This window comes from Misgurnus anguillicaudatus, chromosome 20, assembly GCF_027580225.2.
Source record: "Misgurnus anguillicaudatus chromosome 20, ASM2758022v2, whole genome shotgun sequence".
Taxonomy (NCBI): domain Eukaryota; kingdom Metazoa; phylum Chordata; class Actinopteri; order Cypriniformes; family Cobitidae; genus Misgurnus; species Misgurnus anguillicaudatus.
Window position 1 is genome coordinate 22,653,411 of NC_073356.2, and position 69,871 is coordinate 22,723,281.

Here is a 69,871-nt window from a genome sequence, read left to right on the forward strand (position 1 = left end):
CCATGAATATTCATTGTGATCATGCTTCTCCCCTTGTGTGTTGTCCTAGTTACTCATTGTTCCTGCTCTGTCATTGGTCTTAGTCATGCATATATACCCTGCCTGTTCAGTCCTTGTTTGTGGTTCGTTGTTACATGTCGCATGTCCCTAGTGTTCCCTGGTTTTTGGTTTTTCATTGTTTTCGCTTATTTCAACTTTATTTTTATAATTTATAGCAACCCCTCATTAGTCAAAAAGTTCAAATTAATAGTTTTTTCAAGTTGATTACACGTAACAAACTATTAGTGTAAGAATCCCAGACATTCTATATTAATCAACATATTTGTAGACAATAGCGGGCTGATACCAGATTAGCAAAACTACAACAGTGATAATTGGTATTTAGCATCATCCACTTGTGATCCCAGTGACCAAAAAGCATCGTAATACCATTTGTAAACAGCGTCTGAGGGTGTTTTGGGGCCTTGGAGAAGTTTTGACATGCTCTGACAAATCACAAATTTTGAAAAAAAAAAACTTTGTTTCTCATTTTCTCGAAACTTGTGCTGCCGACTTGTGTCCCTGGTTTCCGTGACGGGTCACATTTGTCCTTTTTTCAGTTGCTTAAAACATATTAATGGCTAATATCACATAACACTGTATTCAACACAAACTGTGCTACGAGAATATATGAACAACATGTATGTACATGTTTGTATTTTTTGAATTATGTTTTGGTTAGTAAAAATATATATTTTAGTAGTTGCTGAAATAAGGCCGGGGAACAAATGACTTTTCACAAGACTTTTTTCAGTACTGGATGAATCTTGTAGAGTTGAGAATTTGCTACAGAATGATGTAAAACCTATTTTACCAACTTATTACATTAAACAATATATTGATCTGAAGCAATTTTTCACTGGTGGGTTCAGGGTTTTGGTTGAGGTTGGAAAGAAATGTATAGAGGCCGTCATAAAGCGGGTTCTGTCTTTCTAGCTAACCGAGAAGGGTTTTAGAAAAGGTGGGGGGTTTAAACTTTTTGCATGGCTGTTTGTTACTTACTTTATACATTTAGAAGCTAGAGTATTTAATTGTGTGCTTTTGGGATTTTATTTGTGTTTTCTGTACCTTCATTGAGGTGTTTCTATGCCCTAAAAGCAGCAAGAGCTTCTGGCATCCATGTTGATACTGGAAATACTGTTACAATAAGTGCAGAGGTTGTTTGATGTCATATGATACAGGATGCCAGTAAGGTTCAGTAATGAAAGTTGTTCAGGAAATCTAAACTCCATGATTAACCTTAATCTTTCTTTAAATAGCAGAGCTCAACACTAAAGATTTTTGGAAAACAAAAAACACACATGGGTCTCCAAACACACCGCACGTGTGCATTATTTTCAAATCATTTAAAGGACCAGAGTCAATTATTCAGCTTATACCACAGTTACCACAAACATTGCTCTCGTGCCTATTTTTAAGACATTTGACAAGTTAGGTGTGTGGTTATCAGAAAAAAATGCATACCCGCGGAACATTATCAACCAATCAGAATACAGCATTCAACGACCTGTGGTATAATTTTAAATAATTCAAAGGGCCGGAGTCAATAATTCCCCTTATACCATGGTTAACACAAACATTGCTCTGGTGCCTATTTTTTAGACATTTAAAAGGTTAGGGGTTCGGTTTACAGAAAAATAATCAACACATATGGAACATTTCTCAGCCAATAAGAATAAAGCATATAGCCCCATGGTATAATTGTTTTTAACAATGTACTGCCCTGCCGCACATAAAAATGAACACATTGATTAAAGGAAGGTGAATTATTTTAGGGAGTGAAAGTGCCGCATTAAATTTAGGGACGCACCCGTGATGGCCAGTCAGATGTCAGGGGGGTCAGTGCCACCCTGGACACCCCTCTGACTCCACCACTAATTACAAACCTGTATGAGTAAGTTAACAGTTGATAGTACCAAATGACTTCCATAGCATTTGTTTTTCAACAGTATGACTCACTTCATCTGATATTTGTTGTCCTCAGAGCAACCATCATTATGAAACTAAATCATGTTTTAGAGGCAAAAAATGTCAATATTTTCAGATCAGTCAGGTGTCCTAATAATTTTGGTCACCACTGTAAAGACAAACCAGAAATATTTTCATCTTTCTGAGTGTTCCTGAGAATTTCATAATCAGATTTAAATGAAACATTCCCAAAAATGTCGTCAGGCAGAACAGGGTTGTCTGTGTTAGATCAGTTACTGAGGCTTCCCGCAAAATCCTTGTGCATAAATTCCTGCATGTGCGAGATGAATTGGCCAGAAAACCAGAGGGCTGTTTCATAAAACTCGATTACAAAATAAGCCAGGCTTATTTTGTTAAGTCTGGCTTATTGCCGGTGGATTTCGTTTCATAAAACAAACTTGAACTAGTTCAACCCCGGTTACTATGGAAACTTATGCTTGGAAACTAGCCTGGTCCGGGGCAGCCTAACTGTCAGGTTAAGCCACAGTTGTTGCTTAACTAGACTTCCACTAACACTAAACTGTAAATGCAATGATATTACAGCTGACTCTTGACATTTTATTTGACTTCATTAACCACTAACAATCTAACAATTAAAGAAAATCAACTTATGGTCAATTCTGTAACAATAGTAATTAATACAATATAGACATGTGTTTCAAAATATGGTATGTTATAGGCCTATCAAATGTTGAATATAAATGATAATCTAACTACCGCAATATAAGGATAATAGCCACGGCAGTAAAATTTGTATCTAAATTTAAGATGTATCTAAAACCATATAATTGCAATGTATTGATGAAATATATAGATATTTAATTCAGATTGTCTGTCATACAGAAAGGAGATTTAATTTAAATATACAACACAAGTACAGTCAAGTCAAGTACAGTCATTGATTTTTTTATGCTTGGTGTGCATAAAAATGCACATTATTTTAAAGATCTACAGTATTTGTATCTCTAGTTGTTACATTTTTCTTGAAATTTAAGAAATTCTTTATGGTGTATGCATGTCTGTAGGAACACAATATAATTATGTGATGGTATGCTCTTGGCATTTTGTTGTAATGAGTCTCATGCAAAGCATTCTGGGAACCAAAATATGAAGGAAACAACAGAAAACGGATAATGAGGATTTCTGGTTCCCAAGATGCTTTGCATGAGGCTGTTATTTTATAGTTTTATTCTGTAAATAAAAAGACTTGTTAATCTTTGGGGTTCATTTGGCTTTGAGCAGGTTGTTGCGTGAATAACATGCATTTAAATCTACATGAGTTACTGGCAAATAGCTGCATAACTACAGCTAATATTTTAACAGTGTGATAATAAACCAGTGGTTTAAAATCTCTCATACTCCCAGGGTTTAACATGGCTCTATAACGCACACATAAGTTGCCATCAAAAATGTTTTGAGTAACGTCATGTAATAATGATTGATCAAGAATATGTGTAACATATATCATTTTACACAATCATTCCTTGTACTACTGTAAATTCAGAAATGCAGATGCTGTTCACCCACCATGCTCTCAGTGACCCAATTTTTTTCTTTCCAAAAAAGTTCATCTGCAGGAGTAAAGCTGTGCTGCTGATAGATGTCAGTGCTCTCCTCACTGCCAGTCAATATCTTTGGCAGCTAACATCATGCACACTTCTAGCATATGCTTTTGCTTAAATGCTTAAATCAACTACACTTCTAATGAACAATATATTTATGTTTTATTTTCAACTGTTACTTTTTTGTCCACTCAAATTGCTGCTTTTGAAATGTACCCCCAAATACATTTTTTTTACATTTAAGTTACATTTAAAGTTAAACGTATTAAAATCATTAATCTGCTAAATATTTATTATATAGGTTACTTAGTAACCTACATATTGTCTATTAAAAGTTCAAATCTGTTGTTATATTTAAAAAGTAGCCTACAGTATATAAAAAACAGAGTCACATGAACATCGACAAGGCTTGAACCCGGGTCGCAAAATGTACTGTTGAGAACACTGACCGCTAGGCTATCACTTCTGACGTTATGTCATGCTTTCATGTGATATTTAGTTGCTGCGTGTAAGGATTTAATCCATAAGGACTTTCCAGCCATTTTATGGGTTTGTTTTACCGCTTTCTCTTTAACTTTGATCTACACTTGACATCTAGGGCTGCTCAAGAATAGCGTGCACGCGCAATTATCTTGACAGGGGAAATCTGGATCAAATTAGTTGGATTGCGTAAACTTCATTTAGCTTTTTTTGAAACTGCTTTAGCCTCGCCTTCTTTGTTATATTAATTCAAGTCGAGTTTGTAACTTTAATCCTCGCTTTTTCAAGCGAGTTTTATGAAATAGCCCTCAGATTCATCATGATGTTTATTTGAGTTTAAGGTGTTTTTGTCTTTCTTTTCCTATGCCAAACTCTGGCCTCAAAAAGCTTCCTGGAAGAGATGGATTGAGGGCGGCGTCTCTAAACTTAAAAAGTTTTATCTGCGAGTGTGTGTTAATAACCTTTATAGTTTCTCTCACAGTAAATCAGTTTGTCTCTGGTTGTCGAGCTGATCATTAGAACTCACGCTATGACAATGCTGGGGTTTGTGATGCTATTATGCATCCTGGAAGCCACCGTGGATCTGAGAACTGCTGCCCTACGTAAGAAAACAGACTGCATCATTAACGTTAACTGATTAATGTGATTAAATCTGGCTATGCTCTAATATGTTTTATTGCAGCGTTATTAAGATTCTTATTAACACCTTTTATATATTAAGAGTAGCTATGGGTCTCCAACCCCGTCTCTGTAAGGCACCTGTCCTGCACATTTTTGTTTCAGCTAGCCTACTCCGACACACCTGCCTCTAATTTTTATGTAGCCCTGAGCAACATGATTAGCAGGTTCAGGTGTGTTTGATTGGGTTTGAAGCTGAAATCTTCAGGACAGGTGCCCTCCAGGAACACGGTTTGACACCGATGGAGATGTTCCTGTAGTTCTGCTGGTGAAGCATGTTCAGGCTCATGGGTTCGATTCCCAAGAAGAACAAGAATTGATGTTAATAAGTTAATGTAAATGGATACTGACAAGTCTATACCGGGATAAATAATCTGAAATACCTACAAGAATATCCAAGCAAGCCTGGGTGTAATATTGGTTAACATTTGATGATCAGACCAATATGTAGAGTAGACACAATAAAATCAAATATAAAATTACATTGGGCTATATTTTTATTATTATTAAATATTAAAACCACCAACACTGTATATTTATTGAGGTACCTCAAAGTGAATGTAGGGTACAGTCTACATTTTCTTTAGACCAAATAACAAAATGTGATTCTGTCTGTAAAAACCCAGATAAAGTCATTTTTGTGATTTACTGTTTTCTATATTTCCAACGTAAAATGAAGAGCATTCTGTGAAAATATCTTGAATATTGACTGAGTGAGGTTACATCAAAGATTGAAATCATTAAGTGAAATTTAACTTTGATGCTCCTATCTCATTAGATTATGAGACTTTAGACTGGATTTAACAGGAAGGACCACAAATGAAGTATTTGTTATATTTAAAGAAATAACTGTTGAGTTTTTAATGGATGCCGTGGCATAAATACCCTATTAAATTGGTCATCATGTGGCAATCTTTAACATCATCTCTTTCTTCCCCTGTTTTGCATTTTTACTCTTTTTAGTTAGATGCTCCTGCAACACTGAGCCCAGAGATGTGGTGTTCATCATCGACAGTTCTCGAAATGTCCAGCCCACTAAGTTTGAACAGGTCAAGGTCTTCATGACCAAAGTCATTGATGTTTTAAACTACGGGCCTGATGCTACTCGTGTGGGCGTTGTGAATTATGCAAGTCAGGTGAAGAACGAAGTTTCTCTGAAGTCCTACAAAACCAAGGCTGGGTTGGTCAATGCCATATCCAAGATTAAACCATTGTCCACTGGTACCATGACAGGCCTTGCCATTCAGTTTGCCATGAACGTGGCCTTTAGTGAAGCAGAAGGCGCACGCAAATCCCGTCGCATCAGAAAGGTCAGTCTCTGTGACCAGCAACCCTATAAGCTCCTTTCTAAACATATTGAGATCAATAATACATAAACGAAACAAACTTCACCCTATCTCATTTAATCTCATTGAAAGGTCTTTGCACCTGCATATAAGTAGACGTGTGTTATATGTGCAGGTGGCCATCATTGTGACCAACACCCATTCAGAGGACAATGTACGTGACATCGCAGCGAAGGCACGGGAGTCTGGCATTGAGATCTTTGCCATCAGGGTGGGTCGTGGGAACATGACAACTCTCAGGCAGATGGCCAGCGAACCTCTTGGTGATCATGTAGATCACATAAAGAGTACCAGCCTCATAGAGAAGCTCAAAAAGAAGTTCCAAAGAATCTTGTGTGGTAAGTGGAAAGAAAAAATGGAGAGGGTGGGAGGAATTGGTTGACTCTCCTCAGCTTCGCTGACATCAACAATGGCAACATAGAGCAGAGGGCATCCTCATGTTATCATTAAAGGGATAGTTTACCCAAAACTGTATAGATTTTTTTGTTCTGATGAACACAAAGGAAGATATTTTTTGAAATGTTTGTAACCAAACCGTTCGTGGACCCCATTCACTTCCATAGTAGGAAAAATAATACTATGGAAGTAAATGGGTTCCACAAACAGTTTGCTGTGGCAAATCTGCGTCAGGGAAGCAAGCACCTCAAGCAACACTGAGACCAACACCAACATTTTTGAAGTCCTCAGGTGTCTGGTTCTCTAACTTATTCCTGTGTGTTTTAAAGGTTTGGTGTACTCATAGCTGGAGCACAGCAGATTGTTAAAACACATTCATTTTCTTGAGTTTTCACTTCACATAGATTAATCCTCGCTTAATTCCCAACCGGTGTGTATTACAGTCATGGCAATGGACCTGTGTGAGATAGGCAAGCATGACTGTGAGCACATTTGCATCAGCACTCATGGATCTTACAACTGCGCCTGCAAAGAGGGCCACAGGCTAATGGATGACGGCAAATCATGCAGTGGTGAGTATGTGTGAATTTTGAGGAAGTGTCAAGATACATACAAAATAGATTATAACATGTACATGTGCATCAGGAATCGATTTATGCATCCAATTCATATCTCTTATATCCACTTAAAAACATCGGCAAAACAAAATTAACAAACCCCATCAGACAAACACCCTACTGTTACATCAAACTCTAACATCTTTGTCTCTTGTCTCAGCTTGCAGTAATGCAGCCTTAGATGTGGTCTTCTTGATCGATAGCTCTAAAAGTGTGAGACCAGAAAACTTTGAGCTGGTGAAGAAATGGATCAACCAGATTGTAGACAAGCTGGATGTGTCGGAGAACAATGCTCATGTCGGACTGGTGCAGTATTCCAGATCTGTGAAGCAGGAATTCCCTTTGGGACGCTTCAACAACAAAAAGGACCTAAAAGATGCCGTGAAAAAAATGGACTACATGCAAAGAGGAACCATGACTGGCCAAGCCCTAAATTATCTGGTGAACAGTAGCTTCACTCCTAGCCAGGGTGCCAGACCTGAAGTGACAAAGGTTGGTATAGTCTTCACGTTTGGAAAGTCACAAGACGACATTGGAGTAGCAGCCAGGAAAGCCAAGGAGAATGGTGAGTAAACAACATTAAAATTGGCTAAATGTATGTATTTGAGTTCTAATGTATGTGTGCTTTAGGAATTATTATGTATGCTGTTGGAGTTGGTAATGTTGTTGAGGACGAGCTGAAGGAGATTGCCTCTGACCTGGATCATTACTTCTACACGGCTGACTTCAAAACCATGAACCAAATCGCCATTGATGCAAATCAATGTTTGTGGTAAGCAAAGCCACATACGAATATGTCCTTGGAGATGTATGGATGCAACTCATGGAACTAATTCAACTTATTTTTTCTAAAAATTTGTACTGAAAGATCCCTGTGATTGTAACTCCATTTTCAAATTTCAGATTAAAGGTGGAGGCAGCACTACAGGCATTAACAAAGAAATATATCCTTTTGTAAGCATAATGTTTGGGTGCATGTTTGGTTTTTCACAACTGCATGTTAATAATGTGATACTGTTTCTTTTAAAGGGACATTCCACTTTTTTTGAAAATATGCTCATTTTAGTTCCCCTAGTTAAAATAGTCCCCTGCTGTTGAAAGTAACAAAGGGGACTATTTTCGGGCAGTGCGTAATATCACTACGCCTGCTGCAGCAATGTTACATCAGCAAAAGTCACTGATTATTATGTCAGAATGAGAGTATAGTTCATAGCCATATAGCCAAAAGACTTGGGTGATTCTCACGAAACCATTGAAACAGCACGGCACTAATGATTTTAGCTTTAAAATGTGTAATATAGTAACATTAAAAAGCATCAGAATTAACACAATACTGTGTTCTACCTTGCACAATGTGTGATTTCAACATAAGAATTTATAATTGTAAATTTGATCTCATTTTCTGCTGAAATTCTCATTACCGCAATGTGTCCGGCTGTGTTTGAACATGCGTTATGTTGTAATTTAATCAAATGAACACAAAAATATTAAGAAAAAAAAATGGATGTTTTGCTAGACTACTTTAGATGACAGAAAAAATATTTACTGAATATTCATGTATAATAATAATGAAGAAAAATTTGGAAAATGATGTGTCCATGCTTGATGTTCTCATCCTCCGCAACACTTTTTGAGAACTGTTTAAGCACACATACAGAATTTTAATAAAGTTTGATTTTGAGTGACCAAGCACATGGACCAGTGACTTCAAGATGGCTACCATGTAAGATAATTTTTTTACAGTTAATTTGAAATATTGTCTTGTCAGAATGCTTACACGACATTTTGATTATCATTACCACAACAGATGCTTATTAAATGTTAATTTAATTAATAGAAGCATAATACTTTGACTTTAAATGCATGTGCAGAATCTCCAAATTATGTTCTTTCAGGTTTGTCATGTCATTTTGAAAATATGTCAGTGTTGATGTTTTCTGACTGTTGCAGTAATGAGATTTTTTAGGACTAATTTTTTAAATTATGTTACAAAAAGTGTTAAATGATAAGAAAAAGTTTTTCAATGTCTGGTGGGAACAAAAGTAAATTTAAGCAATTTTTACATTTTCATGCTTGACATTTTTAAAACCAAGTTTTTCGTGAGAATCACCCACATACTGATAAAAGACTGCTGCTTTGGATAAAAGTGTCTGCCAAGTGCACAAAATGTAAATCTAATGTAAATGTTTTGCTGTATAAAGTTAGATTAGTACTATTGCATTATTTCCTTGACAACAGCCTCACTGAAAGCCAGAAGAACAAGATTGTCTGAGACGCAACCAAGATCGAATTCTTACACTCCTACCCCTTTCTTTTATTGAAAAATAATACTCTGAGCCTCCTGTGACCTCTGACCCTATGCTTTACTTTCTCGCAGTCATTCATTGTGATCCGATCGACCAAAAAGCGCCTTAATACCATGTTTAAACAGTCTCATCTATTATCCTTCTGCGGTCTGAGGGTGTTTTGGGGCCCTGGAAAAGTTTTGACCTACGCTTTATTGAATCCGCCGCCATGTTGATTCCAAACGGAGGCTGTGAGGGATGGACGTCCAGAGCATGCGCTTTTAAACCTATTGAAACCCTTGATTTCTGAGGTACTTTGTCACATGGAAATTTGTAAACTGATGTATTTTCTATGTTTGATGGCTGAGTGACCAGCATCCTGATAAAAATCAATAGGTTTAAAGTTATGGATAAGGCATATGCTCTGACATTTGGCCTTTTTTTAGTTGCTTAAAACATATTAATGGCTAATATCAATTAACACTGTATTCAACACAAACTGTGCTACAAGAATATGTGAATAACATGTATGTATTTTTAAGTAAATTATGTTTATGCATGGCTAAGTAAAAATATATATTTTACAAGTTGCTCAAATGAAGCCAGGGAACAAAAACTAAACATTAAGTCACAAGACTTTTCAGTACTGGATCTTGTAGAGTTGAGAATTTTACCAACTCGTTCACATTAAACAATATATTGATTTAACTTTTGTAAGACCCTTTTTTGTGTAAAGGCAATATGCAAGGGAGTGTCAATTGTATTTGTGTGTCTGTCCATAATAGAAATATTACAGAAGAGTCAATATAGGTTGAAAGAGAATGAATTAGGTCATTTGATTATGGGATTGTAAAACTGAATTTGGTTCTGAGCAATGCTCCAGCATAATTTTTTTGCAAATGTAATGAAATTTTGAAATGTAGAAGTGTCCCAACATATGTTGGAGCCAGTGTATACACACATATAGGGGTGGTTTCCCAGACAGGGATTAGAGTAGTCCTAGACTAAAATAAATGTAAGAACTGTCCAAACTGAAAACAACTTGCACTTGCATATCTTTAAAATACATCAGTGCCCTTTGTTTTGCCTCAGAATGCACACAAGTAATGTTTTTAGTAAGGCATGTTTGTTAAAACTAATTATATTTTCTAATTAAACTAAGGCCTAGTCCTGGCTTAAGCTAATCCCTTTTTGGGAAACCACCCCTTAGAGATATGATGATATCTTTCTCTGACATACCCTTACACACTATATCCACACGCAGTGTTATGTCTGCAGCTGTTCATTGTACAGTCTGAACCAATTGTTTTTTTACCGGTGGGTTTAAGACAGTCATAAAATGGCTTCTTTGTTTCTTGCTAATCGAGAAGGGTTTTAGAAAAGGTGAAGAAAAATTAAACTTTTTTTGCATGGCTGTGTGTTACTTTATATATTTAGAATCTAGAGTATGTTATAAATTGTATGCTTTTGGGATTTTATTTGTGTTTTCTGTGTAGGTGTACATTCTCCAAGTGTCAATAAGGTGTTTCTATGCCCTGAAGGCAGAAAGAGCTTCAGGCGTCCATGTTGACACTGGAAATACTTTGACAGTAAGTGCATTTATAGCAGTGTTTGTTTAGTGTCACACGATACAGGATGGTATGGACCAGTGTGTAGTTTGAGTTATAAATCTCAGATCCCAAATCCATTTAGCAGAAACATTGATTTTCACATGCTGCTTTCTTTTATTGTAAACAGGTTAGTGGTTGTTTAAAAGAAATGTAACACAGTAATTTCACAGACACACAAAAAACCTTCAAAAAAGAAACAGTAAAAAGGCTTCATTTGTTACGGTTATTCAGGGATGCCACAAGTAGTGTTGTAGTCAAGACCACCTAAACTGAGACCAAGTCATGACCAAGACCAAGACAGGCCGAGATCGAGACAAGACCAAGACTTTAAAGGGTCGAGACCAAGTCAAGACCAATACAGGCCGAGATCAAGTCAAGACCAAGACCAGTGAAAGTTACTGCATTAAAAAAAATACTTATGATAAAATGTAGAATATGCATATGATTGGGCACTTCTTGTCTGTGTGTGTGTGTGTGTGTGTGTGTGTGTGTGTGTGTGTGTGTGTGTGTGTGTGTGTGTATGCCATCAGTGAAGTTGATAAAATAATCAAAGGCATTGCAGATATGCGGAATTTATCTTTGTCTATAGAGGATTTTATCGGATGCACGTGGGGTGCCGCGATACGCATCTGGTCCAAACTTCCGGTTTCAGTTTTTTTAATTGTCTGACTACTTGCTAAACTAATCTCTTGAACAAATACATCGTCGAAAATAACATGTTTGGTTTCCTAGGTAATCTATGTGTTGTTTATTTTGCTTGTTATATAAACAAACAACATTTAAAGTACTTTGTTGTTATTTATTCTAAGCAGAGTTTACCAGAAGTTACGTGTGGACCACGAGCGCGCTTGTTTATGTTGTTACTGCTGAAACTGTCTATAAGCAAATAAAAGTGAACAAACACTAAGGAGCTGAAATCAACTTAACCATTTATTCTGAACTGTCTTTCCATGGCTTGCCATCCACTTTACACAATGCAGGTGTTTTTAGTAATAAAATTAGAATAATTGTTATTGGGAGAAACTTAAACAAAGCTTAAACAAACATTAAACTGCATAAAATTAATGATAAAAAATTAATTTGTGATGTGCCATCAGTTGTGGTTATGACCGGTCTTGAAATAAAATTCTGAGTCCTCTTTGTCTGAGACCGAGATGAGACAGAGTAAAAATGTGGTCGATTTCAAGACGAGACCAAGACCTTTACAAAGTGGTCTTGAGACCGATCTCGAGAATTACAACACTGGCCACTAGCAATTTTGGGCCCTATGAAAGAATATGACGTTGGGCCCTCTACCACACCCATGTTACTACTAATAAAAATAATCTTTGGGGGCCCCAATAGTCCGTGGGCCTATTCAAACAAAACTAGTGTGATTGCACTGTACCACGCCTGAGCACGGTTTGGTTAATCGCGCCTTGGCCGGCTTGCAAAGGTGGGCTGGAGCGCAGTTCACTTCGGCTCAGGCGCAGAAGGCTAAAGGGTGAGTGCCGGAGAGCGATTCAAATAGAGAGATGTCAATTGCATGACCACTCACCTTCATCTGCCTTCCTAAAAACCTTCTGGGGGAGGGGGGACAATCGTGCTGGGGCATGGTTTGGTTTGGATTAATGTGAGTGTGCCCTTAGAATTATCCTTGTCCTTAGAACTTACATGTGATTTAAAAATACTGGCAATTTGTTTTTTTAAGCATTTATATAGAAATAAAACCAAAAGCTTACAGGTTTTTAATAAAAATATAAAGTTGTATACAATAATTATTATTATGATTAATATGTGTGATCAACTGTTATCTTATTCATCAACTCAGACACACTGTATAATGTAAATACTTAACAAGAGGCACACGTTCTTCCAGCATTAGGCCTTCATGTACAAGCGCACACTTACCAACAGGCACACAAGGCACTGCGTGGTGCATATGGTCAAAAAACAGACACGCGTACGCGCAGGCAGAACAGGGCTGTCTGTGTTAGATCAGCCACTAAGGTTTCCCGCATAATCCTAGTACAAAAATTCCTGCGTGTGCGAGATGAATTTAAGAGGAAAAGTTCCCAGAAAAGACAGATTCATCCTGATGTTTATTTGAGTTCAACCCCAAGTTAGAGACCCCTCCTAGGGCTCCAAACGAACTTGGTTTCTCTTACACAAACACATACACAGATCAAGGTGTGTTTGTCTTTCCTACTCCAAATTCTGGAGCAGGTATCGCCCTCAAAAACCTTCCACATAGACCTGGAGGAGATGGATTGAGGGCGGCGTCTCTAAACTCAAGAGTGTGTATCTGCGTGTCGATAACCTGAGAGTTTCTCTCACTGTGAATCAGTCTGTCTCTGGTTGTCGAGTTGGCCATTAGGACTCACGCTACATTACAGTATGACATTGCTGGGGTTTGTGATGCTATTATGCATCCTGGGAGCTCAAGCCACCGTGGATCTGAGAAATGCTGCCGCTATGGGTAAGAAAACAGACTGCATCATAAACTAATCTATCAATGTTTAAAACTGGCTATCCTCTTAGAAAAGTTTTTTGTTGGGCTGAATGGCTCTGTAAAAAACCTTTAACATACACAATACTGTTCATTGTAGTAGATAAAGTTTGGCAATGAAAGGTATAAATGAAATTATTTTATTAAGAACCTTTCAATGCAAAGTATTTTGGGGAACATAAATCGTTAATGTCGTAACGATCCTTTTTAGCACATTTATATTAAGATTCTAGATGTTCCTGTAGCTCAGCCGGTGAAGCATGTTGCTAGAAGGTCATGGGTTTCATTCCCAGGAAACACGAGAATTGAAGATAAATGCGTTTATAACTTGGATACTGACAAGTCAATCCCAGGATAAAAAAATCTAAAATACCTAAACAAATATCCATTAGTGTATAGGTTGGTTAGTATGGGTCTATTATTGGTTAACATTTGTTGGTTAAACCATATGTTGAATAGCCAAAAACATCATATAAAAAATTACATTGGGCTTTATTTTTAGTTTGGATGAGTCCAATGTTAAGCAAAGAAGTGAATTTGATATTATGAAGAGCTTAACCTCCTAAGACCTGGTGTGTCCACGTACATGGACATCACATTTTTTTGTTGTTCGCACCATAATACTTAATTCTGTGTAACTGGAACCTGTTGTACACAAACGTGGACAATTACACTGCGTCATGTTCAAAGAAAAATATTTGGTTATTATATTTATTTGTTCTTCCTAACTCCAAAATAGCTGGAAGAAATCTGAAAAAAGACAAACCAAATCTTGGGTCTTAGGAGGTTAAGCATCTTCTATTACCTTCTGTCACATTTATTTATGTTTTATGTTTTAGGTTTTTCTCCTGATTTTGTATAAATTTATTAATCTCTCCTTGTGTCCTGAAATATCTTTTTACTGTGTCCTAGAGCTATGTTCTTGAATCTAGATTTAAAGTATAATGTGATTCAAATTGGTATAGAGAGTAAGAGAGAGATTTCAATCACTCAGGTCATAAGGGTTATGTTTCAACGAAAATGTTTATGTTCTTTAAGAAAAAGTATTTTTGTAGGTTTCACATGTCACTACATTTGTACACAAAGAGACCCTTTACTGCGTGAGTGAGTGTTTGTGTGTGTGCGCATACCTGTGTGCACATGCATACCTAAGGCTGAATGTATAATCAATGGAAGGTTTTATGAAACCACCAACACTGTACATTTATTGAGGTACCTGCAGACTGTCTGGCTTTCGAATTTCTGTCTTGCACCCCAGCACGGGCATCCTGTTTTCCTTTTACATTTCCTCAAATTTAATGTAGGGTACAGTCAACATATTCATGAGTCCAACAAAATGTGACCCCGTCAGCTAAAGTAGTTATTTTTTGTGAGTTTTCTACATAAACGAAAAAATAAAAATTCAATGAAGATAATATAACCATATCTTTTTTTACTGACTGAGTGAAATCAAACCTTGATGCTCCTAATCTCATTATTAGATTATGAGACTTTAGCTTGGATTTTACAGACAGGAAGTTTAGTTATATTTGTTGTTATATTTAAAAAATAACTTTTCGAGTGAAAACTATGGCATAAATATACTAAATTGGTCATCATGTGCAATCTTTGACATCATCTCTTTCTACCCTTCTTCTGCATTTTTTCCTGTTTTTAGCTGCAGGCTTGTGTAACACTAAGCCCACAGATGTGGTGTTCATCATTGACAGTTCTCGAAGCGTCCGGCCCTCGGAGTTTGAGCAGGTCAAGGTCTTCCTGGCCAAAGTCATTGATGGTTTGGACGTCGGCCATGATGCTACACGTGTGGGCGTTGTGAATTATGCCAGTCGGGTAAAGAACGAAGTCTCTCTGAAGTCTCACAAAACCAAGGCTGGATTGGTCAAGGCCGTATCCAAGATTGAACCACTGTCCACTGGTACCATGACAGGCCTTGCCATTCAGTTCGCAATAAATGTGGCCTTTAGTGAAGCAGAAGGTGCACGCAAAGCCCCTGGCATCAGCAAGGTCAGTCTCTGTGATGAGCAATCCCACAAGCTCCTTTATATCCATATTGAGATCATCAGCAGCCTTAATCTTCTGTATTGGAACCATGAATCTTGTGTTACATAATTGTCATATAGGCTACAATCTGAAACTACTATCTCATTGAAATGTCTCTGGAAATGTGTTTTACGTGCAGGTGGCCATCATTGTGACCGACGGCCGTCCACAGGACAATGTACGTGACATCGCAGCGAGGGCACGGGAGGCTGGCATTGAGACCTTTGCTATTGGGGTGGGCCGTGTGGACATGAACACTCTCAGGCAGATGGCCAGCGAACCTCTTGATGATCACGTAGATTACGTGGAGAGTTACAGCCTCATAGAGAAGCTCACCAAAAAGTTCCAAGAGGCCTTCTGTGGTAAGTGGAAAGACAAAAGGGGGAGGGTGGGAGGAAAAGGTTGACCCTCCTCATCATCGCTGACATCACCATCAAAGGCTACATAGAGCAGAGAGCATAAGTATCCTCAGGGCATGTTATCATTAATCTCACATTCTCCAGATTTAGATCCCCTCCCTCTACTTGATGCTCCACTGCACTTGAGTCTCAAGGGGAGGAAGTAAAAGCATGTGTAATAACTGATATGACTGCAGTCGCTGCAGAGCATTGGTTCTCAAAATGGTGAAATCTGACACCTGAAAAGCCTTTTAAGATTTTTCACAACAATTGTAAACATCAAACTTTGAGAACCGGTGCTTTGGCAAATCTGCATCAGGGAAACAAGCACCTCAAGCAACACTGAGACCAACACCAAAACTTTTGAAGTCCTCAGGTGCCTGGTTCTCTAACTTATTCCTGTGTGTTTTAAAGGTTTGCTGTACTCATGGCTGGAGCACAACAGATTGTTAAAACACATTCATTTTCTTGAGTTTCCACTTCACATAGATTAATCCTCGCTAACCCTTCCTTCCCCACCCGGTGTGTGTGTGTGTTACTCTCACGCATACAGTAGAACCGAGTCCGACAGTCTCAGACCTATGCATGACAGGCGATCATGACTGTGAGCAAATTTGCATCAGCACACCTGGATCTTTCAAGTGCGCATGCAGAGAGGGCCACACGCTAATGAACGACGGCAAATCATGCAGTGGTGAGTATGTGTGAATGTTCAAGAAGTGTCAAAGACATAGTCTTTTGTATCTACAAAAGACATTAAAACATATGCATGTGCATCAGGAATCGATGTATGCATCCAATTCATATCTCTCATATCCACCTAAACACATCAACGGCAAAAAAACGAACAACCCCCATCAAACAAAACACTCTACTGTACCTCAAACTAACATCATCTTTGTCTCTTGTCTCAGCTTGCAGTAATGCAGCCTTAGATGTGGTCTTCTTGATCGATGGCTCTAAAAGTGTGAGACCAGAAAACTTTGAGCTGGTAAAGAAATGGATCAACCTGATTGTAGACAAGCTGGATGTGTCGGAGAACAATGCTCATGTCGGACTGGTGCAGTATTCCAGCTCTGTGAGGCAGGAATTCCCTCTGGGACGCTACAATAACAAAAAGGACCTAAAAGATGCCGTGAAAAAAATGGCCTACATGGAAAGAGGAACCATGACTGGCCTAGCCCTAAATTTTCTGTCGGAGAATAGCTTCACTCCAGGCCAGGGCGCCAGACCTGGAGTGACAAAGGTTGGTATAGTCTTCACGGATGGAAGGTCACAAGACTACATTGGAGATGCAGCCAAGAAAGCCAAGGAGAACGGTAAGTAAACAATGTTAAAATTGGGTAAAATGTATGTACTTGAGTGTTTATTGGATGTATGTGTGCTTTAGGCTTTAAGATGTATGCTGTTGGTGTTGGTAACGCTGTTGAGGACGAGCTGAAGCAGATTGCCTCTGAACCTGTTGCTGACCATTACTTCTACACTGCTGACTTCAAAACCATGAACCAAATCGCCAAGAAGCTGCAAATCAATGTTTGTGGTAAGCAAAGCCACATACGAATATGACTATGTATGGATGCAACTCATGAAACTAATTCAACTTTTCATGTCTTAATGTTAGTAGAGAAAGATCCCTGTGAATGTGACTCCGTTGTCAAATTCCAGAAAAAGGTGGAGGAGGCAATACAGGTGTTAACAAAGAAATATATCCTTTGAATAGGTATAGTATAAATATATCCCAGGTAAAGTATAAAGTCAGAAAATGAACATCAACAAGCTTCTTGTAGCTGATCTGGTAGAGCAAGATACTAAAAATGCCAAGGTCATGGGTTTAATTCCCATGAAACAGACATACTGATAAAAGACTGCTGCTTTGGATAAAAGTGTCTCCAAGTGCACAAAATGTAAATCTAATGTAAATGTTTTGGTGTATAATGTTAGATTAGTACTATTGCATTATTTCCTTGACAACAGCCTCACTGGAATCCGTAACAAAAAGGATCGCTGCCCTGGAGAACAAGATTGTTTGAGATGCCACCAAGATCAAATTCTTACACTGCCACCCATATTATTGAAAAATAAAACTCTGAGCCTCCTGTGACCTCTGACCCTATGCTTTACTTTCTCTCCTACAATGTCTTCATCACTATTGTCCATTGGGATGGAGCAATAATCGTGCTGGCAATGGTTTATCTGTCTATGCTTGTTCTGAATTACTCAAAAAGAAAGATGTTTACAAACAGTCATCCACATAGTAAGACCTCATAAAGATTAGCAATAGTTCCCATAACCAGCCATTGTGGAATCTGTATATGCTTCAGTCCTATTGTGGTGTATATGTACAGTACTAAAGCTCTTCGCATACAACATACACAAAAAGTCTTCCTTATTGGTAAGTGGTGTGTATATTAAATCTAGGTGAGGTTTTTTTGGATCTCTTTTTCCTCGTTTCAGAGTTATTGCCCCCACCCCCATAAAGGTATCCATTGTTTTATATGAAGTATTTATAAAGGTAATTTAATATAAAAATAAGATTGGACTTGAACTAAATGTGTGATGTTTATTGTAAAAATAAAACTTTTAAGTAACTAAGCATACACACACGCAGACACAACACACACACATGACACGGGCAAACATTCACTCCCTCAGTGTTATAATAACTGTCTGTGTTGATGCAATAAAATCCCAAGTGTGTCTGTGTCTTTGTTGTGTCCTTGTTTTTGTCTGTTAAACAGCTGTGCTGTTACGCTTGATATCGGTTAAATAAGAGGTTACATAAAAGAAAATAATTAGGTGCCCAAGGTAAAGAGGGATGTATAGTGCGAGCATAACTGTGTGTGTGTGTGTGTGTGTGTGTGTGTGTGTGTGTGTGTGTGTGCGTGTCAGCTATATTTATGTAACATCGCTGGTAATAAAGTGAATTCTCAAAGAAGCCCCCACTCATGAACTATGCTGCTTCACACACTAATCATAAAATCGGGATGGTGCAAAAGGTGGATATCACTGCATCACAACCATTATATTTAAAAAATAATAATAATCAAAGTCAGTATATGGATGCGTCTCAATCAGCTCCCTAGCTTCCGAGGTCGTAAATCAGTATATCATGTACACAGATTTGGGCACTGGTAAGGACCCTAGCTCACTTCATATTGGGACACTATTCACTTATTTTCCCCTGACATGACTGCTTAAGTGGATTTTGATAATTCACAGCTGTTATTCATCGACAACCGGCAAAACCAACATCTTTCTGACATTTTTAATCACTTGTTTAAGTATATTATGAAAAACACTTTCATTATTTTCTTACATATCCATGGACAAATCTGGAGGAGTATTTCATTTAAATATTAAGTATTGTTGTCCCTTCCTGTCTAGCAATGTGTGTTTATATTAAAACTTAAACAAACCTTTTGTCTTCTCAAAAGTTCTGTCACGTTTCATGAAGTTTGATTTGGTTGAAGAGCTTTAGAAAGGGTCACGTGATTTCAGGCAAGGAAACATGGGCTGCGTCCGAAAGCTTAGGCAGCTGACTTGTTGCCTCGCTGCTTTATGAGGCAATGACTTCAGAGGCATGAAAACCATTCAGACAGCCTTCCTAGGCAGCTTAATGGATTTCTGTTTGAACAGAGAGCACCTTTGTGATAACTTATCCCATATTTGAAAACTACAATATTAATTTCTCGCTAGAAATGCAATTAAAATCGGTAAAAAGTACAAATATAACTTTATTTACACAAAATTTGTGCTTCTACCAGTTCTTGGTCATCATTTCATTTTTTTAACTCGACCGGGCTCGACCATATTTCCTGTGCATGCCCAGGCATAGAATTGTGGGACAGGACAAGTAAACCCAGTGTTGCCAGATCTACAATAATTATCATATTTGTACCATAATTTTGACCTCTGTATGATCAATAATAAAAAAATCCAATAATGTATGATAATTTCCACATTTTGTGACACTTCAAATGGTCATGGCAATCACGGGGTTTCTATACCTATTGATCTATCTGTTGATCCTATGCCTACCATCATAATTGTGAGGAGAATGCATATGCGTATAACGCATGACTTCTACATCTTGGTTTTGGCTAAATCTCACAAGATGTTGGGTTTAGGGTTAGGTTTGGGGTAGAATATGGATAAAAACAGTGCTCATTCGGCGAGATTTCGGCAGATGCAGTTTCCCTGCTTGCCACAACTCCATCTTGTCTTATGTTATATGTCTTCTCGGACAATCATTGTTGAGAATGACTTTTTTCCAGTTATTTTGACTCTCAGACTAAGGTACACTTAGGAGCGGTTTCCCGGACAAGGATTAGACTAGTCCTAGATTTAAAAAAAAATGTAAGAGCTGTCCAAACTGAAAACAGCTTGCACTGAAATATCTTAAAATACATCAGTATCCTTTATTTAACTAATGTTAAAACTAGTTAAATTTCCTATTAAAACTAAGCCCTAGTCCTGGTTTAAGATAATCCCTGTCCGGGAAATCGCCCCACAGTCATTTATCTACTGGGAAAATCTACATGCTATCAAAAGTTGTTTGTCTAGATGAGCTGTATTGTGCACATTTGACTTGTGTATGAATTTTTTTCCCCAAATACCATAATTTTGAGGTTCTAGTACGATACTTGGACATTTCCAATCTGGCAACACTGAGTAAACCTTACATTGGATTCGGACGTGCCTTGATGCATTGGAATGCTGTCTCCTAAGGCAGCTTTTGGACGCAGCCATGGGGACCATCAATGCTCACTGGTTTTTGCGTTGCATTGTGGGAATTTTTAGGGAACGAACCTTGTGCACTGGAAGGATTTTGTGAAGTACCTTAAGACTGCCTGAAGTACCTTTTGAAACTTATCCATGGGTTTTTTTGTGGTAAAAGTGAAGTAACCATGTTTTTTTGGTGTATTGAATACTTTAGCAAAACCATGATTTTACTATAGTGTGGTTTAACTAGAATTTAAAACCATGGTTAATTTTCGTAAGGACTACGGAACAAGGGAGCTGTTTGAGACGCAGCCTAATTGGGGTCAAAATATAAATTGAACCAGACTGTGTCTTCACATAAGTCCTCTAGAAGCCTACCTGTCACAGTACTGTTTCAAAGGGTTGGGGGCTGAAAGGATTTATAAAAATGTGCAAGCATCATAACATTTACAGGGTTCCCGCACCTTAGTTAACTTCAAAATCAAGGACCTACAATCCAGGTCCAATACCCTCAAATTCAAGGACTAAATGTGGGGACACATTTCAAGTGAGAGCAAGGTTCCCTTTCGAGGGAACTCGCGCTGCGTCACTTCGGTGACACTTTGGGGATGCCTCCAACTATGATTTTTTTTGTATGAATCAACATTCACATACAGAAGATATAAGCATTTAAAGCGAACAGTTTAGCAGGTGTGCTTAAAAGGCCAGAAATTTTATAATATTATCCTACACTACACAGGGAATAATATGGATATATATGATATAATATGGACTTTTTGCATAAAATAGATTCAAGCCCTTTCAATGATCTGTATCTATGTATGTATATTTTCAAAACTTCCCAAGGCCTAGAATTTTTTCCCCCACATTCACAAAGATTTTAAGGACCCGTGGGAACCCTGACAGCTTAGTTTACTTCAAATTCAAGGACCTTTTAAGGACCTTTCATGTTTAAACCCTGATTTAAAACACCATTCATATTCTTTATCAAATCCTGACTTGTATTACATGCTTTAGACTACCGCGAGATTAACTAAACTGATAAATATCAGTTATTTCGTGTCCACACAAACAAAAACGTTATGCTGGCTCTACAGTTTTACATGCGCGAGACAATTCAAGTGGATTTTGATTGGCTGTCAATAAGCGCTGCGTAGGTATATATAAATGCAGTCCATTGTGCCTCGCGGCACTTTAATGTCGAAAACAGCAGTTTTATCGTTCAACCGTTAAAAAATAATTACTCTGAAAGCGATCCCAACCATATCGCTCTCCCGTTTTGTAGTAGTCATGGTGTGGACTCCGTATTCCTCTTAAATTTAGAACTGTATTGTTATAGTTACCGTCACCGGAGTGAAGCGCAGTGCTGCATTTAAGCTTTAATAGCAATGTCACATTTTATCTGTACATATGTCAGTACCGTATTTACAGCTGTGTTGCGAGCGCATGTCTCCGTTACCGGCGAGTTAGTTGCGTCATGTTGCGCCAGTGAGGTGATGCAAGAGTCCAACGCTGTGTGTTCACGTACGCCACGCCTCCTGCTCCCGGTGCCGCTTCCTGCTTTCAGCAAGCGAGACGCTGACTTTAACGGACGCAATGAAATCATAGAAGAGCAACCTTGTAACACTAATGTTACATCATTTATCTGTTAAACCTGAGAGTTTTAAACGCGTCTTCGTCTAATGAAGGTGAGTTCATTTAGCCTGTCTGTCTGTCCGAGTCATTGTTTTTAATGATTCGGCGAACATCAACGTCTTGTGTCGTTTAGTCTAAAGTTTGGTCGATCTACTGTTTGCACTTAGTTAAAGCTAGTTAAAGCTTTGGCACCCGATAACAAGTGGGTAAAGGGCCATTAAAGCCCCATTTGAGTCATCAGTTATTATCGGCATATACAGTAATGATAGTTTAGTGGCAGCTATATGCTCATAAATATCTCTGTAAGACAGCATGTAATAAAATATTCAAGATTGTGTGGGTTTACGTTTGAAAGTTTAAGCACTGATGGAAATATTTACCACTTTTCTGTATATATTTATGTATACATATATATATCTATTTATGTTGGCTGTGATGCTGGTTTTTATTTAAAAAGCTACTTGTATATTAAAAAAAACGAACCATGCCTCTCTTTTTTGCATTTATCTATGTTGTTTTTCTCAGGAGGAAGGAGGTGTTGACTTACCCCAGGCATTGCCTTCTGGGCCTAGTGCCTTTATTCCAATTGAAGAGGTGTGTTGTTTTTAGCATGCATGCTTATGTTTTATGACATTTGTCATTATAGGCATAACGACTGGTTTGACAAGTTTAAGCAGCATTGAAATTACCTACAATAAACTGATTAGCACTAATAGCCTGTCTAATAGCACTGTTTGTTTGTCGTTGTTAGTTTGTTTACAGAACAAAACTCAGTACGATGAATCTCTGTCTCTGTCAGATTCTGGAAGAGGGCCCTGCACAAGAGGTGATGTCAGAGGCTCTTTTGACAGAAGGGCGTGCAGATCATATCACCATGGCAATGGGGCTGCATCCCTCCTATTTGGCCTGTTTCCTTCGCACCCAGCATGCTTTGCTGCAACTGGATGGCCCCCTGCCTTTGTCATGGAGGCATTTTATAATTATATTGGTGAGGAAAGAGGCTTACATGTTTGGCACTTTTCCAAAAGTTCAAATGACCACTAATGTGTTATACACAAGGGTAATTTTTCTCTGGTTGTGTAGGCATCTGCACGCCATCAGTGTTCGTACCTAGTGCAGCATCACACTTCTGCTTTTCTACTTGCTGGAGGAGATGAATCTTGGCTCAGAGGACTACATTGTGCACCACCTAAAATACAGCGCCTGCAGACTCTTAACAAGCTTCTTGCGCACAGACCCTGGATTATCACCCAGGAACACATACAGGTAAAACAACAAAACTTGCACTGTACACTTTACACTATACTAGTGTATATACTAAACAACAGAATTTCACTAGATATAAAAAAATGGTGAGTTGTTTATATATAAATACGTTTTGGAAAAGCTTGTTGCTGGTAAATCTACATTATTTTGAAAACAGCTATTAATACGGTTATGTCACCCGGAAATTTAGTAAAACTAGTAGCGTTTCTAATTAGGGACTCTGATAACTTTTAAAGCAATAGGTGTTCCCGTCTTTAGTGAGTAGAGTACTGTGTGAGGAGTGCAAAGGTTTTAGGTTTGAATGTTAAAAAAAAGTTTGTATTTAGAAACAACTGTGCTAGTACAATTACATCAAAAGTGCAACTGTAACAATGTTACTTGTAGTGTTAATTGTAACAAACAGAGGGTTTGTTGTAACATTTTCTATAAAATTCGATTTAAACACAAATAATTCAATGCAATTTCTATATTCAATTAAGTTTCTAGAGGTGGATATTTTTTGAGCATCTGTCTATGAAAGATATCCATCTGTCTGTTCCTCATCGAATCGACCATCTATTATGGATATATGAAAAGATATTTTAGGAATGGCTCCACAATTATGATAAAAAAAAATATGAAATTATAATTAGTGATAATTTCAGTTAATAACATTTACATTATTTTCATTTTATTATCATTGTGCACTGTTACTACTGCACTACTGTTACAGCACTATTACTTAATATTTTAACCCTGCAGAAAATGTTTTGAAGTCCATCTTACACTTGCTAGGAATTGCTGACATGTTTCAAGATGGTGCTGCTATGTTCAGGGTTCCCACAGGTCCTTGAAATCCTTGAAAGTTTGTGAATCTGCAGGAAAAAATTCAAGGCCAAGAAGTTTTCTGGAAAAAATCCATATTATTCTCCGTGTAGTGTAGGATAATATCATAAAAATAGACTAGACTTTAGAAACACATGTGCTAAACTGTTCGCTTTAAATGCTTAAATCTTCTGTATGCGAATGTTGATTCATACCCAAATGCTTTTTTGCATAGTTGTGTTTGACACATGAAAACGTCTTGGGTTACGTATGTAACTGTTGTTCCCTGAAAAGGGAACAAGACGCTGCGTTTCCCTTGCCATACTTCCTGCTTTGCCAGACACACAACTTTTGAAATTAGAAAAATATACGATTAGGAAATGTACTAATGCCCCACCAAAACATTATGCTATTTTTGTCTATTATGTTAAAAAAACCGCATCAAAACTTTCCACAAATTCACACCAGACCATCTTCTGACAGAATAAAAGCCTGACCCTGCAACCCAGTCTCACCCCATGGCGTCAATATTTGACGACACTTGACCATGCGTCAATATGTTGACGCGGAGGGTATACCTTTCGCGTCATTTTTTGACGAACTGGGGACTTCAATACTATTAAGTCCGTTGCATTCTCTTTCCTATTTTCTTACCATTTTCTACCATTTTCGCGTCGGTTTAGGGTTAGATATACATAATGACATCCCTACCCAAACCTTTCCCTAACCCCAATGCCAGGCGACAACTGTTTAATTTCGCGTACCTAATAGTATTGAAGTCCCCAGTTCGTCAAAAAATGACGCGAAAGGTATACCCTCCGCGTCACAAATTGCGCAACCCTGTGAAACTATATAAAAGGTATTAAAAGATGTTAGGTTGTGCCCCGCTCATCCCCATAGCTAAAATGCAAATGTAAGTTTTTTTTTATGAAAGCATCTGCCAGATGTATAGATGTAAATGTAAATCCAATGAACACTGCTGATGATCTGTAGAGAAGATTTGTGAAAATCATGTTTGTTGTATATTTACAGGAGTTAGTTTGTCCTGGTGCAGAGGCTCAATGGTCACTTGCCGAGCTGATTCAGGCTGTGGTTTTGATGAGTCACGCTCATTCATTGGCCTCCTTTGTTTGGGGGTGTGGCATTCTCCCAGAGCCAGAACAATCGGGCGATCAGCCACTTGAACCACATTCACCCACAGAGTCGTGTGGTTCTGCTCGAAACAAAACTAAAAATCAACAAGAGGTAAAAACAATTTGGCTGGTCTTGTATTGATTTAAAGTTAAACTTCAATTATTTTTGTTTAGGTCATTATGTGTTTGTATGCACAGTGGTCTGAAGAACTGAATGAGGTTCAGCTTTTGATGGAGAAGATGATGATGGTCCAACAGATCGGTGAAGAATTTACTCAAGAGGAGTTGGTCACTCGTTTCGAAAGAGAAAGAACTGAGAGTTTACTGGAACCTGCTGATGGTATGAAAGCACTTGTGTACTTTTTCAGTATTTTTTTATCTTTGTATATTGTAGTGTTTTCAAGTAGTGTAATTTTGTGTTACGACATCCTGTCCAGGGACTGCAGATGTAAATTAGCTTTATAGCTAAGTCTGGCATAACACTTAGATATGCTTTGTCCCCATTTAAATAAATAAATAAAATACAAATACATATGATTTTACACATGGACTTATTCAGTCAGTATTAAAGATATCAAGGTTAGATTTCCGCAGAATGTTCTTCGCCGTATTTTACAGTAAATCCCATAAATGACTTCAGCTGGGTTTTCACAGGCAGGGTCACTTATATCAAAAACAAGCTTTTTCTGTGTATCTTTGGCACTCTGTTGACAATCCCGTGTCATATTTGTTTATCACACAGTTCAGCGCTGTGCTCTTCCTGATTGTATGTCGCGGTTTGTTGTGGATGCAGATTTTATCTACCAGGATTTCAGTCCCAGAGGAGAACAGTCCCCCCCAACAATGAGAGCTCAGGTTCATTGCTCTTATACACACACACACACACACACACACACACACACACACACACACACACACACACACCCATACAAAGATTATAAATGGATAGATCATATGCAACTCAAAGCATATAATGTTGATTATAAAAATAAGACAGCCCTGATTATTTTGTGCCTTCAGGACTATTCATGGGAAGATCATGGCTTCTCCCTGATGAACAGGCTGTATGGGGAGATGGCACAGCTTCTGGATGAGAAGTTTCAGGTTGTTTGTGCACTGACATATCACACCATGGCCATGCACTCAGATGTGGACACATCCCCTCTCCGCAAAGCCATATGGAACTACATTCACTGCATCTACGGGATCAGGTGCGTCATTGAGAAATCAGCCATGAAATGAACATTTAGTGACATGGATTATCATCATGATAGGTCATGTTTTACCATGAATGTATTTTGTGATGATTTGAAATATTTTGGGGGATCAAGATGAGTGGTCAAGCTGACCGCAATACCCAGAGAGTGGTGTGTTATCAGTTTAAGCACTTATCAGGGAATAACAGACCTCAGAATGACATGACTGACCAATCAGAATCAAGAATTTCAGAGAGACATGTAATAAACACATTTATAGGCAAAACACTGAGGCATGGTTTCCCAGAGAGGGCTTACAGTAGGCCTAGTCTCAGCCTAAAATATCTGAGTTACCTTATTTGAAAGCGGCTTGCCCCGACATATCTTAAAATATCCCATTGTTTTGTCTCAAGATAAAAGTCTCAAAATCGCATTGAAAAGGTTTTTAAGGGTTGTAAAAAAATGAAAATATGTATTTGTATTTGTCAGGTTCATTTTCTTTATTGTTTTATTGCGCATGTCTGTGCACTTACTTTTATGCCTTGTTCTCATGCCCAGGTATGATGACTACAACTATGGGGAAGTGAACCAATTGCTGGAACGCAGTTTAAAAGTCTATGTTAAAACAGTGGCTTGTCACCCAGAGAAAACCACAGCCAGAATGTACTTCTCATTTTGGAGACAGTTTCGCCACTCAGAAAAAGTACGTCATATTGTAACATTCAAGTTTCAAATAAACCATGCCTTATTTGAAGAAGTCATATTTATTTTAACAATGACATCAGGTTACCTATGTGCTGTTGGTATTTGTTTATTATATGAAGTTACAATGCATAGTAGTTGAAAATATTAGTGGCTTTCTGAGTTCCTCACTTTATGTTGGTTTATCCCTTTGGAGATGTACAGTAACGTGGATAGCAATAGGTACTTATTTAATACATTTGTCATTTTCTTTCCAGGTCCATGTGAACCTGTTACTGATGGAGGCACGACAGCAAGCAGCTTTACTTTATGCACTGAGAGCAATCACACGCTACATGACCTAATAATGCACACGAGCTTTAATAAAACGAGGGATGACCTGTATACACTACAGGTGCCAAATGCTGCCCTATTTGATCTTAACATAACAGATTTTGAAGCACATGTGATCCAGAGCTATATAGTTTCAGGTTTTTCGCAATATGTTTTTGCCTATATTGGACAGTTGATGTAAGCTGGATCGTGATTGGATGGGAGAGAGTGACTTTTGCACACGTCCTAGGAGTAAACTGCCTTTCTGTAGCCTCTCCCTTATACTGTGAATGTGTCTTTTTTCCAAACTGCAGTATTGTGTTTTGTGCGTTTTGATGAATGTTTGCGTTTGACACTAAGCAACCTATGTTGCCTTTTTCTCTCTCAGATTGAGAGCTGATTTAATGTGGGCTAAATGGATGAAACAAGCACATTTTGTTGTTGTTATTTGTGCAATGTCTTTAAAGCATTTTTACATAATAATAAAATATTTATTATGAGATGTGCTTTGTATTCATATGTTTGCATACACTTAAATTTGTTTATCCATATGGATGATTGACACATACGATTCGTAGATTTTAGGTTAATTTTAATACTAATGTTTGAGGGTCGTTTACCCCCAAATTAACTTTTTTTCATCAATTATCTTAATATCATCTATGTATGAATATCTTTGTTCCAAAGAACAACATTGCCCCCTATTGACTTCTATTGTAAGTACAGAAAATCTCTAAGACATACATTTCTCAAAATATATTTTGTGTTCTACAGAAAAAGTGTCAAATACAAATTTTGAGGGTAAATAAATTATGACAGATATTTTATTTTTGGATGAACTGTCCGTATATGTCTTGGAATATAGCAATATAATGCAATTCTATAATATAGTCGTTGTTTCTCATCAAATATTGCAACATATCTTCAGTAGGGCTTGTGGTCACAACTAACTAGAGGTCAAAAATCCAATTATTCACCTGTCATAACTGCACTAACATGAAACAAACACCAGATGGCGGCGACCGGTCGAGAAACATTTTGGCAAAAACTTATAACCAAACCAAAACTGATACCTGACAGTGGCGTTCGTTCACGCTATGGTGCCCGACATGGTGTGTTTTGTCACAAATATGCACGTAATAATCAACGCTATTCATTTGAGATAGACTACCATCTGTAAAACCCAATATATGTTATTTAGTGACAGCACATGACACCGCCTCGCTAAAGCGTGAAGTATTTAGCAAACAACTATGATTTCCGGGAAATAATTTGAATATGTTCAATCTGCTGGTCCGTGCTGAGAGAAGGTGGAGTCAGACGGCATCGCCTGTAGCGGAGATCGCGCTGAATTCAGCCCTTCCGGACACAGCGTGACTAGAGCGAGCGCATCCGCGGCTGTAGGGCGCCGCACGCACTCCAGTGTGTGGCTGATACTACGGGAGACGCGCACTGATTGATATATCACGCTGTGTTGGACTTAAACTATCGGTGCTTTAGAGTTTCTTGAAGGTGGGTAATAAATATTTTAAATTGTTGTAAATAAGTTTTACTTGTGTGCATATAACATTAACGTTTTTGTACATGTAGGATATGTAGCCTAACGGTCACGTCCCACTTTAGTAGCAAATTCAGTTGTGACAGTAAGAAATAAACTACCGGTACATTTGTGACGTTTTCTGCGCACAGTTGACAGTAACGGTAATCGTGTATTGCCTCTATGGTGTGCAACTTCAAGCATGGTGAATTTGTATGTTTAGTTGTGTGTATTTTAAGTTTTTTATTGTGTTACTTCATTATTGTGTTGTGTTGTATGTTTTGGCGCAGACAAAACATACAACGTCTTTATTTTCTGTAAAGTTAAAGCGGTCAACTGTGAAAGACATGCTGATGGGAAGCTGTTCATTGCCATATGAGTGAAAAACTGACTGAAAGAACAATTAAACAATTGTAAAAAGCGCAATATAAATACAATTGAATTAAAAGAACAGATAATAAGAGTCTGCTGTTCTTTTAGAGAAGCTTAAAACACATCATGATTCATGCGAGATCAAATTGACAGATAGACTGAGATCCTTAACAGATGAATAAAGTATTCAGTAGCAGGTAACATGGACAGTGACATGGGTTAGATGAACACTTTTTTTTGAACACTTAAAAAAGTTATTTAGCTCACTCAGCTCTGACTCTTAGCTAAACCAAGAAACCTATATCTGTCATTGCTGTGGGAACTACATAAATAAGATAAGAGCGCAAGACAGTGAGAGTTTGAGCATAGGTGCTACTGTGGTTTGAGAATATGGGTTTTCAGATGCTAAAAGAGTTTCAGTCTCTAATGTTTATTTTAGTAGTATGCACTGTTCATTTATTTATTCTGCCCTTCTAAAGTATGAGGTATATTGGGTATGAGGCCTGCTTAAGGTTTCTTGTCTTTACCAAACATCAGGTAGGCCCTGTTTTCTGTCTCTCGTGTCATCAACTTCAAGTTATTTTCATTCTATCACGATGTTTATAGCGTGTCAGTTCTGGTGTATGGCACAGAATATGTCACTTATCATTTCACAAAGAATTGATTTCCAGAATTTAGGGGAAACTGCACCAAGAATGACGATTAGCAGTCGTGACGTGTCGAAAACTTTTTGTTGTAAGTAAAACTGGCATTTAAACGCAAGTGGGTTAACAAATAACGGTGATAATGGTATATATTATCTATGAGTGAAAAACAGATTGGAATGTCAATACGACTAGATTAGGCCATAGACTTCATCACTTCCTGTTCTGTAGAAGGTCACTTCCTGGCTGCACTCCCCTGGCGCTACAGAAGGAAGTGGGTGCGGTTGTCCGGTAAAATTGTCCGAAATGCAGCTTGGTAAAATTGACCAATAAATTAAGCATTGGAGGACGTGTGAAACACAGATTTGCCTGTTGCTAATGGGCAATTACATTAAGAAAGGAAGGAATACAAGTATTTTTGATTGATTGATTGAAGTCGACAATTAATTTTTTGTTTCGTTTTTATTCCGTTCACTAGCCATAATGACCCCTATGACTCAGAATTCACGTTGTGGAAAAATAAATCTGCTTTATAAAGGTTAAAAGGCTAAATACTGGCTGTAAAAGTTCTGTTCGTGGAATTTAACTCTGGAGGAAATTGACATCATGTGGAAAAAGGAAGTTGGTGTGTTTGTGACACCTGACTTTCTGTTCCCAAGGCACGCTTTGCCATTGTTCTCACTCTCTGTCTGTCGTTCTCTCTCTCTTTCTGTCTGTCTCTCTCTCTCTCTCTCTCAATCGTAATATCTATTTCTGTCTCACTTCACTAGGTCTATGTACAGGCCCAAGTTTTGTCTGCTTGCATGCTACTGTCAGTAGTGGTTTCATGAAAGGGTTTGGTGTGTGAGTGTATGCGTGAGGATTGTGACTTGTGTCCTATCACTCCGGTTCCACTCACACAAGTTTTCCTGTTAGTTGAGGGAACTTCCTTTTCCTAAGAATTGGGGATAAGGGGAGGTAAAGGATGGAGGAGCTGCAGGAAAGCGAGAGTGAAAGGCAGAAAGAAAAAGAGTCAAACTAAATTCTAGCAAAGCAGAGAAAAAGAATGTTGTCATCTGTCATAGCCCTGCTAAAAAAAACAATAGACACCATCACAGAAATCCTATTGGTTTTATTGGTTTCATTGGGAATTTTATTGGTTCTAATGGAATATGGCCCAAAACACATTACAGTCTATTTGTCTTTGTTGGTCGCTAATGGTATGTATTGGTTCTAAAGGAATATGACCCAAAACACACTACAGTGTAGTGGTTTTAATGGTAAAAGCAAATGGTTCCTATTGGTATTTTATTGTAAACCATTAGAATTTTCTGTAATGCTTTTATTGTTTTTTCAGCAGGCAGTACATGGCAAAATGGTGTGAACGTTAACATTTTTATTTGTGTTACACAATTGACTACAGGAATGGTGTGTGAGTTTATCAGAAGTTTGTTTAGCATGTCGCAAAGTGTCTGTGTGAGGTGTGAACCACTGAATTTCAGCACTCGTAGTTGCCTTCATATTTGTTTCACATGTTTATTCTGCCACACTTTCTCACCTTCCTCTTTGCAGTGTTCAACACAGAATAATCTATCATGTCAAAGCATGGCATCTCACTCCATCTTGAATCCACAAAGGTGTTGAACTAAAACACTTAGCTGTGCTCACTCATACACCCCCTTGGATTAAGAGCATGGTCTTAACATGGTCTTTGCAGTTGCTGTTGGTTAGCCCTCAAACCCTCAAATGCAACTTCCTTCTATCAACACACAGCTGTAAATGCCAAAGTTGATGAGAATTCGACGAAACACTGTGACACAAATGAGCCTACTGGTGGGCACACGGGTGCTTTTATGTTGTAAACTTTCCGCATATTTAGCCCATTTAGTTTTGTCATCTTAATTCAATGTGTGGTTGATTCTAAAACTAAAACCGTGTATTTAGTTTTTCTAATGCTTGTCAGTTGGCAACACGCTGATGGTGACTCTTTTCGCACCCGTGTCTCTCTTTGAATGTGTGAGAGACAAACCGTTTCTAATGTAAGTTATGTGGTGTGTCTTGTATTTTGGTTTAGACTATTTTTAACACTATGGGGGTTACAGTTCAGATCACTTCTTTTTACTTCAGTACTTCATTGTGCACAAATGTATGGTGTGCGTCTTGAAATGCTTCATGCGAACTTGGGTATGTTTCGCAGTTGTATGAAGCATCTGTCCTAACTCAATGAAATGAAGAACTAGCTTATCGATTACATCATTTGCAAACGATATATGTGGTTTTTACTTGAAAATGTAAACACACCATTGTCTGGACCCAAAAGTATTACAGTACGTAAAAAAGAGAAGGGAGTGGAATCAAAGGTGTAAAGTTCTCAAGTATTTTACTTTATTAAAGTACATTTTCAAGTATCTGTACTGTATCACGGTACACTATAAAAAATGCTGGGTGATTTTTATATTTGACCTCAACAATGGGTTAAAACAACCCAGCATTTTGAGGCGAAACAACCCAGCATGGGTTAAATTACAACCCAGCAGGGGCTCGTCCCTTTTTGACCCAATTCTGGGTTTACTTTTATTTTAACACATTTTGAAGCATAATATCATACTTTTTATTGAACACTATTCCCATTAAATATCTTTTAATACTTAATTATTTACTAAAATAAATAGTTTTAACCCGACTGCTAGGTTATTATAACCCATGGCTGCACCAATGTTGGGTGTAACTAGTTAGTAAGTAATTAGTTACTGTAATTTAATTAGGGGAGAGCAGGGGGAAAAGTACCATTTAACTCACAAGTGTGGCCTATCAATACCAGGTGAAATTTTGAACCAATGTAAAACGACTTCAGTATAATTTCACTTTGAAGTAGCGCATTGTTACTTTTGACCCTGTCAGCAGGGACGAAAGTAACACACAGGTGGCTCAGAAGTAACACAACAAAACAAGATAGATTTATGTGTTACACTTGTTTTTAGTAAATATGCATGACTATGACCTCGTTAATATGTAACTGCAAACATAATTTGTAATTTATCTTTGCAAAAAATAATGAAATTACATTTTCATTTTAAATTTCATGAAATGTTTCAAAAGCAACCGACAAACTTGAATTGTTGAGAATAAAACATTTTTCAACAGTATGAACACTATGAAAATTAAATGAAATTAAATAATATACATTTTCAACATAATGCAACAGTATTAGCAGCGGGACAAAAGTAACAAGTTCCCGACAGGAACTCCTGACGATTAAACACGATTACTTTTATTTTGAAAAACTCTGAAAAGTCAAACTTCAGGATGTGTTAGGGGACTAAATAACCTGTAGATTTACTTTAACACATGAAACGAGAAAAAAATGACCGCTGTAAGAATTTACTTATCATGGTTGATAACAGACGTGCAAAATAGTGAGGATATAACACAATATTTGTCAGCTAGGTCAAGGGTTGCGTGCTAAAGATGCTGTCATAGTTTGGAATGAAAATGTAGTCAGCAGGGCTCAGACCAAATTGCTGTGTTGCTTTCATCCCGCGTTACTTTCGCGCTGGTTCTCCCCTACCTTTTCCTTGAAAAAGTAAAGTAAGGGATTACTTTTATTTTTTCAGTAATTTAATTATAGTTACTTCTGATGTAATTGAACTAAATACTGCGTATGAACTGTAGAACAATTACATTAAAATGTCTTACATTTTACATTACATTAAAATGCATGTTTTTTATCTTTGTCATTTTAAATACTTTAATGAGTTAATAAGAATAATAGTAATGCTCTAATGTAGTTTCCAATTCTCACTATTAACTATAAAACACCATTAAAATGCATATTTTTTATGTATCCTTGTCATTTTCCTTGAAAAAGTAAAGTAGGGGATTTTTCTTATTTTTTCAGTGATTTAATTATAGTTACTTCTGATGTAATTGAACTAAATACTGTGTATGAACTGAACAATTATATATAATACAATAGTCAATCTAACACCAAGATTTAAAGTCTTCAGTAAAATGCATGTTTTTTATGTATCCTTATAATTTTAAATACTTTGGTGAGTTAATAAAAATAATAATAACGCTCTAATGTAGTTTCCAATTCTCACTATTTACTGGTTTGTTATTAGCATTATATTACTGAGATATTAGCTGTTCATTAGTGCTTAAAAAGCACATATTAAATGCCTGATTCTCCAAAACCTTATTCTACATCCTTAATCCTAACCAATTCCTACCAATACTTAAAATTAACAACTACTTTACTAAATATTACTAAGTAGTAATTAGGACTATATTGAAGCAAAAGTAGTTAATAGATAGTTAATAGTGAAAATTGGACCTTAAACATAATAATAATTTATGTACTTTTATATGATTTATTCAAGCCGTTTCAAGTATATCTTTGTACCATTTACTAAATAATAATTAGTAATAAGTAATTAAATACTTTTTGGAGAGAGTAATTTATCTAATTACATGATTCAAGATGTAATTAGTAACTCGTAATTTATTACTTTTTTTAGTACCCAACACTGCACTGTAAAAAATACAGCATGAAGTTAAAACAACTTGGTTTGTTTTCAAATTTAACCTACTATTTTAAATTTTGGCTTGTGGAAAGTTGACATAACTTATAAAATGAAGTTAAAATTGTTAAACTTAATTTTTAAAGTTATATATTTTAAAGTAAATATATATGTTGATTTGACAAAAATGCAGCATATTTTTTACAGTATGATAACAACAACCCATTATTGTGGAAGTTTTAACCCATCTGTGTGTTCTGTCCAATATTTACCCAACGCTGGGTTGAAAATAACCCACCTTTTTTTAGAAGGTAAGATCGATTTTAATGTATTTAAGTATTGAAGGTAAAAACCAACTTGTTTTTATGAAATGTAGTAGAGTAAAAAGTACAGTATTATGCATCAGAATGTATCGAAGTAAAATTTTAATAAAGAATAACACTTTAATAAAGTGCAGATATTAAAAAAAAATTGACTGAGTAAAGTCACATGCAGGTATATAGCGGAACGAAATTATGATTTACCAGATCTGAAGTTCACAGTTACAGAGAGGAACAAGGCACATGTCTGGAAATGCAAACATTTACATTAAAAACAAGCTTATTTTTTCATTAAATTATTGAAATGTTTGCATGATCATAAAAACCTTTTGATTTAATGATGTAAATGTTTCAAATTAGTTTTGTAGACAAAAATATAGGCTTTCATGCCAACATGACTTTATTACATAAAAGTGCTCACAATAAAAGTCATGTTTTTAGGTAATTTGTTAAATAAATGAAATGCTTTTTGATTATATCTAAATGATATTGCCAAGGTTTGTAACAGTGCATTGGCAAAGATGTCCATTGTATGGTTTCACAAGCCGGCTCTCCCTGTATTTCCAGTTCCCGTAAAGAAAATGCTGCTAAAGATCTACGTTTCATGGTCTACCCGTATATATTTGCTTTTACTTAGGCTTCGTCCAAATACACATGCGGTCTTGACCACTCGAGAGTGCACGCGACAGGAAGTAAGTGCACAAGACTGTCCCATAAAACTGGCAAAGTGCAATGCCCTTAATTCACACTAAACATACACTATCCCGAATACCACTTTGGATGGTATTCAAGGCTAAGCGTATCCCATCATGCATCATGTTCTGGATGTAAATCGTTAGACTTTTGCCCAAACCTCGCAAGATGTTGTGAAAACTTTTAATTGTAAGTTATAAAAGGATATTTTGGTAGTAAAACATCTGCAACTACTTTTATCACATAATTAGAAATAACTTTAACTGTGTAGTTTATTCAGGGATTATTAAATAAACATTTAACTTTAATGAAGCTGCATGCACAAAAGAGTTTTTTACCGGTGCAAATAATTCTGCTTCTATAAGTTTCAGATAAGTGTATATAATAATCTTTAAGTTCAGCAAATGTTCATTCATTTCAGAGTGTTTGTGTGTTCATTTTATCTAAAGATAAACGTAAAATATATATTTTAAGTAGCCTGAATAAAAAACGAATACGTTTTGGTGCAAATAGTTGCCACTACCTTGATAAACATTTCAAGTGTGTCCCCTCGGGTGAAAACTAGAGCACTTTGGCCAAATATAGTAAAAAATAAGTCATGTAAATAGTCAAGTGGTCGAGTGCAAAGACCGCAAGTGTGGGTATTTGGACGCAGCCTTACTTGTGTATTGGGGTTTGTTTAATGAAGCACAATGAAGCAATTGTCAGCCCTTTTCAAACGTTTATAAATATTTGATTAAATAGAGCTTCTAATATGTTCGTTCTTTTCATTTTTACTTTATAAATATCAAGACTGCACACAAATATTTAAATCGTAGCTCTTGAAACACATTAAAAGAAAATCAGTTGCGATTATTGTGTATTTTATGAAAAATGTGTGCTTTTTTGAGGTTTATTCACTCACACTGATAGTTTTTATATGAATCTTAATGTTTATCTAAAACACTCATAAGGCAAAGGTATTTGTCCTGTGAAACAGTGGAAATGAGTTTGTGTTGTGTACAGTATGTGTTGGCTCTTGCAGCTGGACCCTGTTTTCACCCAGCAGGAAATGGGGGAGGCTTTAATGGGCCGGACAGGAAACACTCGCAAAACTGACATCCTGTTGATCCACTGATGGTCAGTCTGATAGGAATATAGGACATAGCTTTACAGCATGAGGGTTTATGTTGAGCGCATGCGCACATTTTGAAGGGAAATTTTAACAGAGATAGAACTTCCCTTTTTTTCTAGACAGGAAAAGAAGAGGAAGCAGCACAAAAAAGTGCGAAGTCAAAAATTCTGAAGTATATTCACTTTCTTTCTTTCTTTTGATGGTTGTCTTTATATTTTCCTCTCTCTGTCTTTCTCCCTAGGAAGATGTTATATATGGAAAGCTGAGCTGTGGATCTGGTAAGAGATCTGATTATTCTCCATTATAAACTCCAAACGTACCCTTATTATATATACACCTCAAGTTTACCATACTGCCACAAACAGTATAAAACTCTATAACACACATGACACAAGACTTCTATATTAACACAGCCCTATCAGAAACTTCTTGACAAGTATTTGAAAATGTAATAATGTATTTATGGCACTCAGATTACACAAGCACACCTTCAACCGAAACCTTTCTTGAAAAGATATTATATCTACGTTTTAAATAGTACAATATCCTGTCCAAAATGTCTGGTTGTCAAATGTAATGGCCCATATCCTTTTAGGGCCGCCAAATGGGTGCAAAGGCTGTACAGTACCTTTTGTAAAGACCCTATTAGTAAACGAGTACCCCCCAGTGACAACTTTTGTACCTTTATTTCTGAAAGTGTAGTATAGAACTTAATACAATTGTGAAATGACAAAATTAACTACACTCTAAAAATGGTTTTGACGCAACTGCTGGATTATTATAAACCATGGTTGCATAACCAAAACATTTTGAACCAATCATTGGCAAAATTTTTACCCAGCCAGTGTTCTGTCCAATACTTAGAAACAGTGGCAGCTCGTGGTCATCCGAGGGGCGCTAATTCAAAATAAGTGTTATGTGTGTTGCTTGCGTTTTACAAAAATATGTGTTTGTTGCGTCATCTAAACCATGTGCATCACGTGTTTTGTCAAAATAAGTGCCTGCTGCACACGTCTCAAAACCATTTATGATAAAATAGACGCTTACCTTCACAAAATACACGCAAGACACTCCCTTAACAGTAAACTCTGGTGGTTACGCATGAGATTATGCGAGGCAAACGCAAGTGTCTCTTTTATCATAAACCCTTTAGACGCGTTTGCAGCAGGCCCTTATTTTGACAAGACACGTGATGCACATAGGATCACTCAATGCGCAGAACACATATTTTGAAAAAGGAATCACACACATGACGGGTTACATACATGTTGTGACGAACTTCGCATCGAGCGGCTTTGAAAAAAAGAAGTCACCGGCCGCCACTGGTTATAAATAACCCAGCCATTTTTAAAGTGTACTTTACTTTGTTTGTCTGTCAGGGTTTGAGATTCGAAAACACCTCAATTATAAACATTAAAAACTCAACAAAAAAACAATAATAGACTATGTATCATGTTTTATTTTTGTGTACATTCATTTTGAGTGTGTTTCTTCTAATCTACATTATAAATAATGACATTCATCTTTTCTTGTTTCTATGGGAAGAAGCTCTGTTTCCAGGGTGATGAGCTGTGCTCTTTAAAAACATTATGGGCTGCGCTTGCTGTAAGCAGAGGAAGACCGGAAAATTGTCCACAGGTTACAATCCCAACTCGTGTGACATAGGTAATGGGACCCAGTCATCAGACCCAACGCGCTACATTGCGGACCCCACCAACGCCAGTAACCAGGGCCCAATGCTTATCCCCAACTTTAATGATTTTCAAAACCCAATCCAATCTGGCTTCTCATCCAACCCGATTCAGTCTCGCCCAGCCGCCATCACAGGTTCGTGTACAAAGTGTGAGTCAATGTGTGATGTTCCATAATGAGACACACGGATGATGTAGTGTAACTTCCCTTACTTAAAAAAGTATTTGTGTATGCAGGAGGAGGTGTAACGCTCTTTATAGCCCTCTACGAATATGAAGCCCGTACAGAGGACGACCTGAGTTTCCAAAAAGGAGAAAAGTTCCATATTATCAACAATACGTGAGTTTTACACTATCAACAGCGTAGCAAGTAAATTTTTGGAGCTAAGACTATTTTTGCTGCAAAGTAAAAGAAACAATACGTTGCAATAAAGGGTTTATAGAGGAACTAGTTACCATTATTTACTCAACAATGCAATTTCCATGTAGTGACGTGCATACAATAGCACTTCCCATTCGGTATATCTGATTAAATCTAGATGATTTAACTAGTTTATAATCTACTCTTTGACGGTTGGTTTTCTATTATGTGTAGGCTAACAACAATTTGGATGTTGAATGTCATGTAATGTTTATAATAGTTCTCAATTACCCAATCCAGTTATTTTACATACAAGTATGTTATTTATGGTCATTAAAATTCGCAATGCAATAAAGTCTGATGATCTGATCTATCTTTGTCCATCCACAGTGAGGGTGACTGGTGGGAGGCCCGGTCATTAGACACAGGGAACTCTGGGTACATTCCCAGTAACTATGTGGCCCCTGTGGACTCGATACAAGCTGAAGAGTGAGTTACACACAAACATACCATTTCATTTAAAGTATTTACCATGAGATTAAACTCAGTTTCAAATACATCTTGTGTGTGTGTGTGTATAAATGTGTAGATGGTATTTTGGGAAGATGGGTCGGAAGGATGCAGAACGCCAGTTGTTAGCCCAAAACAATCCCAGAGGGACATTTTTAATACGAGAAAGTGAGACAACGAAAGGTAAATGGTTTAGCATTGAATGTATAAATGCATGTGTTTACTTGATAGTGTTGGAATAGTAATGGATGTGTGCCGTCTTCCTAGTATTTGGATAAAAGCGTCTGCTAAATGTTGTGTGAATTTAAATGTGTGTTTCAGTCATGACTCTTAAGCTGAGGTCACACCTAAGGACTTGCTAAAACATTCAAAGATTGGACTCGACACACATAAAGGGTGTTTTTTGAATTTTTATATGTGATTGTAAACAAAGACAGTCATTTTTTCCAAATTACATTCACAATCTGTGTGAAATCATTAGGTGTGTCCGAAGCTTTAAGGTCATAAGTTTAAGGTTTCTGAGCATTTTTAACATTGATCAATTGATAGTAAAATGGCAAAAGACAGCTCCTTTGCGCTATGCACACCCATGACCACACTTGCAAAGCATGTTCCAGTTTAAAAAGACTAAAGATTTGTTTCATTTTAAAGGTTTTCTCTATTTGCTTAAAACAACCCTACTGAAAAATCCAGCTAAAACCAGCATATGGTGGTAGCTGGTTTAAGGTGGCACTCGCTGGTGGGTCAACTGGTCTTCCAGCCTGATCAGCTAAGTCCAGCTAGACCAGTTTAAAAAGTGACCAAAACAAAGCTAGACCAGCTTGCTTCACCAGCAAAACCAAGCTGGGAGACCAGCTAAAACCAGCTCACGAGCTTATGCTGGTCTTAGCTGGATTTTTCAGTAGGGAAACTATATCAAATAATCAAAAAACTCGTCCAACTTCAGTGGCGGCTCGTGACTGCTCTTCCGAGGGGCACAAATTCAAAATAAGTGTTCGCAGTGTTGCTCGTGTTTTTAAAATATGTGTTTGTTGTGTCATGTGAACCATGTGCATCGCGAGTTTTGTCAAAATAAGTGCCTGCTGCATACGCGTCAAAACCGTTTATGATAAAAGAGACGCTCACGTTCACAAAATACACGCAAGACACTCACTTAACAGTAAACTCTGATTACACATGAGATTATGCGAGTATCTGGCAAACGTGAGCGTCTCTTTTATCCAACCCATTCTCACCAAAATGCGTACAAATGACACGCAGTGTGATTATCGTGCAATAGATACGCCAAATTCCGATTTTGCGTGCATATGATACACCAGTCCTTCCCATTCACTTATATGGCGAATCGTTTCGTGTCATTTTATATATTGTTTTCTCATTTGTTTTCTGTTTTTTTTCCCATTGTCACTTGGGTTTAGGGTTAGAACAACTTTTTGTTATAAAAAAAGACATCCTAACCCAAACCCCATCTCTAACCCCAACTCCAAGCGACCATGGCTTAAATATAGACAAAAGCATAGAGAAACCTGTATATTAAATAACCTGCTTAAACAAATCTGAAATCTAACCCTAAACCCAAGCGACAATGGAAAACAAATGAGAAAACAATAAATAAAATGACACGAAACGTTTCGCCATATAAGTGAATGGGGCGGAATTTGGCGTTATCTATTGCACGATAATCACACTGCGTGTCATTTGTACGCATCTTGGTGAGAACGGGTAGCTTTTATCATAAACCCTTTAGACGCGTCTGCAGCAGGCACTTATTTTGACAAGACACATGATGCACACAGATACACTTGACGCGCCAAACACATATTTTGAAATTACAAATCACACACATGACGGGCTACATACATGTTGTGACGAACTTCACATCAAGCACCCTCGAAAAAAGAAGTCACCGGCCGTCACTGTCCAACTTGCAAAGCATATTGAGTTATGTAAACTTTACATTTCTGTTACCTTTCAGCAAACTTTGCCTTTTTGGTTCCAAAATAGGCAATTTTTGAGTGTATCATATATGTTACCGTGGTTAACGTTTTTTCCGCAGGATCTAACATTAGCTAACATAATTGTTATTCCAAATACAACTTGTAGAAAATTACCATTTTATCTGATGTCATGAGCACAAGTGCTTAACCATGCACATCCTCAATTTTACAGTATCTTTCTGACACATCTTTCAGGTGCATACTCTTTGTCTATCAGAGACTGGGATGATGCAAAAGGTGATCATGTCAAGCACTATAAAATTAGGAAGTTAGATAATGGTGGATACTACATCACAACTAGGACACAGTTTGACACCGTCAACCAGCTGGTGGAGCATTACCAAGGTCAGTAAATTTAACACACAACCTAAGCATACCACAATATTAGCATGCATGAAAGCAGATTTAAAAGATTTCTGTATATAGATTTCTATCAAAGGGTTATCCATACATTTATTGGCTGTATGTGATGTGCATTTATTTACTGGGAACAAAGTTGCCAAAAGGTTAGTTTATCTTCATGTCTATTTATTTTCATCTTTAATTTCCTCTTTTGTTTGCAAATTTGACTTCTGCTTTGATCAAGCGCATCATTTGTGTCACTTTCTGTTGGTGATCCTCCTACTCAACCTGTCAGCCTGGTGCAACAGTATCAACCTTCCTGTTTCATTACAGTAAAAGTCTGCAGTTACGCCTCCACACACGTACACTCTCATGCATATTACACACAAATGAGCAAAAAAGTCGTTAAAAGTCATTAAAAATCACGAAAAACCTTTACTTGCGCAGGCAGACAAACCATACACAGTTGAAAACGTGTCACCAGTGTTATTAAAACAGCTCTGTCACCCTCTGCTATGACTCATTTTGTCTATGTGTGTTATGTGCATGTTGTCATGTGATAGTGAGTGCTTTTATCTGATATGAGCAGCATAACTGTAAATGTTTTATGTTTTTTACATCTTTGTCTATCTATGTTACTATCGTTTCTTTCTTTCCGTGCTCTTCAGAGCGTGCAGCGGGACTTTGCTGCCGTTTGATTGGCAGCTGTAGGCGGGGCATGCCTAAGCTGGCAGACCTATCAGTGAAGACTAAAGATGTTTGGGAGATTCCCAGGGAGTCACTACAGCTCATTAAAAAACTGGGCAACGGGCAGTTTGGTGAAGTGTGGATGGGTATGAAGCAGTAAAAACGTGGGAATACTGTATATTGCAGGAGGAAGGGAACAGACATTGCACGCCTTACTGCCCTTGACTAATTAAGAGTGCCTTGCAATAAATACTCAACCTATTAATCGTTGGTCAATACAAGACGATGGATGTCAGGGAAATAATGTAAGGCTGTACTGTTTTGTTCTCTTCTTCTGGATCATCTAACTTTGCATGCCACCCTTCTTTCTCCAATCCATCCCCCCACCCCCTTTTAACACTCTTAACAGGTAGTAATGATGGTTTATGTTGCTACTTGACTAAAGCCTGTCCAAACGCCACGCCCCAAACAATGGGTTTAGGGCGAGATGCCTGGGAAATCCAACGGGAAACGCTGAAGCTCAACAGAAAGTTGGGTCAGGGTTGTTTTGGCGACGTCTGGATGGGTGAGAGGAATATGACACCCGACGTACATGTCAGCATTTGCTTTTGGCAATTTTTTTAAGCCTGTCATCCCACGGGATGCAAGTCTTAGTGAATCTTTCCATGCACACCGTCCGTTTAAATCTATAATCTGAGAAGGCATAGCAATTTTCTACGATTTTATATCAAATCATAATGATAAGGGTGACCTGGAAAGAAGTCCAATTGTGGGCCATTCACAAAACGCATAAAGTACAAATGCTGTGTTGGATCCTGCTTTGCATCAGTCTGTGTTCAGTGTAAGATTCTGAACTGTCAACTTATTTCTTATAGCACTATTAAAATATTAAAAACAGAAAATATGATGAAAATATTTGAAGTTCCTCTGTTACCTTTCCTGTTGTCTGCGGTAATCCCAGCTTCCTGTGGCTTTGGTGTGTGGTCTATTAGATTTTTCTTCATCTGTTTTTCCGTTAGGGATGGGCATAACTGAATACTTGGATTAATAATAAAACGCATTTCATAACACAATCATCCAATTGGTGTGGTTACGGCAATCTGTGCATGATCATTTTCGGTACGGGACAGCAGTCATCCTTAAAGCAACACCAAAGAGTTTCAGTCGTTTCCAACTGTTGGGTTGCGGTCCTGTAGTTCGAGTGAAAACTACAAAAACTTGCTTTACGGCAGACCTACAATCCAATCAGAGCCAGCTATGCTGCAGTATTTACGACAGTGGTATTGGACAATTACGCTTCTAACCTGTAGGGGGAGCAAAGAGCAAAAACTGCTTAGTGTTGCTTTAAAGGGATAGTTCATCAAAAAAATTAAATTCTGTCATCATTTACGCACCCTCAAATTGTTCAATTGATTTTTTTTTAAAATATTTGTACCAAACCGTTTTGGAACATCATTGACTTCCATAGTATTTTCTTACTATGGTAGCCAATGGTGTTCTTTTTGCTTGATTACAACTATCTTTCTTTGTGATTAAAAATAAATGTATACAGGTTACGAACAACTGCGTTAATGCAGTTGCATAAATGATGACAGAATTGTTATTTTTTAGTCAACTATCATTTTACGTATTAGGGGCTATGTGTATTTTTCTATACAAGAGCTAGACAATGCACAATTCGATGTAGGGTTTGATATGCTTTTTCAAAATATTTTTTTAAGAAAGACTTTTAAAATAACTACTTTGAATTGGGTGTGAATTGTGTGATGCGAGTGTTGCTAAAAACAAAAGCGAGACCAGATGTGACAAAGGCGTTCGTCTAATGCATGCATGCGTACATTAAAAAATAGCGCAGTTGGAAACTCCGCCACCACACGCATTGAATATTTAAATGATTTAATAAAATGACTGCTATGCCCATCCTTACTCTCCATAGCTCTCCTGTCATCTCCGACTATGTTACATCACTGTACGTCCAAATGGTTTCTGACACCATATCTGTGTAGGCATGTGGAACGGCACAACTAAAGTTGCCGTAAAGACCTTGAAGCCAGGCACCATGTCTCCAGAAGCTTTCCTGGATGAGGCTCAGATCATGAAGAGGCTCCGTCATGATAAACTTGTACAGCTGTACGCTGTGGTGTCAGAGGAGCCCATCTACATCATCACTGAGTTTATGAGTCAAGGTACAGACATTTATACCTCAGCCACAGAGAAAGAGTGTGGCTAAACATGAAGTTGTTTCATTTGCTTTGATGTTTCTGTGGTTTAGGAAGCTTGCTAGACTTTCTGAAAGATGGAGAAGGGAGAAGCTTGAAATTGCCTCAACTTGTGGACATGGCAGCCCAGGTAAAAGCTTCTTTATAAGGACAATTTTTAATCATTGTTTATTGCAAAAAATGATTCATTCAATTTACTCAATTTTTTTAAGGTAAGTGGTTGCAATCAATTTATATAAGCTACATTTAAACAAAAGTTTTTTGTTTTGTTTGTCTATTTTGTTTGTTTGTTTAAATGTAGCTTAAATAAATTGATTGCGACCAATTACCTTAAAAAAATTGAGTACATTGAATGAATCTTGTTTTTAAGTGTTGGGCCAGCCTTTTTGGTGTTACTGTTAGTGGTAGTAGAGTAAGATCACATCTTTAGATCTCGAAAGTTTGGGATTAAAGAGACACTCCACTTTTTTTGAAAATATGCTTATTTTTTCAGCTCCCCTGGAGTTGGACGTTTGGTTTTTGCCGTTTTGGAATCCATTCGGCTGATCTCCGGGTCTGGCGCTAGCACTTTTAGCATAGCTTGGCACGGTCCATGTAATCTGATTGGACCATTGGCATTGTGCTGAAGGATGGCCAGGGAGTTTTGATGTTTTTTATATTTGGAGCTTGACTCTTCGGTAGTTACATTGTGTACTACTAAGTTGCGATTTTCCAGGCAGATATGGCTATAAACCACACTCTCAATTTGGTTTAATAATCAAGGACTTTGCTGCCGTAACATGGCTGCAGGAGGTGCAATGATATTACGCAGCAGCTGAAAATAGTCCCCTGCTATTGAAAGTTACCAAGGGGACTATTTTCGGCTGCTGCGTAATATCATTGCACCTCCTGCAGTCGTGTTACAGCAGCAAAGTCCTTGATTATTAAAGGAATAGTCTACTCATTTTCAATATTAAAATATGTTATTACCTTAACTAAGAATTGTTGATACATCCCTCTATCATCTGTGTGCGTGCACGTAAGCGCTGGAGCGCGCTGCGACACTTCGATAGCATTTAGCTTAGCCCCATTCATTTAATGGTACCAATCCGAGATAAAGTTAGAAGTGACCAAACACATCAACGTTTTTCCTATTTAAGACGAGTAGTTATACGAGCAAGTTTGGTGGTACAAAATAAAACGTAGCGCTTTTCTAAGCGGATTTAAAAGAGGAACTATATTTTATGGCGTAATATCACTTTTGGGAATACTTCGACTCGCCGCAGTAACACCCTCCCTCTCCCATTATGAGACGGAGAAGGGGAGCGGACTTTTCAGGCGAGTCGAAGTACTCCCAAAAGTGCTATTACGCCCACTATTTTGTACCACCAAACTTGCTCGTATAACTACTCGTCTTAAATAGAAAAAACGTTGATGTGTTTGGTCACTTCTAACTTTATCTCTGATTGGTACAATTGAATAAATGGGGCTAAGCTAAATACTATCGAAGTGTCACAGCGCGCTCCAGCGCTTACGTGCACGCACACAGATGATAGAGGGATGTATCAACAATTCTTAGTTAAGGTAATAACATATTTTGATATTGAAATGAGTAGACTATTCCTTTAAGCCAGAATGATAGTCCTAGCCATATCTGCTTAAAAATCTCAACTTTTAATTTTCCGTCAGTCTTAGTACACAATATAACTACAGAAGAGTCAAGTTTTACATAGGAAAAAACTCTTTGGTCATTTTTCAGCGCAATGCTAATAGTCTAATCAGATTCAATGGATTGTGCTAAGCTATGCTAAAAGTGCTAGCGCCAGACCTGGAGATCAGCTGAGTGGATTCCAAAACGGTGGGGATCGGGTGTGTAACTCTAGGGGAGCTGGAAAATGGACATGTTTTCGGGGAAAGTCGAGTGTACCTTTAAAGCAATACTCCAGCCAAATATCACAATTTCCCTATGATTTACTCACCCTCAAGTAATCCAAGATACATATCTCCATCATCTCTTGCATTTGGAGTTATTTTGGTGAATGTTGTTGTTTTCCAGGCTTACGGTGGGAGAAAACAGGGATCAGGGAAAAACTTCTTAGAAGCCCAAAAAACTGCATCCATCCTTTGAACAAGTAGTCCACACGGCTCCAAGGGGTTAATAAAGGTCTTCTGCGGGTAATCGATGCGATTTTGTAAAAACAATCCATACATTAAACTTTATAAACTATAAAAACTAGCTTCCGGTAACAACGCCCTTTTGGATCCCTGATCCGTGTTTTCTCCCTTTGTGGGCTTGGAAAAGCGGTGGCATTTGCTAGAATGACTCCAAATGTGTTCGTATGAAAGATGGTGGATATGTGTATCTCGGATTGCTTGAGGATGAGTAAATCTAATTTTGATATTTGTCTGGAGTATCCCTTTAAACATACTTATATTGTATAAATACTGTTAATGGTCAATACTCTTAGGTGACCACAAGCTTCAGCTAGATCTGAATATTAGCTGATGAATAAAGATTCACAGCAGTATTTTTCATGATTTAGCATTTTTCAGATATCTGGATATAAGTCGTGTGACTTGAAACCACCGAAATATCGCAAATGTGCATATCGCAATACGCATACCACAATGGTTTGCAGTAACTGATTTTAAGACTTTAAAAAGATGCAGTCAGCAGAGAGTCTGGCGAGAGAAAGCAAAAGTAATGCTTTCTTTTCCCGGAAAGATTGTGACGTATGTTGTTATATAATTTTCATGTTTTTCTTAAATGCATTATTTAAATCTATTTTATAAACTTTAAGTATTGCACCACATCATTTAGCATCTTATCGCAGTTTTATTCAATATCATGCACCCTTACTTGTTACTAGATGTGTGTGAATTGATCCTAAATTCTAATAAAACTAATATCAATACCACTATTGTGATGAAAATCTTCTTTCTTGTAGATCGCTGCAGGCATGGCCTATATTGAACGGATGAACTACATCCACAGAGATTTGCGAGCTGCCAATATTCTGGTTGGAGACGGTCTCGTCTGTAAGATTGCAGACTTTGGGCTGGCTAGACTCATTGAGGACAACGAATACACAGCTAGACAAGGTCATTTACAATCTGTAACCTAAAATAATTTTAATGTACTCTACATTCCCCTGTTTTCTGAGCATATTTCTGTATTTCAACTTGTTGGGGAGTTTCATTACTATTTATAAGATAAAATCAAACTTTATTTTATCTCTTCCTGTTTCTGTTCTGTTTAATACCAGATCATTATAGTACTGCACTGCAGCTTTCCTCATTAATGCATTTATTTTAAGCTCTTTTTCTTCAATATGTCATTTCATCCGTTTTATTAACTGTTAATAAATGTTCTGACTTAACTCTTTCTTGTAATATAGGAGCAAAGTTTCCGATTAAGTGGACCGCCCCAGAAGCTGCGCTTTACGGCAAATTTACCATCAAATCTGACGTGTGGTCCTTTGGTATCCTATTGACTGAACTCATCACCAAGGGCAGAGTTCCTTATCCAGGTGTGTCCTGAATCTGTGTGTGCGTGTACCACTGAGTCGTATATTCACACCTATCTCTTGAACTTCCTGACTGTGTAAAATAATACAATACGTAAGGGATATATACACTGCAAAAAATGACTTTCTTACTTAGTATTCTGATCTTGTTTTCAGTAGAAATATCCAAAAATTCCCAATTCAAGATGTATTGTCTTGATGAGCAAAATGACATAAGTCTAGTTTTTAGACAAAAAATACACAATCCAAGTGAACTAGTGCTTAAAACAAGCTAAATGATCTGCCAATGGGGTAAAGTGTTAAAATTAAAAAAGAAAACTTATTTCAAGATTTTTTTTCTCAACCCATTGCCAGACATTTTTGCTTGTTTTAGGCACACATTCACTTGAATTGTATATTTTTGTCTAAAAACTAGACTTATTTTCTTAGGTAATTTTGCTCATCAAGAAAAAGCATTTTGATTTAGGAATTTTTGGATATTTTGCTGAAAACAAGACAGAAATACTGGGTAAGAAAGTCACTTTCTGCAGTATAGGCAGCCGGTGGTTATCGCAGAAATAAACCCCGACAGTGTGATCAATGTATGAAGGGGCTTATTTCTCAATAACCAATACATTGTCCAGCTTACTACATGGCTATTTACCTCAAAAGTAAGGTGAGGAACATTAAATATTGATTTAAAAAACTATTTTATTTGCTCATTAATAGCAAATACAGACCTTCCGCGAGGAACCCCAATTTAATTTAGGGTTTAAGGTAAGACAAGATGACCTTTAAATGTCATAAACACACTATTTGTTTTAATCTTTCGTATAATAAATATAATGTCATATATGTTATTAAAAGACATATTTATATTTAATTTTTGTGTAATATTAAACGGTACCTGTCAAAATTATTTGCAGCATCCGGGTTACCGTGTGTACACTGCAAAAATTATTTTCAAGAAAAAAAATTCTTAGTATTTTTGTTTTGTTTTCTGTAAAAATTTCTTAAATGAAGATGCTTTTTCTTGATGAGCAAAACGACCCAAGAAAACAAGTCCAGTTCCTAGACCAAAAATACCAAATGTAGGTGATTTTGTGCATAAAACAAGCAACAAAATGTGCCAATGTGGTAAGCAAAAAAAAATTTGAACATTTTTCTTAAACACTAAATTCTAGAAAAATTCAAGAAAAAATTGCTTACCCCATTGGCAGATTTTTTTTTTTGCTTGTTTTATGCACAAATCGCTAAAATTTGATATTTTGTTCTAAAAACTAGACTTATTTTCTTGGGTCGTTTTGCTCATCAAGAAAAAGCATCTTAATTTAAGAATTTTTAGATATCTTTACTGAAAACAAGACAAAAATACTAAGAACATTTTTTTCCTTGAAAATCTTTTTTTTTTTGCAGTGTAGGCAGCCGGTTGCTATCGCAGAAATAAATTATTTCACGATAACCAATACATTATCCTACTTATTAAATGGCTATTTACCTCAAAAGTAAGGTGAGGAACGTTAAATATTAATTAAAAAAATATTTTATTTGCTCATTATTAGCAAAAACAGACCTTCCGCGAAGAAAACTCAATTTAATTTAAGTTTTAAGGTAAGACAAGATGACCTTTAAATGTCATGAACACACTATTTGGTTTAATCTTTCGTAAGTATAATGTCATATATGTTATTAAAAGACATATTTATATTTAATTTTTGTGTAATATTAAACTATACTATACGTTTTGAGTGGTTGTTATCTGGGAATAAGAGGCGTTTAATTAAATATAATATTTTCTGAAGCACTTCCCTTCAAAAGGAGTTTTTTTAAACTTGAAAATCATTATTAATCACTATATGTGTGAATCTATGTAGGAATGAACAACAGAGAGGTTCTGGAACAGGTGGAGCGAGGTTACCGCATGCCGAGTCCACAGGGTTGCCCGGCGTCTCTGCACGAGTTGATGGTGCAGTGCTGGAGAAAAGACCCAGACGAGAGACACACCTTCGAGTACCTGCAGAGCTTCCTGGAGGATTACTTTACTGCTACTGAACCCCAGTACCAGCCTGGAGAAAACCTGTGATATACGCATATTATATTGTGTCTAAATTGCCTTTACTTTTTATTGCAATACCTCTATAAACTGATCTTGATTCAGGGCCCCCAGTCACAGGCCCCTACTGAACATGCTTTAATGCATTTCTCATCATGTGCTGTAGTTTGAGAGCTTCTAAATGTGTTTTACTATAGCTACTGTATTGGAACGAAGTGAAGTTAAAACCTTTCCAGTGTGTGCTTCAGATGTTAAACCAAAAACAAAATCTTGAAATGTATTTGAGAATCTATTTTATGCATGTCAAGGTCAATTTTTTTCTAAGTGTATAGTACCTCTTTTCTGTATTTGTTTCCCCGTACTTTCCTCATGTCAGCCATATTACTTCCTTTTTGGTTGAGTTTTTAAAGCTTACATTTTTGTATCATCTTGATAGGGATTTCCTATAAAGCACTGATGTACCATAATAAACTTTATTGTGGCTTTAAAGGCTGATTTTAAGACAGTATTGATGCTGGCATTCAAATTATAGGACAGGCATTATTCACTTTAGAGCTACCCTTTAAAATGAGAAGAAATAACTACTGGTTCTATTTGTTTTCTTCCTGTTTTTTACACTGTTTTACATGTTATTATATCTTTATGATTTGGTTATAATTTAAGTGGATATCAAACCTGTGTGCCTTTATTCGAGGTCAATGATATATGCAGGGGATAAGACTGTAAGCATGAATGAAGGAGTGTGTATTACTGTTATGTAATGCTTGTGCCATTTAATTATACAGAGCTTACTAAACCTAACCTATGTGTCTAAAATGTTTATTTTTTTGTACTCAATGTGCACACTTGCAAAAGATAAACACTCATAAAGAGACACAAATGTGCGTCAAAGACTAAGAATGCTGTAGCAGCATTCGTATGCTATTGCAGGTCATTTGCGTGCTATATACTACATATGTCCACTAGATGGCAGACGAACCATGGGACTGGCAGAATCGCAGGGTGTTTAGTATGCTGTCTTGGTTTATTAATTATCCTGTTGGGGTTTGTAGTCATGATGGTACATTCCGTACCTGCACTGATCTGGCACTTTGTTCTTGCTGCAGATTTGAGTTTTATGTTTAGAAATGAATCAAGCAGATTGTTGCATCTGCATTTTGCTGCAGAATGGTAGTGTGTTCCTCTGCAGCCTCTGTGGATGTGTATTGAGGATTGATTTTTAGCACATTTTTATACAGATTAGATCTTGGAAGATGCAATAAAACACATTAGTAAGGAATGCAGATATTAAGAAAGGGTGCCAAACTTTGTGCAGGTGCAGGTTACTGTGGTTTGGTTTTGCAGCACAGTTTATTCCCCAAATTTGATTTTCAACCCCCACCCCATGTTGAGGGAAAGTACTAAATTTGGTATCATTCAAATACAGAGTTTAATTCTGGAAAAAAGCTACATTTTAGTAACATGTCTGTCAAGTTGCATGTGTGCACACATATAATATCATAATCAGAACAAGAAATGAGCTCTCTAACCGGGCCTCCAGTGTATTGAACGGTAGGCCTACAACTGAATATGCAATGAAATCAAATAAAATTGCAGTTAGTCACAAAGTGCAGCGTTAGCGTAGTTGGTCATCCAGAGAATTTTCAAGTTTAATGTCTTATCTTTTAAAGAGAATATTGAATGATCTTGAACTTTGTCTCATAGTCCCTTTATACCATCAAAATTTCATGTCCAAAGCATGCAAAAGGCACATAATGTCCACCACATTTAATACAGCATTTACCAGCAAGACATCCCTGCATTTTCTTTGTGCATCCCAGATATTAAAACATATGGATCACAACCTGCAATGCTTTACTGAGGTCATTGTTTTGCCTAAATGAATACATGATAACTGCAATATTTATAAGCTACTGCATGTATCTCCGAAGTGGAGATAGTTTGACACAATCACAATGTAGAAACATTTATTTCTGTAAAGCGGTATTGTACAAATAAATGTGAATTGAATTGCTTTTCTTCAGAGCCCGTTGGCAATGTGAGACACGCGCTTTATGCAACCTATACGCACAGACAGTGAGAGGGAGGGGGGCGTGAGTGAATTAAGTCATACTGAAGGTGTTTAGCAAAACTTCAGTACCCATAGTCCTTCAGTGGAGTAAAAAAAATCCAGACATAAGAATCTACGGAGGCCCGGATGCCCCTGTCGACAAGGCACGTCGTCTACAGCTTTCTCTGACTAGATACCTACGAGTTGGTTTGCAGAGGGCGAGAAACGGCGCAGAACGGCGCTCAGTCCAATTACTTGCGCTTGCTCCACTCCCGGGGCGCTCGGGTACTGAAACTGCGGTATTGTTACTTAACATTTTAGTTTTTATCAGACAACTCGCAATTTTCTCTTTTTGTCTGTTTGGATAGATTTTTTCCCGTTTTCTTTTCTTTCTTTTTTTTTAAACCAAATGCTTAACAGCCTGGCGTCGCAAGACAGAGGAGGATCGGCATGACTGAAACATTCAACATGCATGAATAGTTTTTTTTCGCATAGACACATTTTGCCTTCAGGATGTCGCATGTCAAGAGTGACATTATTATTATGATGTTATGTGATCCGGTAGCGAGAAGCCTGATGAGCGCGTGAGAAGCGCGGCACCACAGCTGCAGCAGCGCGGAGCTCGGCGCCTCCCGGTAAGTGCGCGCCAGCATTTGCATAGTCTTTCCTCGCGCCGCGACGCATTTCACGAGGGTTTGTGTTTTCTATTGAAGGAATTTTTATTAACCTCATCGCTGCCATTCACTGAGCTCGCGATAGGTCAATCGCATTCACACACACACGCGGACGCGCGCACACACCATAGGTGCATAGATTACACTTAACTACATTCCAGACGTATTTTAAGTATGGGCTATATCAAATATTGTATTTACGTAAATAATTTATTCATAAGTTAAAATATATAACATGATTGTTTTATTATGTGCATGCTTTGTCGTAACTGAGATATATATACACACACAATAATTTATTATAAACAAATAAAAATATGCACCATTTCCGATGACTCACATAATGCCACAGAGCAATCTTAAATGCTGTGCCCATTTCTTATGGAAAACTGATTGGGTGATCATAAGTGGCTGCTGACTGACGGCGTGTATGTATGCGCGTCTGATGCGTTTGCTGATAATTATGGGCAGACGACAACAGGCTCGCGCGCGCCTGCCTGGAGCTCGCCAATGACTCCACTTTTGATTAGTCTGGCTAATTATTCAGTCTCTCTCTCTCTCAACCACTCTTACTCTCTATCTCTCTCTCTGCAGCACCGTCATCACATGGCAATTAAAGTTAGTTTTTTTACTCATGTCCTCTGCTGTTTGACAGTGGGCAATGATGAGCAATGCAGTGGCGCGTTGGCGCAAGTCTTTCGGCTCTGACTGTGCGCGCAACGGTGGTGCGTAATGTGGAGATGTTTATGTTGTGATAGACGCGATTATTCACGGCACACGCCAAGAACGTAAAATAAAAGCGCGCACGCTGCTCTGCCCTGAACACGCACATGGTGGCATTACGGAAACGCGGATGTTTCTAAGGGCAAGAATGGAAACGTTCTGCTCTTCTGTATCCTTAGACTGTGTTGTCATGGAGACTGACAGGTAACCATATACTGACCTCCTGTGAGAATTCTGTCATGTGATGTAAGGCGCACTGAAATGGTATTTAATGTATATTCCTTTAGGTTAAATTCTATGACTTTGTGAATAAATCACGTCTAAAGGGAATCACTGGGTTATATTGACAGGATGGGGGTTGTCTATGCATGTGTCCACCTGTCAGAAAGTGTTGGCCAATCTTATAGCTCTGGTCTCCATGGCAACCTTTATTCTGTAAAGGAAGCTTGGTTTCCCACAACAGCTGGAAACGTCTGATTGGCAGAGCTGAGAGACATGCATTGGCTGAAACTGACCTTGGCCATGCTTTTTCTTATAGGGAAGCTTCATTGAATGCATACATTAATATGAATCTATATGTTGATCTCTCTGCAGATATCCAATTTCTGGAGCTTGGCATCCACATATCAAAAAGCAAACTTTACCACTGAGTATATTTTATACACATACTTTTCAAACTAAACTTGAATGCAGAACTTCTCTCTATCTCTCTCATTCCTGCATTTATTCCCTTGTTGACTGGCTATGGCTGGTTTTTGTAGAAATTTTCACCTTTGACCCCAGAACCTCGGGCAGGGAGAAAGGAGGAGGCATTATCTTGCAGGCTGCTAAGGTTATCCGCATCAGTATGTGCGTGTGAACACAAGACACGAATACACAGAGAACTTGTGAGCAAGGAACATGGAGTTGGAGAGAGAGAGAGAGAGTATCTAGGGGTTCTGTATACCTGGCTGGTTTCTGTGTCTCTCAGTAACGAGCCAACTCTAACAAGAGACAGAAGCAGCTCAATTATTAAAGAGCGAGAGAAAAAGAGAGGAGAAAAAACAAGGAAGAGATGAGAAGCAGCAGTGGGGCGATCTACCACATAAACAACACCTCATGCATGCTGCGTGATACATAGACACCACATCACCATATGCAACCCAAGCTCACACCGTCCGTCCATATAGGACAGTCATGAAAATCTTTCACTTGCGTTTAATGTCAGTTTAAAACTTAGCCCTCGAGAGCTTTCTTGGTGCATGGAGGTGTTATAAGGTTTGTGTGTTGAAATGAGGTATCAGGTGACATGTAAATGGATTGGCATTAGAAGACAAAAAAGCAATTGATGCAGTTCTGATTTCATGCTGTTGACATAGACTTTAATTGTATGCTGCGTATGGTATTGACATTATTGCAGCTCAATTGTTAGTGCAAAGTTTGTTGGTCTACGTTGATTGCACTTTAAGTCAGATAAAAGTGTCTGCTAAATGCGTTAATGTAAATTCTGAACATGTACAATGCTAACTCGACATGTGTCTTTTATTCACTCTCTCTCTCGTTCTCTTTTCGTTTCTCTTTTTCAGGTAACTAACTGCCTGGCTAAAGATTGCCATGGAAACATGCAGTTTGAGAGTGAGATGAGAAATGATTGAAAGAATCAATGTCTAAGGTAAGTGTGAGTTTTCGTTCCATATATCAGTTTACAGTATGTCATTCGGGACGGCTTGTTCAAATATGCTCATTGTCTGAGATCTAGGAGAAGCATTTCCATTTCACAAACTAAATAACACAAAGGCTTTAATTTAACAGAGCCTTTTGTACAATAATGGGAAAGAATGTGCTTTTATTGTGAAAAGTGCGATATGAAGCATGTTTTGACCAATCATGTTCATTTCTCTTGGTTTTTATAAACTTAATCACATAAATAGTTTATAATAATAATAATAATAATAGTAATGGTATCAGAACGAGTAAGGTTATGTGGGAATAAGCTGAAATTTTTGGTAGTGCTTTCTCAGGGTTAATATAATGTAAAATAAATGATGTCCTGTTTGTTTGTATCATTTTCTTGTATTTTGCACGTTCTGTGTACTATTTCCTTTGTGAGTTGCATGACGAAACCAAAATCTTTTCTTATTCAAACATATTCCTGCTACACTTTTTTAAAATGACCAGACAGTTTACTGTTTAGTTAACGTTTAGTAAATATATATTTTTAAATATGTGGGTTTTTAGAATTGTAAATCCGATCAACTCTCATATCAAAGTTACATAGTTTGATTCAGAAAATGTTACAGACGTTATTTCATAATGAAGTCATATTTGTAAACAAGTTGGTAATTTAAAATCATTATACATTTAGCGGGATAGTTTCTGTCATCATTTACTCGCCCTCAATTGTTACAGACCTGTATATATTTCTTTGCTCTGATGAACACAAAGCAGATTTGTAATGAAGCAGAAAACAGGAGCATCATTGACTTCCATAGTAGGAAAACCAAATAGAATGGAAGTCAATGGTGCTCAGAAACAGTTTGGTTACAAACATTGCTCAAAACATCTTCCTTTGTATTCAGCATTTTTTACAATTTCATTTTTGAGTGAACTATAGACGGTTTCATCGGACGCACGTGCGCTGACGCGATACAGGTCTGGATTCAAACTTTACTTCCGGTTTCGTTTTTTTAATGGTCTGTCTAGTTGCTAAACTGATCTCTTGAACAAATGCCTCGTCGAAAATAACAAATGTTTTGGTTTCCTAGGTAATCAATGTGTTGTTTTTTGCTTGTTATATAAATAAACTACGTTTAAAGAACTTTGTTGTTATATATTCTTAGCAGAGTTTACCGGAAGTTACGTACGGACCACGACAGCCGCTTGTTTATGTTATTACTGCTGAAACCGTCTATAATTCACCTAAAAAAACAAATTTGTTCAATTTACTCAATTTTTTTAAGGTAAGTGGTTGCAATCAATTTATTTAAGCTACATTTATACAAAAGTTTTTTATTTTATTTTACTTTATTTTTTGTTTAAATGTAGCTTAAATGAATTGATTGCAACCACTTACCTTAAAAAATTGAGTAAATTGATCAAATTTTCAGTGTATATTACTATAACAGTACTATGCATTTTTTAGACCAGCTGGACATGTTGCAGGTCATAGTTTAGTCATGAATATAATATAATTTAAATGATAAATGTATTGTCCAAACTGTAAACCAAATGTAAATGCAATGGTAAAGCAAAAAGTGCTCTACCTGTACTCAGCTGGTAGCTCATGACACTAATAATTTTCAGGGTCAAGGGTTTGATAACTGTGGAAAACAGCACTGGCCAAAATTTTAGTATTTCAAGTTTGGTCATAAAACTAAAACTCATTTATCTAACATGATAGGAGGTCTACGTCTTGAATCCACTCAATTTGGTTTCCAATATTCTTTCTGAGATATATGGTGTTAAGGCATGCAGCTCTGTTAATGAAATCAGGATCAAATTGGCCCCAAAGCTGAATTCACATCAGTGACCTCAGCTTTCACATACACGACTGTGGATCTCGGTGTGTCAGCAAGCTCAAAACACCTGTTTACCCTCCAGCTACTTTTGTACAGATAGAGACTTTTGTGCTTTTTTAACTGAATTATACATAAGAAAATAATAATGAATTATTTGAAATACAAATAGTATGTAAATTGTATTAATTGTAATTAACTCTATTAATTGTAAAACCAAATGGCACAGAAAGTTTAAACAATTTTTTTCCAAAAAGTTGAACTATTTTCAACTTGCCAATGCTGCATTAAATGCTGCACCTATCCATCTATCCATCTATCTATCTATCTATCTGTCAACTTCCTTTTTCCTATCTCACCATCTCCTTTTTTTCATCACCTTCAGACTGTGTTGCAGACTCTTTCACCCTCCCCCTGTTTCTCTCTTTCCTGTTCTCTCTCTCTTTTTCTCTCTCTCTTTCACTTTCTCTCTCTCTCTCTCTCTCTCCCTTTCTCTCTCTCTTTCTCTCTCTCTCTCTGTCTGCTGGAAGTTAATGAGCCCAGCTCCCCCTGGGGAACACACACTTCCTCTGCCAGAGACAGGGAGAGAGAAACAGAGAAGTGAGCGAGTGAGATTACACAGTGCAGAGAGAGTGAGAGAGACAGACATAGCAGAAAGTGAGAGATTGTGGGTAAGAGGAGGGGTTCTGTGGGGAGATAAGGAAGGAAGAGTGAGCGAGCGAGCGAGCGAGCGAGAGAGATCGAGAGAGAGATGAAGAAACACAGAAGAAAGTGAGAGAGTGGGGGAAGAGCAGAGGTACTCAGGACCGATAAGGGAGGAGAGAGAGAGAGTAGGAGGGAGTGGAATTTTCTGGTCATGATGATAGAGGGATTGTACAACAGAAAGATGGATGAGTGCACTATACACTCCCATCCTGAGCGCGAGGGAGAGAGTTAGTCCTTTGAAACAGGGAATGTGGGATACAGAATGAGAGAATTAGGAGGCTGCGTGATTTAAAGAGAAACAGATGCTTTTGAATAAAGCCCAGTGCGTTCACTTTGTGCGAGAGAACATGGGAACATCTGCAATATGCGCATACGTGTGTGTTCGAGGTCAGCGAACAGAAAGAAAGAGTGTATACGTGTATTTTGAAGCAGGTCTGTCAGTGTCTAGAGTTGGAATGTGCACAAGGCGGCCATTGTTGTTTAAACAGCCAGCCAGCAGCCCTTCTCCTTGGCAACGGGCTCTGCAGCAGCGTCTCCCACGGCAACAGTGGAACAGGGGTGCTGAGGGGGGAGTCAGGAAGTCAGGGCCGCAATGGAGAGGCCCCTGTACAAAACACTGGCCTCAAGGTCTAACTCAATATGTGTGAGTGTATGTGTCTGCCAATGTATTCTGGCTGGTGTGTTTGTGTGTGTGGGTTGTGTGCGCCGTCCATAGAGTATGTCTGCACGTATAGGGTGCGTGCGAAAAAGCTGGCGGGCGAGAGAACGCCCGTGCTGTAGACACAATTCAGTGATGGATAGCAGAGGAGGAGAGGTGTGTGAAAGCATCTAGGTTCTTGTGAAGAGAGACCTGCTGAAATCGGTGTTAGTATGAGCTGATTGGTCGATGAGAGGTTTTAGGAGGGGGGGGGGGGTATGATTAAACATAAACGTGAGAGGCAGATAAATATTATAGGTTGGATTATAGGAAAGAAAGAAAGATAGGTGACGATGAAGTGAGTGGGTGTGACTCACTCTTTCTGTCTCTCACTTATTCTTTGCTACTGTTGAATGGCGGTTCCCAGCTGGTGTTGTGGTCATATGACCTGAAAAAGGGCTGGGAGGTCAGGATGGTGCTCAGAAACAAAAAACAGCGAAATAGGGTCTGAACAAAATTGTCAACAAATGGACTGTGAATGGAGGTGCCTAACCTTGAATGCTAATTGAACTTCAGGAGGTCAATATAATTTTGCTATGATTTCTATTTATTTTGCATTAGGTTTGACATTTGCAACCCTGCAACTAAAATAAAGTGCAACATATTACATAAAAATTAAATAAAGTGTAAAAATCTACAATCACTCTTGAAATGGCTGGGTTATTTTTGACCCATAATGGGAAAATGGTGGACAGAACACAACGCTGGGTTAAAATTGACCCAATACTGGGTTGTTTTAACCCAACTGCTGGGTTGTTATACCCCACACTGTAAAAAAATACTTTGCTTCCTTAACATTTTTTTGTTGAACTCGGATTTACAAGTCATTTCAACTTACTATTATTTATCTTGACTAGAGATGAGTTGTTATAACTACAGGTGAGTTGTTATAACTTATAAAATTAAGTTGACTTTTCTCAACTATTTTATAAGTTGTGATAACTCATCTCTGTTGACATGACTTGTAAATCTGAGTTGATTTAACAAAAAATGTTAAGGCAGTAAAGTATTTTTTACAGTGCATGGTTGCATAACAACAACCCAACATTGGGTCATCTTTAACCCAGCATGTGTTCTGTCCAATATTTACCCATTGTGAGTCAAACATAACCCAGAAATTTTTAGAGTGATGTAATCATATTTAATAATAATTGAAATAATCAAATTTAATATAAAAACTACATCAAAATAAGTATTTATTACAATATTATGAGGTGTCAATTCAGCAGATTTTTCTTTCACTCATTTGATGTAGCTGCTCTTCAACAAAAGGTAACTTTTATATTGCAAGTTTGTTTACATAACATAAACTGCAGTTATGATAACAAAAACAAGAGATTTGTGCCTTTAATTATTTACAAATGCAATGCGACACAGCGTCCCATGGAACCCAGTATCACGAAATTACGTACCTATAGTCACGTAGATTTGTGAGTCTTTTCCGTGGCACTGGCGCGCTTTTCCGCCTTTTTGCGTGAACATGTCACGCGTTTCTGTTTGCGTGTCGCTGTCATGTGTTTGTTGCTCAGCTGTTTTGTCCTATTTTCTTGCCATTGTCGCTTCGGTTTAGGGTTAGATTTACATAAAATGACATCCTTACCCAAACCCAACTCTAACCCTAATGCCAGGCGACGATGGTTTAAAAATCATAAAATATAAAAAAAATAATGAAAAAAGGTATAGACGGTTTTAGCAGTAACAACATAAACAAGCGGGTGTCGTGGTCCGCACATAACTTCCGGTAAACTCCGCTAAGAATAAATAACAACAACGTTCTTTAAACTTATTTATATAACAAGCAAAAAAACAACAACACACAGATTACCTAGGAAACCAATACATTTGTTATTTTCGAGGAGGGATTTGTTCAAGAGATCAGTTTAGCAACTAGTCAGGCCATTAAAAAAAACAAAACCGGAAGTAAAGTTCGGATCCAGACGTGTATCGCGTCAGCACACGTGCGTCCGATGACACCGTCTATAAACCAATACTTAAAGTGACTTCCTAACGCAAACACCAAATCTAACCCTAAACCGAAGCGTCAATGGTTTGAAAATAGGACAAAACAGTTGAGTAACAAATACGTGACAGTGACACATAAACAGAAATATGTGGCATGTTAACGCAAAAAGGCGGAAAAGCATGTTAGTGTCACGTGAAAGACTCACAAATTTACAAAACTATTGGTACATAATTTCATGATACAGGGTTGAAATAACCCAGCCATTTTTAGAGTGATGTAATCATATTTAATAATAATTTAAATAATCAAATTTAAAATAAAAACGACACCAAAATAAGTATTTATTACAATATTATTAAGTGTCAATTCAGCAGATTGTTCTTTCACTCATTTGATGTAGCTGCTTTTTAACAAAAGGTACATTTTATATTTCAAGTTTGTTTATATATACAAAAACAAGAGATTTGTGCCTTTAATTATTTAGAAATGCAACGCGACACAGCGTCCCATGCAACCCAGTATCACAAAATTACGTACCTATAGTCACGTAAATTTGTGAGTCTTTTCCGTGACACTGACCCGCTTTTCCACCTTTTTGCGTTAACATGTCACGCATTTCTGTTTATGTGTCATTGTCACGTATTTGTTACTCAACTGTTTTGACTTATTTTCTTACCATTGTCACTAAAATGATTCATTGGATTAACTCAATAAAATTGTGGGCAGGATTTCCATCCAATATGAATGTGTACCCCAAACTCATAAAAAACTGCTTTACACAACAGAAATATATTGAGTTAGTCCAACTCAATGGCAAATACTCAATACTCAATTAGTTGCCTCAACTCAATTTAGTGCAGTCTGAATAACCCGATTTAGCGTAGTTTGAATAACTTAATTCTGTTATTTTATATAAAACGTTTTTATATCATACTAATTAGCATAAGCACATGTTAGCATGCTAATAATAATAACATATGATACTTTGGATGAGCCTGTGAGAAGAGACTGATCTCCAAACAGGCATTAACACAGTGCTCATTGAGAGAAATATGTCACATCCACAACCTAACCACAAGCGCCACTCTTCTGCACAATGGTAACCAAACAATTTAAAAATATAACACAAACGCTTCTAAATCAATTAGATAAATGGACATTAAACACTATTAAGTCTTTCTCTTTACCTAAAAATGCATAAAATATCACTTAATTAAGAAAATGACTCTCCAATAGCAGTTGCATGCAAAGCATGCTGGGAAATTATTTTTCCAGAACCCAGACTCAAACTAATTGTGTTAACGCAAATAAAAAGAAATCAATAAATTATAGTACATATTCAATTTGTGTTAGACTAATTAAATATTTATACTTATTGCTCTTAATGAGGTATTTTTAATTCTTTGAACACAATTTAAATGTGTCATCTCTAAGAAGGGCTTGAATCATTTTTTTTAGTGTATAGGGTTAGATTTACATAAAATAACATCCTTACCCAAACCCAACTCTAACCCTAATGCCAGGCGACAATGGTTTAAATATCATAAAATATAAAAAAAATAAATCATAAAAAAATATATAAACCAATACTTAAAGTGACTACCTAACGCAAACACCAAATCTAACCCTAAACCAAAGCATCAATGGTTTAAAAATAGGACAAAACATTTGAGTAACAAATACGTGACAGTGACTCATAACCAGAAATTATGTACCTATAGTCACGTAAATTTGTGAGTCTTTTCCGTGACACTGACATGTTTGTCACGTATTTGTTACTCAACTGTTTTGTCCTTTTTTCTTACCATTGTCACTTCAGTTTAGGATTAGATTCACATAAAATGACATCCTTACCCAAACCCAACTCTAACCCTAACGCCAGGCGACGATGGTTTAAAAATCATAAAATATTTTTTAAAAATCATGAAAAAAGGTATAAACGAATACTTAAAGTGACTTCCTAACGCAAACAACAAAATCTAACCCTAAACTAAAGCGTCAATTGTTTAAAAATAGGACAAAAAAGTTAAGTAACAAATACGTGACAGTGACACGTAAACAGAAATCTGGAAAAGCGTGTCAGTGTCACGGAAAAGACTCACAAATTTATATGACTATAGGTACATAATTTCGTGATACAGGGTTGAAATAACCCAGCCATTTTTAGAGTGATATAATCATATTTAATAATAATTTAAATAATCAAATTTAAAAACTACACCAAATGAAGTATTTATTACAATATTATTAAGTGTCAATTCGGCAGATTTTTCTTTCCCTCATTTGATGTAGCTGCTCTTCAACAAAAGGTAACTTTTATATTGCAAGTTTGTTTACATAACATAAACTGCAGTAATGACAACAAAAACAAGAGATTTGTGCCTTTAATTATTTACAAATGCAATGCGACACAGTGTCCCAAGCAATGTGTTAGTAACAAGAAAAGACAAGTAATAAAGGTAATATAGGTGTGTGTGCGTGAGTGTATCTTTTTTGGCTCGGCCAAGTGCTAAAGTCTCCGGTGATGAAGATTATTAGGAATTTCCTGCAGCTGGGGACAAGAGAGAGTGTTCAAGTAATAGAAAGTGAAAGAAAAAGAAATAGCAGGAGGGAGAGAGAGAGACAGACACACAAAGGGAGAGAGAGAAGGCTGGGAAGTGACTGAGAGGTTATAGGATAAGATGGCATGAGATACTGAGAATGCAGATGAGAAGGAAGAGAAACAGAGTTTGAGACAGAGGAAAGGAGAGCTCAAGAATGATTGAGGCAAAGTTAAAAAACAAAGGAGGGAAACAGAAAACCGTCAGTGTCTGTGCGTGTGTGTGTGTGTGTGTGTGTGTGTGTGTGTGTGTGTGACAGCTGTGTTTCTGCAGAGTGTCACCGGGTGTCTCAGTGGATCTTATGACCCACTTCCACTCTCTCTCTCTCTTTCTCTCTTTCTCTCTCTCTCCCATCTTTCTCTCTGTTTTCCCCAACACTCCCCATTTTTCTCTCTCACCCTGTCTTTTCTCTCTCTTTCTCTCTGTCACTCGCCCTCACACACTGTCGGGGCTGCTGCCTGTATCTTAGCAACAACTGCACTCTCATTTGAACTGAGTGAGTGCTTTTCCCTAACACACCCACTGACACACAAACACACACTTGTGTAAACACACACACACTTTTGCACTTGTGTAAACTGGCATACATCCCAACACAAACACTTGTGCAAACATATATGCCGTCAAAATAACTGCCGATACAGTCCACACCAGACAACCCATTTTTGTTTTCTGACGAGTGTTTGGGAATGTTCCGGTAATTCCCGAATTTTAGTGTTCCTGTAGCTTTGTTTAATCTAGCTTAAGTTTTTTTTAACACAAACTTTGTTACATATATTATATTCGAGATGTATCTTTAGTTGTATGTATGTGTGATGTAATTAGTTCCTGATTGGTTGAAATTTCATGAGATTGACATAAAATTCCATTCCGAGCATGCTCGGATTCCGGCAGTCTTGATGGATGAGTCAACACCTACGGTAATCTTGTTTTGTGCTGTGGTGTCTGTTTACAGCATAGCTGATTTGCCAGTGGACAGGTGGGCATCAGGGTAGATTTTAATGCATGTGATTGGACTGTGAATTTAAATGTAGCTGTCTGATTGGCTAACTGTTACCAGCTTTTTGTATCCCCTGGGGAGCATTGCTGCAGTTTAAAGGATTGGAGTATTGGAGAGAGACAGACAGAATGTGCAGAGAGTTGAAAATGAAAAAGTGGAGGTAAAGCGGGGAAACTGCAGTAGAAGCAGTCAAATACGTACATTGAGGGATCGGTTGGGGTAATACAAAACAAACAGAAAATACGCAATCGAATTGCGTGTCCACAACCAAATAAAGTTTTAAAAAGGTAGCATCTCTTAAAGAATTGGTCCATTTTCTTAAAAAAAAATCCAGATAATTTACTCACCACCATGTCATCCAAAATGTTGAGGTCTTTCTTTGTTCGGTCGAGAAGAGATTGTGTTTTTTGAGGAAAATATTCCAGGTTTTTCTCATTTTGATGGACTTTAAGTGGACCCCAATACGTAAAAGTTTAAAATTGCAGTTTCAACGGAGTTTCAAAGGACTCTAAACATTCTCAAACGAGGCATAAGGGTCTTATCTAGTGAAACGATTGTCATTTTTGACAAGAAAAATAAAAGGTATGCACTTTTGGACTACAGCGTCTCGTCTGTCTCCGGTCCTGTGACGCGCCGGCGCAACCTCACATAATTGCGTAATGCCGTGGGAAGGTCACATGTTATATATATGAAACGCACATTTGCGGACCATTTTAAACAATATTATTAATGACAGAAAGACATTAATAAGTATCATTCGACATACAACAACGTCGGAAAGGTCCTCTTTCTCCACACTTGTAAACACTGGGGCGTAGTTTCGCATACGTCATCCGTGACCTTTCGGCGTGATGACGTATTACGTGAGGTCGCGCTAGTGCATCACAGGACCGGAGATAGACAAGAAGTTGTAGTTTAAAAGTGCATATTTTCATTGTCAAAAATGACAATCGTTTCGCGAGACAAGACCGTTATGCCTCGTTTGGGATTGTTTAGAGTCCTTTGAAACTCTGTTGAAACTGCAATTTTAAACTTTTACGTATTGGGGTCCATTAAAGTCTATTAAAATGAGAAAAATCCTGGAATGTTTTCCCCCAAAAAAACATAATTTCTTCTTGACTGAACAAAGAAAAACACCAACATTTTGGATGACATGGTGGTGAGTAAATTATCTGGATTTTTTTTTAAGAAAATGGACTAATCCTTTAAGTTTAGGGCCAAAATGTGCTGATAACCTCTTGGTTAAAAAGGTCAAATCAGTTTGGCTGGTCGCTTACGTTGCGAAGCGTAAAAAATATACCAATATTTGTGTTGATTTATGATCTATTTACATGTAACCTGCAACTGTAACAATTCCACAATGTCTGTACATCATTATTTAATAGTGTACCACATGCCATTGAGATGAATAGTGTGAAAAACACAATGAAATAGCACACACAACTGTAGCTTTACTCATATCTACTTCACGCACACACACACACACACGTTGACTTAATCCAGCTCAATAGTCTGTCCTGGCAGGCAGATACGTGATGGTGCCAGAACTGTGAGAGAAGAGTAGGAGAAGCTCCAGACATTCAATCTCTCTCAAACACTGAGGAGGAGGAATGTTTATGAATATCTGAAGGACTCTGTGTGAACGATTCGGTCTGTGTGAGAAAGCGTCTCTATGTGTGTGACTGTAATTAAAGTACTGTACTGCAGTTGCGCTCAATCCTGTCTTCTGTGAGACTGATGCTTAATTAATGAGTGGTATTAATTAGAGAAAGAGAGGGAGGGAGACAGAGAGAAATAGACAGAAAACAAGTTTTATAAAAGTGAGAGAGAATTACAGAGGCAGAATATGAGGGCGGTTTTATTACATTGCGGATCTAAGTAGATCTGTTTGTATGCAGCTGTCCTTTGACAACAGCGTGCATGCAGCGATCAAATATATTTGAATAATATTTATAAATTGTCTGTGTCAGTGCTGTAGAATTCATCTGTTTTCCGGGCAAGTGCTACTTTTGTGTCATTAGTATCACGTTGCGGGTTCTGGCTTCATACAAACACGCGTTTGAATGGGTAATTGCGAATGTCTCAAAAGGTTTCTGATAGTATTAAAATGGCTTTGAATCTGATTCTTTTCATAGACAACTCAGGAATTTTAGGGAATTTTTGGAATCCCCAGTTAAAGTGTAAAAACAAAAGCATCACTCGGGAGGAGGCAGTTAGAGAAACAAAGACAGAGCTAATTGAATTGCAGATTAACATTATATATATATATAAAATAATGTTGCTAAATTCATGTTAGTCTAGATCATTTGTTTTTTGTATTGTACAGTAATGTGCTTTTTTGCATTAAAGAATGATGGAATAGTAGTAGGTAATGTTGTCTAATGTCAGTTACATCAATAAATGGCAGCTGGCATATGCAAATAATTTTCCAGAAATATGTTGGAAGTAAAAAAATGAAATTTGAAATTATTACACAAACATGATGTAAAAATAATCAATTTGAAATAATGACATTTTAACTGAATTTACTTGAAGTCGGTTGCCAAAATGCAATATAGAATGCAATGCAATGCTAATACACCCTGTTACGGTGTATTAATGGTGTACATGGTCTGCATGGTGTAAAGTAAGCATTTAACTATTTTTTTACATCCTTCTGTGATGTTGCTACAGCTCCGTCCTTTTTATACAGTTTATTGGCAATGCAAAGGTCATGGGTTCAATCCAGGTAGCACACATACTGGTAAAATAATAGACTAAATGCTTTGCAAGTCACTTTGGATAAAAGCGTGGCAGATGCATAAACAAAGGTAAATTATATAATACATACGCTGAAAAAACTAACTTTCTGTTGTAGTAAAATATATTAGATTAACCCTCATAATATTCACATTTATTGAGAACTAGATTTTTCTGAGTAAAATGATAATATAAATTAATTTATGTACAAAATGAACTGTGTGGGATATAGTAAGTAGTATTATATATTTTCTTTTTTATTATTTAACTGTTTTATAGTCACTGCACATAGTCCTAAAATAACTAAGTACATTTTAATTTAAAAAATAATTTTGTGTGTTCAAGTCTGCTTAAAAAATCTGAGTTTATTCAACTTAAGCGTATAAAATGCATTAAACTAAAACATTCAGGTGAAATGAACATATCAGTAGGCTACATGTTTTAGGGAATACCCATAATCCTTTGTGCCTGAATATTATGATTATTTAAGCTTTTTCACAGAACTAAATATTTATTAATAAAATGTCATAGAGGTTTAAGCTATTATATGTTCATTTAGAACATTTACTTAATTATTTAACAAATGTTTCATGTATTATTAAGTATATTTTATTTGAATTTGGTAGGTAAAAAACAGTAAATGTTTACTTTAAATTTTTATAATTTTACACATTTTTAAATGTTTTAAGTTTTTTCAGTGTAAATAAATATAAATGATATAATGACTTGAGTCTTCAAAGTAGAGAGCAGTCATACTGTAGATATGTTCATTGATGTTTTGGGTTGTTTTTTATTCTTTTGGCACTGGGTCGATACCTAAACCTCCTTAGACCCGAGCTTTGGTTTGTCTTTTTTTTTCAGATTTCTTCCAGCTATTTTGGGGTTAGGAAGTACCAATAAATATAATAACCAAATATTTTTCTAAGAACATGAAGCAGTGTATTTGTCCATGTTTGTGTAGAACAGGTTCCAGTTACACAAAATTAGCTATTACGGTGCAAACATCAAAAAAATTTGATGTCCACATATGTGGACATCCAGGTCTTAGGAGGTTAAACATGTCGATGGGTTCATGCAAAGACTGAAACATTTTGGAGTGCATTTTTGAAAGAAGTGTCAAAAACCTGGCTGTTGAGTGAAGGTCAGGAGCTTTCCAGCAGACACAAAATGAGTTGTTCTGAAGTAGACAGCAATGCATTCAGATCTACGGTATACATCTCTGAGAAACTGTGAGAGAGATAGAAACAGTCAGCAACCACTATTAAAATATGAGAAAATTAAAGTACTTTGTACAAGAAAGTGTGGGCCAATTGGCAATACAGTAGTGCGAGAAGTTCCAAGGAGCACTCGATTGCACAGTATGTTAAAGCCTACAGTGTTATTTAGTTTTCTATGATGAAATAATGAAAGTTTGAAAATAATAAACATTAGAATAAAAAGTTCTCATTCATACAGAAATCTGATGTATGGCCTTCTGTTAGCATATATACATGTTAATGCATGAAGGTTTATAAATATAAATGTATACATATTAAAATTCTAAATCAAAATAATATAATGCAGGGGTTTTAAATCCACTTTTGGCTTCACAGTGCATGGGATAAGAAGAGTTGCATGGCTTTTGCAGTGAATGACACACAAATCTAGTCCATTTAATGACTAGAAATTAAATGGTTTTGGTATCTTACAATAATGCATGTTAGTATTGCAATTAAACAGATGTCATTCATACAATGATAAGGAAAATATAAAAAACTGCGTATTTCCCCCATATTTCCATATTTTGAGATGTATCCTGAAATGTGCATGAATGCGAGGAGTATCAATACCTGTGGTGTAGTGATTAAAATGTAGCCTACTGTATACATGTATGTTATTACGTATATAAATAGGGCAATTATTGTAATATTACAAAAATATAGAATATGATATGTGTAGTATGTGTCATGCCTTTTTATATCTGTGAAATGCATACATCAATATGGCTATGTGTTTTACATGTATTTACGCAAATAGAATTTTGTATGGGTGCTTTTGCTTCTGTAAGTTTTTAGCAAACATGTGTGTGGACTTTAACAGCGTCTTCAAGAATGCATTTGTGGCAGCTTGTTCGGCACCATGTACTGTAGCACATGTTTCTGGTTCGCTCGCTCAGTCTCTATTTCTGCAGTTTCCTTATCGTTGCCAGTTAGTAATAAAAACCATGTGGGACAGACTCAGAATTGGATAGAATTGTATTGTGCATGTGTGTGTCCAGCCCCTAGACTGACTTAAATCACTACAATGCTTATCCTAATTCCGAAAGAATTCTTAAAGGAATAGTTCATCCAAAAATAAAAATGTTGTCACTTACCCTCATGCTCTTTCAGGCCTTATTTATATTCTGTGAAACACAAAACTAAATGCATAATCTAAGAGTTTCTATTTTCCACGCAAACGTGGATATTGTCTATTTCCTAAAAGGTAAAAGTATATTAAAATTAGTCCACAAGACTTACATGTTGTAGTTCAAGCCTTTGAAATTTAAGCAGGTATTAACAAATTTTTTCCTCAGCTGGAGCTCTCAAATCTCATTAAAACGTGTTCAATTGCACCTTTAGATGTTTTTATGTCAGGTTTGACATTATTTACGTGCCATTGGTTTTAATTTGAGACGAGATGTGAGGCTGAAGATGGAGTGATTGTCAGTGACCAATTTATCCTATGACTTTAAAACAAGTAAAGAATAATTGACGACAGGCCATTAAAGGCGGAGTGCAAAATGTTTGAAAGCCAATGTTGATATTTGAAATCACCTTAACATACACGCCCCTACCCCAATAGAATCTGGACCTTCTTTTGATAGACCCGCGCCACACATACGCAACCCCGGCAAGGATGTCGGCTAGTAGACACGGTTCTTACTGCTGATTGGCTACAAGTGTGTTTTGGTAATCGGCCCGACTCCCTTTTCCAAAGCATTTTCAAACATTGTGCACTCTGCCTTTAAATTATTTGAAAATAATGCACACATAATAATGCA

General features: G+C 37.1%; 3 protein-coding genes across 11 annotated transcripts in view; all 3 read left to right on the forward strand.

Annotated features, from left to right (window-relative positions):
• LOC129454592 (collagen alpha-6(VI) chain) overlaps window positions 1–17,638 on the forward strand; it is a 21,802-nt gene extending 4,164 nt beyond the window's left edge. Inside the window, 16 exon segments of the mRNA XM_073858721.1 lie at window positions 4,374–4,574; window positions 4,577–4,651; window positions 5,691–6,037; window positions 6,189–6,411; window positions 6,913–7,041; window positions 7,247–7,651; window positions 7,717–7,834; window positions 7,836–7,851; window positions 10,868–10,960; window positions 13,286–13,439; window positions 15,127–15,473; window positions 15,649–15,871; window positions 16,461–16,601; window positions 16,822–17,226; window positions 17,298–17,447; window positions 17,529–17,638. Coding sequence (XP_073714822.1) covers window positions 4,374–4,574; window positions 4,577–4,651; window positions 5,691–6,037; window positions 6,189–6,411; window positions 6,913–7,041; window positions 7,247–7,651; window positions 7,717–7,834; window positions 7,836–7,851; window positions 10,868–10,960; window positions 13,286–13,439; window positions 15,127–15,473; window positions 15,649–15,871; window positions 16,461–16,601; window positions 16,822–17,226; window positions 17,298–17,447; window positions 17,529–17,623 — 3,122 coding nt within the window. The 3' untranslated portion in view covers window positions 17,624–17,638.
• Window positions 17,639–21,851: 4,213 nt separating this feature from the next.
• sesn2 (sestrin 2) lies at window positions 21,852–28,179 on the forward strand. Of its 2 annotated transcripts, none has more exons than XM_055220503.2 (10): window positions 21,852–22,317; window positions 22,790–22,858; window positions 23,016–23,252; window positions 23,348–23,530; window positions 25,367–25,579; window positions 25,666–25,807; window positions 26,210–26,322; window positions 26,488–26,678; window positions 27,222–27,366; window positions 27,623–28,179. In XM_055220503.2, exons 1-10 carry the CDS (start codon window positions 22,312–22,314, stop codon window positions 27,707–27,709), a joined length of 1,386 nt encoding a protein of 461 aa, XP_055076478.1. In that variant the 5' UTR covers window positions 21,852–22,311; the 3' UTR covers window positions 27,710–28,179. The 2 variants fall into 2 exon arrangements, with proteins under 2 accessions (XP_055076478.1, XP_055076479.1); XM_055220504.2 differs by having other exon boundaries at window positions 21,853–22,317; window positions 23,064–23,252.
• A 703-nt stretch (window positions 28,180–28,882) lies between these two features.
• On the forward strand, window positions 28,883–51,005 carry yrk (Yes-related kinase). Of its 8 annotated transcripts, XM_055220005.2 has the most exons (14): window positions 28,883–29,189; window positions 37,101–37,137; window positions 38,405–38,686; window positions 38,788–38,890; window positions 39,302–39,400; window positions 39,501–39,604; window positions 41,614–41,763; window positions 42,429–42,593; window positions 42,857–43,012; window positions 44,454–44,633; window positions 44,720–44,796; window positions 47,594–47,747; window positions 48,044–48,175; window positions 50,026–51,005. In XM_055220005.2, the coding sequence occupies exons 3-14, from the start codon at window positions 38,449–38,451 to the stop codon at window positions 50,232–50,234; spliced, it is 1,767 nt and encodes a 588-aa protein (XP_055075980.1). In that variant the 5' UTR covers window positions 28,883–29,189; window positions 37,101–37,137; window positions 38,405–38,448; the 3' UTR covers window positions 50,235–51,005. The 8 variants fall into 8 exon arrangements, with proteins under 8 accessions (XP_055075980.1, XP_055075976.1, XP_055075973.1 ...); XM_055220001.2 differs by lacking the exon at window positions 42,857–43,012 and having other exon boundaries at window positions 28,888–29,189; window positions 37,105–37,137; window positions 38,408–38,686; XM_055219998.2 differs by lacking the exon at window positions 42,857–43,012 and having other exon boundaries at window positions 28,889–29,189; window positions 38,408–38,686.
• The last annotated feature ends 18,866 nt before the right edge of the window (window positions 51,006–69,871 follow it).

Coding starts and splice junctions, on each gene's coding strand:
- yrk (XM_055220005.2), top strand. CDS start 38,449: ATGGGCTGCGCTTGCTGTAAGCAGAGGAAGACCGGAAAATTGTCCACA. Junction 43,013..44,453: donor TTTTGGCGACGTCTGGATGG/GTGAGAGGAATA, acceptor ATATCTGTGTAG/GCATGTGGAACGGCACAACT. Junction 44,634..44,719: donor CACTGAGTTTATGAGTCAAG/GTACAGACATTT, acceptor TCTGTGGTTTAG/GAAGCTTGCTAGACTTTCTG.
- sesn2 (XM_055220503.2), top strand. Junction 22,859..23,015: donor CCTTTATTCCAATTGAAGAG/GTGTGTTGTTTT, acceptor TGTCGTTGTTAG/TTTGTTTACAGAACAAAACT. Junction 26,679..27,221: donor CACTGCATCTACGGGATCAG/GTGCGTCATTGA, acceptor TCTCATGCCCAG/GTATGATGACTACAACTATG.